The sequence below is a fragment of the Notolepis coatsorum genome (genome assembly GCF_963971535.1).
Source record: "Notolepis coatsorum genome assembly, chromosome: 17".
In the NCBI taxonomy this organism is placed as follows: Eukaryota; Metazoa; Chordata; class Actinopteri; order Aulopiformes; family Paralepididae; genus Notolepis; species Notolepis coatsorum.
The window spans coordinates 108,192,605-108,264,693 of NC_140181.1; the positions used below are offsets into that span (position 1 = coordinate 108,192,605).

The 72,089-nt window shown below is 44.1% G+C and overlaps 2 protein-coding genes across 2 annotated transcripts; both read left to right on the plus strand.

The window, feature by feature from the left end:
* Positions 1-2,180: 2,180 nt before the first annotated feature.
* On the plus strand, positions 2,181-8,569 carry lsm14b (LSM family member 14B; the record flags this gene model as incomplete). The annotated part of the gene is made up of 9 exons (XM_084333625.1): positions 2,181-2,301; positions 3,458-3,621; positions 5,505-5,634; positions 6,090-6,278; positions 6,610-6,711; positions 6,798-6,953; positions 7,250-7,403; positions 7,727-7,891; positions 8,541-8,569. The coding sequence occupies 8 exons, from the start codon at positions 2,181-2,183 to the stop codon at positions 7,887-7,889; spliced, it is 1,179 nt and encodes a 392-aa protein (XP_084189751.1). The 3' UTR covers positions 7,890-7,891; positions 8,541-8,569.
* A 1,545-nt stretch (positions 8,570-10,114) lies between these two features.
* On the plus strand, positions 10,115-58,014 carry LOC311244220 (calcium-responsive transactivator-like; the record flags this gene model as incomplete). Its single annotated transcript, XM_084333626.1, has 10 exons — positions 10,115-10,183; positions 16,398-16,474; positions 16,586-16,670; positions 17,191-17,326; positions 22,267-22,452; positions 33,632-33,724; positions 42,371-42,463; positions 48,819-48,947; positions 53,334-53,461; positions 57,988-58,014. The coding sequence occupies 10 exons, from the start codon at positions 10,115-10,117 to the stop codon at positions 58,012-58,014; spliced, it is 1,023 nt and encodes a 340-aa protein (XP_084189752.1).
* Positions 58,015-72,089: the final 14,075 nt, after the last annotated feature.

Consider the following 72,089-nt stretch of genomic DNA (forward strand, 5'->3'; position numbering starts at 1 on the left):
TTCAAATATTAAAGCAGACTATCCAGAATAAGAGGGCACACAATACGAACTGTAATACCTTGATACATGAATCTTTGTGTTTAACATATTAATCCTACCTGTTTACATTGCCTGGTACTGACACAGGTAACGCACTTGTTATTGTTTACAAAGAAACTCTTACAGAGTATTGCACAACCATTCCTAATTTCAATTTTGTTCATAGCTTATTAAGCTTTCTCTAAAAGAAGGAGGATGTAATATTCATGCTTTGAATATATCTTTACTATATTATTCATGCTGTGAATATATCATTTACGACAGGCGCGCCAGGCGCACCTTGCTTATGTATACCTGACCAGGGGTCCTCACAGGCAGTTGGCTGCCAGCCGTGAATGGAGTTACACTCATGCTGAACGATGCTTACCTTTGAATAAACATTTAAACGTTATCTCCTCGTCCTGAAGATTATTCTATTTAATCGAATACGACATATACATGCGGTGGGGAGGAGACTGTATTAGGAGGGGGTGGGGGGTTTGGACATTTACGGTGGCCAGTTTCGAATTGCAGCCTCCCGTAGGTGCTCAGCGGTTTTGAATGTGTGTAGGGATTCACATTCCTTTACAGCTTTGGGTAGGGAGTTCCACATTGATGTGGCATAATTGAGAAACGTGTTTAGTCCCTTGTATTCCTGTGGTATTCACTGACCTTTGGGAAGTATTTTGACATGTACATGGGTACCTTAGTCGTATAGTGTATCTTGTAGACCAGGCCCATTGCAAGTTGCTGTACTCTGTCGTCTACTCTAAGCCATCCTAGGTTGTCAAAGTGGGCAGGGGTGAGGTGGGTTCTAGGGGTAAGGTCAAGTATAGTCTGACTAGTTTGTTTTGTGATGTTTGTTATTATTTCTATGTCCCATACTCCCATCATAATGTTCATGATGGGATCACACATCATTCGGTTGTGAGGCAGGGAAAGGGTTAACCGGCTGTTGTGTGGTAGTGAAAGGGTTACCTTCTATAGTGTGGCAGTGAAAGGGTTAACCTTCTGTAGTGTGGTAGTGAAAGGGTTGACATTATGTAGTGTGGCAGTGAAAGGGTTGACCTTCTGTAATGTGGCAGTGAAAGGGTTAACCTTCTGGAGTGTGGCAGTGAAAGGGTTAACCTTCTGTAGTGTGGCAGTGAAAGGGTTGACCTTCTGTAGTGTGGCAGTGAAAGGGTTAACCTTCTGTAGTGTGGCAGTGAAATGGTTGACCTTCTGTAGTGTGGCAGTGAAAGGGTTAACCTTCTGTAGTGTGGCAGTGAAAGGGTTAACCGTTTTGGTAGTGGGGCAGTGAAAGTGTAAATGTCTTCTTCAGGATTGTGATTTCCTAAAGGGAAAATCCACAATAAAACACAATGTACGATGAGTACTGAATGCTATTCCAATGAGTTCACTTCAGACTGTTATAGGGAAATATAATAAGAACTTTATTGTCTATACAAGGTGGAAAATTGGACAGTGCAAAATACAGTGGGCAAATTTTAAATAGCAATTAAAAGTTAACTGTCTTAAGACATTATACATATACATACCAATGATTTCCCTGTTCTATTATTTATCATTCCGTCTATCATCCATAGCAAAGCTATCGCCGACACTCATGAATGAATGAATGAAAACGTTTTCAATTCATGGGGGACCCCCTCTGAACTGCCCATCTGTTTATCTCCCTTTTCCCCCCTTATTGCTATAGGTTACATGGAGTTGTTCCTTATCTTCATTGGGGAAAATCTGGGGATGTTGTAAAATTGTGGATTTGATGGTGTTTTTATTTTTTTTTATTGTGGATCTATTGTGATGTTGTTACTTGAAGCCTGTCGTCGTATTGTTGTGATTTGGGGCTATACCAAATACATTTGACTTGACTTGACATGAAGCCTACATCAAGTTTGTGAACTGATGAGGCTATACTTATTATTATTATTATTATTAGGCGTCCTCTCGCTCACGCGGCACGCCAGATCTTATTGGCATATAATCACATTTATGATGATCAGCTGCGTCAGACTAAATGGACAGGGCCGTTCACCTGCGGTATTCTATAAATGCCTCCCGGTTTCTGCAGGCGTGCTGCTTGCTGACCGACACCTGAGAGTTTCCTGAACCTTCTTTACACAACAATCTAGATATCGATCACCGCTCCGTCATCACCAGCCATGAGCGGAAGCACGCCTTACATCGGCAGCAAAATAGGCTTAATTTCAAAAGCTCAGAACCGCTATGAGGGAATCTTATACACCATCGACACGGCGAACTCTACGGTGGTGTTGGCGAAGGGTGAGTGGGAGCTGCACGCTGCAGGCCCGGGGGCGCGTCTCGGCCAGCGGAGCCAGTGTGGTGACTGTGCTGCACCGAGTGAATCCACGGTCACCTGCTCCTCAATACGAAACCAACCTATTTACCCTGAAGGACTGGTTCTGGCCGAACCGTTCGTTATACAAGTATCACAGACATTTCAAAGGTACTCACGGTTGCACGAGGTCTTCGGACAGAGATACGGGATGGGTTGAAAGCTCGGCGTTGCTAATCATTTTAAATAATCTTTATAAACTGCTCAAAACGGCATTATTTCCGGCGTTGGCTGCCTGGTTGTGATCACAGCGCATGCGCATCATGCACCCACGCCGGAAATAATGCAGTGTTGACCAGTTTATAAACTTATTTAAAATGTTTATTAGCAACGCCGAGCTTTCAAACCATCCCGTATCTGTCCGAAACCATCGTGCAACTGTGAGTACCTTTGAAATGTCTGTGATATTTGTATAACGAACGGTTCGGCCAGAACCAGTCCTTCAGGGTAAATCTAGGTTGGTTTCGTATTGAGGAGCAAGTGACAGTGGATTCACGCGGTGCATCAGTCACGGAAGGGGCCAGGCCAGAGCCATATAATATAAATCTTTTAGAAGGCGCTGGTCTCCGCTAAGGACCGCTACATATCTAGTCATGTTTAAAGGCTAAGACCTACAGTCCCAATGGCCTACACATTGTAAAAACTGAGCGTCATCTGGTCACTTACTTACTATCAGTTTTAATACACTAAAACGGTGTAAATGCAATTAAATAAATGGTTCAAATTCATTGAATTTAGCTCTATTCGATTTCAAACGTATTTTTTATTTATAGGTTACTAATAAATATTAATTAACCTCAATCCCAGTTTACAGTGTATAGCTGAAATCACTAGTTTCAAGTTGTTTTATTTGTCACATAAGGTGCATGTACATTACAGTGAAATGCTTGGTTCGGCATGAGCCCCCAGTCCTGAGATTGTGCTTCATATAGTAAAAGGAATAAAGACCAAACACTATACAAAATATACAAATGAGTACAAAAGTACAAATGAAGTACAGTATAGTGTGTAGGTACTATAGGTAGCATGTATTCTGGGATATCTATGCCCTGGCTTTTGGTAAGATGTGCTTTTCCTCGACAGTGAAGTGTTTTGGAACGGAAGGGCGACCCACGGATCGGCCGACGCCACCCAAAGATGATGTCTACGAGTACATCATCTTCAGGGGAAGTGACATCAAAGACATCACATTGTGCGAGCCTCCAAAACCTCACCATGGCCTCCCCCAGGATCCAGCCATTGTGCAGGTGCAGTATAATCACTCACCCCACCCTGCGATAGACATTCCATCACATGCAGGTCATAGGTTTAATGTGACCAGTCTGCTGCATCACTGGAACACATTACAAAACACCCTTAAACTGATTGCCCTCTCTGACAAGAACAAGTTACAGGTTGAGAAAACCCTCAGCTCAGAACTAGGCAAAATCTGCATATGGCTCGCTGATGACAAACTATCATTACAAAACAGAGTCCATTCTCTTCGGTTCAAATAACAAACTCAGCAAGACCGACGGCTTCTCAGTTACAGTGGGTGACAATATTGTCACAAGGAAAGAAGATATTACCTACCTGGGTTCCATCCTAGAGGCAAATCTTTCCTGTGACAAAATGGCATCCAATGTAATAAAAAAAGTCAACCAACGAACACGATTCTTGTACCGGATCTCCTCACTGGTAAACAAGAATACCCTGAAGACTCTGGCAGGAGCACTCATTCAAGGGTACTACGACTATGCTTGCACCTCATGGTACCAAAGCACCTCAAAGGCGCTAAAAACAAAATTACAAACATCTCAAAACAAACTGGTCAGACTACTGCTTGACCTGACTCCTAGAACCCACCTCACCCCTGCCCACTTTGACAACCTAGGATGGCTTAGAGTAGACGACAGAGTACAGCAACTTGCAATGGGCCTGGTCTACAAGATACACTACACGACTAAGGTACCCATGTACATGTCAAAATACTTCCCAAAGTTCAGTGAATACCACGATCACAACACCAGAGGGAGCTCCACAAATCATGTTAAACCCAGATTCGGCTCAAACAAGGGACTAAACACGTTTCGCTATTATGCCACATCAATGTGGAACACCCTACCCAAAGCTGTAAAGGAATGTGAATCACTACCCACCTTCAAAAACACTCAAAGAACACCTACGGGAGACTGCAATTTGAAACTGGCCCCTGTAAATGTCCCAACACCCCCCCCCCCCCCCCCCCCCCCCAAATGTACAGTAAATGACCAAGTATGGTCTTGTCAATATTCCAATATACAGTTTTGCTTGTTCAGTTGTACAGTGTCTCCCACCCACCCCTCCTACCCAACCTCCCCCCACCCACCCACCCAACTACCTCTAATGTACAGCCCCCCCCCCCCCCCCCCACCTACCCAACCTCCAATGTACAGCTTCTATGTCAAATGTATATACTCGCTTTTCTGGACTCTTTTCGTATCACAAACAGTACTGTATAGATGTAGCAGTACTGTCTATCTGTATGTCATGTCATGTCATATATGTTATGATGAATTGAAAATGGGGGACCCTGATGTAAACAAGACGAAAGTCTTTCTCTGGTCTGCATCCCCTTAACAATTGTATGTATTGAGCTGTACTGTACTGTACCCATTCTGCAATCTGTTAATAAAGTTTTCAATCAATCAAACATCGCTCACTGCTTTTAAACAAAATCTGAAACAGATTTGAACAGACTGTTGCACCTGCTGACTGCCTCCCAATCGCACGCATAGCCCTCAGACTCTTCTCTCCTCCCCCTGAGCCCCCTCACCTACCGCCCTCCCTCCCCCCTTCTCTTTCTCACTCTCCCTCCCTCTCTCTCCCTCTGGTTCTCACTCTTCCTTTCTCTTTTTCCCTCTCTCCCTTTCCTTCTCTCTCCCTTATTTATTGTTCTCCTTGTATACTATTGCTACTGTCATATTGTATTTTATTTATTTGTATGCATGTACATAACCTTGTTTTTGTTACAGCCCCCCCCCCCCCTTCCCTCAAAAGGCCTTTGCTTTTTGGACAGGCTGCTTTTGTATATAAGAATTTGTTCTTAATTGCTTGCATGGATAAATTAAAGGTTACATTAAAAAAAAATAACGTTTGCATTTTTGTCCAGTCTTCTTTTGGGAATTCATTAGGATTCTACTCTGCCCAAGGAGCCTACAGTCCCATGAGAATGCCCTCTTATAACCAGCTGGCTGCCAGCTCTCTCCTCAACCAGCAGTACGCTGCAGCTCTCGGTCTTGGTAAGTATAAGAAAAGCCCACTCTGCACAGATTTGTACTTTAATAATCGCGTGTACAAATCTGACCATATCCTAATAATGGAACCATTGCACTGGAGAACCACGTAAAGAGGTAAAGTCAGTCCATCTCTTGAAGTGTGAATGTGATGCATCACAAGAAAGTACTCGACCTCTACTGTCTAAAACTATGAATGAACACGACTCTTAATTAGCCGTCTTTTGATAATAGGACGTTTGTAAATATGGTTCCTTAAGCAAAGTTCCATGGTTCTTCATCGGAGGTACTCGATTTATTAGATTCAAATGTATTGTCATTATACAGCACAAGTACAGTACAACAAAAAAAAGAGGTTTGGCATCCAACCAGAGTGCAAATGTAGCAGTAAAGTGCTTTAATTGATGTATTACTTTAAAACATACCAATGACGATACTAACTTTAAGTTTGGTCTCTGCAGGGCCTGGACCTCACGGGCCCCCTGTTCGAAGGGGCCCCATGGTGGAGCAGGCTGTACAGACTGTACCTACGGAGAAGTATGGGCAGAAGAAGGGTCTGAGCGCTCCCCAGGACCAGCAGTGGGAGAACAGGAGGCCTCCGAGGGCCCGGCGAGGGAGCTCGCAGACCAAGAGGGCCCCTGGCCCCCCCAGTAAGCATGAATGAATATCGGATGAATTGATGAATAAAAAATGGGGGACCCTGATGTAAACGAGACTAAAGTCTTTCTCTGGTCTGCATCCCCGGCCTTAACAATTGTGTGTGTGGCATGCAGGGTGGCAAAGGGAGAGGGCCCCTGGGCCGGGGTAGTCAGCATGCAGGGTGGCAAAGGGATTGGGGGCAAAATGGAAATGTATGCACACATTTGTTGCATTTTCCTATTTGCTCTGAGGTAAATTGTATTGCTTGCGCAAAAGATGTTTTTGAAATGTGTCCCTATTTTGTACGATTTTGTTAATTTGAATGCATTTTTTACCTACAAGAAACGAAGTTGACCCCAAGTGGGTCCAATGCACTGCAGCAGCCGAGGACCCAGAGCGACATAAACGACGAGAACAAGCCGCCGCCCCCACGCAGACGACAAGGTAACCGCTTGTAGATGTATCTTACTCCCGACTGTGGAACTTCAGGTTACACTGAGATAACCAGGCAGATCTGCTCCCCTCCTCAGGGGCCCGGAGGCCTAGGAACCGCAGCAGGGGCCGGCTCATGGTGGAAAACTCCAAACCCAGCACCCTAAAGTTTGAGACCGACTTTGACTTTGATTCTGCAAACGCCCAGTTCATCAAGGAAGAGCTGGAGAGGGAGATGCAGGACAAGCTGAAAGGTGTGTTTTTGCAAGAGCCGCAATATCGACACACACTGGTAATTTAAGCACTCTCACAACATGGTTATTAGAGAACCAGGCACGTGAGCATAACCATTAGCCCTGCCACTTCCAGCCTCTATGTGCCCGTTATTATTCTATTACAATCATCCATGTTTACCAACCAAAATGTCTGCAATTGAATACTATGAATAGCTTTCAGTTGGATTAGCGTTTTGTGCTGCTACACTCCCACCATTTCATGATTAAACAATTATTGGGGGTTGTGGGGGCGTGTATCCTTTTTCCATTTCTAGAGGGAAAGGAGGAAGAGGAGGCAGAAAATGGAGAACAAGGAGGAGATTCACCAACCCCTGAGAAGAATGCAGAGGATGATGTATTTGGGCCAAAGTGCTACTATGACAAAGCAAAGTCCTTCTTTGATAACATCTCCTCGGATAATATATCCAGGTAAACGTCCGCCAGTAGCCCCGTGTTCAAACACTTGTGCTTTTTGTTATCTCCTCTTTAATTATCCTCAATGTAATGTATTATGATGAACCCTTTCACTGCCACACTACAGAAGGTTAACCCTTTACTATCACACTACTGATGGTTAACAGTCGGTAGTGTGATGGTAAAGGGTTAGCCTTCTGTAGTGTGGCAGTGAAATGGTTAACCTTCTGTGTATTGTCGCAGTGAAAGGGTTAAACGTTTTGATAGTGCGGTGGTTAAAGGGTTAATATGTAACACAATGTGCTTAGTTGTTCCGTTTATATTTCCAACTCTCTTAGACGAACCACCTGGGCACAGGAGCGGAAGCTGAACGTGGAGACCTTCGGCGTTCCGGGTCGGTTCCTGAGGGGCCGCGGGTTCCGCGGAGGGTACCGTGGACGGCGAGGGCACCCGGTCGCACAGCGCGTACCCCCCCAGAGAGCCGGGAGCGGGCGGCTGTGAAGGTCTGTATATACGAGATGGTCCATAGCTCCTGAAAGCTGCTGCACTATACGAGTACTTTGTTACAATACTTAAGCACTGTTTTTGGGGGATTTGTACTTTACTCGAGTATTATTAGGTTAGTATACTTGTACTTTTACTCAATTACATTTCAGAGGAAAAAAACATACTTTTTACTCATTTAAAATGCAGACCTACAAAGTACAAATATTGCAGGTCCAAAATGTTTAATTATAGTATATTTGTTTCTCTGGCCGAACTAACGTTAACGTTATTAATCCTGCGGCCGCAATTTATTTAAAAACAGCCAATCAAATCCCCATCAATGGAAAATGAACCCGCCCACACCCATGCTGATTGGTCCTTGTGCCAGACTAGAAAGCGGGGACCTGCTATCAGAAGAATAGACAGTCAGAGTGAACACCAGCTGATTTCACTAATTGGCTCGCCTCTTCAACTAACTCACTTGGTGCAATGTGCAGTTAAAATGTGTTGAAATTGTGATGTTCTGCAGACTTGGGTCTTTAGTATAGTTGGCATGTATAGTAGATCCCAGTGTACATTCTTATTGGAGTTGGTGGTTGTGGCTACACTGTAGGATATCAGGCAGGGCCTCTACATATAACGCTGGTGTTTCTGTTTGGTCTCCAGGTCTTCAGGATGGAGTGTGCGCTCTACAAGAGGGTCCTGTGTATACTTTGATCAGAATAGTTTATGCTTTTTTTTCTTTTTTTCAAGCCATCAAAATTTGGCATGTAATAAGAATAATTTATCTTGACTTTTGAAGCAAATTGGATAAATAAGTTGCTTTTATTTCTTTTGTTTTCAGGATAATTGACCTGACAAAGCTTTTACATTTGATTTTTTCAACAGGGTTAGATTTAGGTTGCATACGAATTGGTGTCTTTGCTGCTATACATTTGGATTATTCAAGATTCAGTTAAAGAAAACATTTGTTTGTGAATTGTAAATATTAATATTTAAAATGAACTTAATGGAAGACTGAATTCCCCATGTATTTTGTTTTCTGTCATTTGAAAGAAATACAGTGAAAATACTGTTAACATAAATAAACATGGGGGTGTTGATAATGTAATTGTGTCGTTTTATTTATTCCAAATTGATGAAACTATTGGAACGTGATGACTTGTAAGGGTAACCTATACTGTGCCATACAGGTGATGAGCTACTTGTTTCAGCTACCTGCTTAACGACTATTTGCGGGACATTAGGACTCGGGAGACGCACATCACCAATAACTGATCATTTCGGGTCAACTTGCATCAGTAGTTCAGATTCCTTTATTGTCACAGCTTTTAAAATGTACATACATTCCGAAAACATGAGATTCTTGTTTTCCTTGGCTCCTCAACCGTAGTAGTGTGCAATACAACAAATGGACTTTAAATAATCCTATACAATATAACCTTACTATGGTACCCTATGCTATCTATACTCCTATAATCTACACTGTAAGAAAAAAAGCTGCAAGAAAACTAAATGTCTGGCATCAATGGTTTCCAAATACTTACTGTCAAATTACAGTCAAATCAAATACATTTACAGATTACAAAATGGTTAATATTTTTATTAAATGTAATTTACTGTATTTTTATGGTATTTACAATTAAAGTAGAAAAACAAAGGTAATCTGTAAAATAATACAGTGAATTTCCTGTTTTTTTTTTTTTTTTTTTTTACAGTGTATGCTATACAATCCTATGCTAAACTATATTACTATACAAGGTAACAATGAAGTTAAACAGTGTAGTCTCGTATGAATGAGTCATTTGACTTTGATAAATCTACTTTTGTTACAACTAGATCCATCATTGGCCCGCGCATGCGCTGTGTGTAGACCTATTTGCTCTCGTGAACCAAATGACACCCCTCCAAAGTGAGACGAGTGGTCGGCTACTCACTGGTCGGGCGATACCAAAAAATTAGGTGGAGGGGTGTTTTCCTTTCTTATCTAGCGAGAACTAATTTAAAATATTATGGAAATATTTCCAAGCGGAAACTAACTAAAAGGTTGCATCAAAGTTATAACATCGACCGCATTAAGATGAGAATCTCATGCCTTCCAGGTTGTTGTCTTGTATCGACACACGTTCTCACCACCCCTACTTCACAATAATGGTGAAACGATGTAGCCTAATAAGAGGGTTGTGCACGAGATAATATTAGAATAAAAATAACCGTTTTTTTATTTCCCACATGACAACATGTCGGTGGCGTGTTCCTCGGCGCGCCCCAGGAGTAAAGGGGAGGCGACGCAGCAGACCATTCAAAAGGTAAATCATCTGTCGGGTGGTTATTATTATGATGATGAATAGATGTTTTATTATTCCTGCCGTGGTGCACATCAGAATGAATGGCAACTGGTCTTGTAAAAGCGATGGTGATTCATCGGATCATCCCTAATAAAAACTAACTGGCCGGTCATTCCTTATAGGGCTTTGTAGCTGTTATTCCTTATTAATAATGACGGATGCTTTTGTCGGTTGAATGAATGAATGAAAACTTTATTTAACAGATTGCAGAATGGGTACAATACAGTACGGCTCAATACACACAATTGTTAAGGGGATGCAGACCAGAGAAAGACGTTTGTCTAATACATCAGGATCCCAGATGTCATAAATGTATAGATGTAGCAGTACTGTATCTGTAATGTATGTCATGTTATGATGAATAGAAAATGGGGGACCCTGATGTAAACAAGACAAGTCTTTCTCTGGTCTGCATCCCCTTAACAATTGTATTGAGCTGTGCTGTATTGGAACCAAATAAAGTTTTCAATCAATCCCCACATTTTCAATTCATAGTGACATGACGTACACAACATACATCGTTATATTTTAAAAGAATGGCATTTTAATTAACTTATTAATGGGACATTTGAATGCGATTGATTATATTTGTAACGTGTCCCTGTCACGTGGATACAAGCGATGTCCCTTTTTTTATCTTTTAAATATTGATAAACTCGCATTGTGACAAATAGCCCAGAAGCGTCCAATGAACATTCAGACAGACGGGGGTCGTGCACCATGATGGTTGGAGAGCAACTCGGGACAATCCTGATCCACATATACTGCCAAACACCGTATTTTTACATCCTTGACAGTCAGAGCCACGTGGCTTCAAAGGGATCTCTCCGCGGTAAGTGTCCATGTCTAGTGATTTTCCCAAACCAGTATGTGTTTTTAAAGTTCAGTAACCGGCCGCCTACTCAAAGAAAAACAAACATCTGACCCAGATATTATACACGGAGTAGAGGCAGAGAGGGTGGGGGTGTAATGTTATTATGTCTAGTAACATCAGGGACTAGATGACGCTGTGCAGTATATACCTGTGTAATGTTATTATGTCTAGTAACATCAGGGACTAGATGACGCTGTGCAGTATATACCTGTGTAATGTTATTATGTCTAGTAACATCAGGGACTAGATGACGCTGTGCAGTATATACCCGTGTAATGTTATTATGTCTAGTAACATCAGGGACTAGATGACGCTGTGCAGTATATACCTGTGTAATGTTATTATGTCTAGTAACATCAGGGACTAGATGACGCTGTGCAGTATATACCTGTGTAATACGAGTCACCCTACAAGGGGACGGAGCATGCGCAGGGGCATTGATTGATTGAAAACTTTATTTAACAGATTGCAGAATGGGTACGTACAGTACAGTACAGCTCAATACATACAATTGTTAAGGGGATGCAGACCAGAGAAAGACTTTCGTCTTGTTTACATCAGGGTCCCCCATTTTCAATTCATCATAACATAACATGACATACATGACATACAGATAGACAGTACTGCTACATCTATACATTTATGACATACCAGATTTGCAAATACAGTACTGTTTGTGATACAAGAAGAGTCCAGAAAAGAGAGTATATACATTTGACGTAGAAACTGTACATTGGAGGAGGTTGGGTAGGTGGGGGGGGACTGTACATTGGAGGTGGTTGGGTGGGTGGGCATCCCGAGAGTAGCCGGCCAAGCATGCAGTCGTGTTCCAAGTCAACCCTAGCCCCTTTCGTGACTGCGATGCAAGCCAGGGTCTTGAATATGGCTCCCACGTTACTAGCCATGTTAATGTGCACATCAAGCACTGCTTAAAAGCGAGCGGTGGGTCCAAAATATATCACATAGACATTTCAAAGGTACCCAGCGTTCCATTAGGGTTTCACACACACGCGGCGGGGTTTGAAAGCTCGGCGTTGCTAATAAACATTTTAAATAATTTTTATAAACTGGTCAACACTGCTCAAAACGGCTGTATTTCCGTATTTGGCTGCCTGGTGTGCCATCACAGCGCATGCGCATCATGCACCCAACACCGGAAATAATTAATGCAGTGTTGACCAGTTTATAAAATATATTTAAAATGTTTATTAGCAACGCCGAGCTTTCAAACCCCGCCGCGTGTGTGTGAAACCCTAATGGAACGCTGGGTACCTTTGAAATGTCTATGTGATATATTTTGGACCCACCGCTCGCTTTTAAGCAGTGCTTGAGGTGCACATTAACATGGCTAGTAACGTGGGAGCCATATTCAAGCCCCTGGCTTGCATCGCAGTCACGAAAGGGGCTAAAGTCAACCCATACCTGATGTTGAATAAAGAGTGTTTACTAAACCAACCGAGTGATTATTCAACATTACATGGTGTCAGAAGTCAACCATGGCAAAGTTCCCACCACCGAGCAGCTTGGACTTCAGCCATCCGGAGCAGTGGCCTGAATGGAAACGCAGATTCCACAGGTACAGAATCGCGACAAAATTAGACAAGGAGGAAGAAGAAGTGCAAGTGTGCACTCTGCTGTACGCGCTCGGAAGTGAAGCCCAATCGATCGTTTATACAGCTGACGGAGATGAAAAAGTATATGCAATTGTGCTGGACAAACTGGACAAATATTTTGTGCCGAGAAGTTAACGTCATACACGAGCGAGCAAAGTTCCACCAGCGTGCACAGAAGCACGGAGAAAGCAGAGTGGAGTGTCGTAAGTGCGGTAAGAGAGGCCACTACTGTGTGTCGCACTCTACAAGTCAGTGATGTGTACATGCAGAAGAGCAAACCGAACCTGATGGTTATTTCTTGGGCTCTATCACTGTGCAGGACTCTAATAACAAGCCATGGCCAATAAAACTGCAACTCCGGGAAGGTGAGGTTGAGTTTAAGATAGACAGTGGAGCTGACACCAGTGTTATTTCTCAACACACCTATGACGCATTGGTGACAAGGCCGAAGCTGGTGTATACACATACTGTTTTGGATGGTCCAGGGGGCAGGCTAATTAACAAAGGCAAGTTCAAAACATTCACTTGTCACAAAGGGACAGAGTACTGCTTCGACATACATGTTGTGGTAGGTCCCACAGTCAACAACCTACTGAGCAGAGAAGTGTCAGTAGCCATGGGTCTCATACAGAGAATGGAAAATGTGACAAATGTCAGTGGTACCCAGCGAGTCAGTGGGACTTTTAAAAACAACTCCAGTGAAAATAAAACTGAGAGAAGGTGCAGTACCCTACTCTGTCCACACATCTCGCAGAGTCTCTGTACCCTTACTCCCTAAAGTGAAGGAGGAGCTTCAGCGGATGGTCAAATGTGGAGTTATTGAGGAAATAACAGAACCAACTGAATGGTGTGCCCCGATGGTGGTTGTGCCACGAAAGAATGGCAGAGTGAGAATATGTGTGGGACTGAATCGCCTCAACGAAGCCGTGCAGAGAGAGAAGTACATCTTACCGACTCTAGATGATATACTCCCCAAGCTGGCCGGTTCAAGCATGTTCTCACTGCTGGATGCTGCTACAGGATTTTGGCAAATTCCTCTAGAAAAAGACTGTGCCAAATTAACAACGTTCATCGCGCCATTCGGAAGATATTTCTTCCACCGCCTTCCGTTTGGTATATCCAGCGCTCCAGAAATCTTTCAGAGGGAGATGAATAATCTTCTCAAGGACCACGCAGGTGCAGCAGCCTTCATGGACGACATAGTAGTCTATGGAGAAACCACAGAGGAGCATGAGCAACGCCTGAAGACGGTACTGAAAACGCTAAGCGATGCTGGATTGAAGCTCAACAAAGAAAAATGCAAACTGAGACAGTCACAGGTCCAGTTTTTAGGCCACATCGTTGACAAGCGTGGTGTCAGGCCTGACAGGGGAAAAGTGGAGGGCCATAAGAAACTTCCAGCCGCCTGGAAACACCACAGAGCTGAAGCGGGTCATGGGCATGGTGCACTATCTTGGACGCTATCTGCCCAACCTAGCAGATGTCACACACCCACTCAATGACCTACTGAAAGCTGACACAGCATGGGTGTGGGGCCCGGCACAAGACGAGGCTTTCACTAAAGTCAAGCCGATGAACGACAGCAAGAGACGGTGACACCAATCCAGACACTAGCCACGGTCACCACGTTCAGAGGCAGAGTGGTTAAAAAGCCATCACATCTGAAAGACTTTTTCACCTGTGTTGTGAAGGGCCAGATTAAAAGCTGAGAATCTACATTTATTGTTTTATATACCTTGTATATTATTTATATATACACGTTATATCCCTTTAAGCCTGCGTTTGAATCCCAGTAATATTCACTTTCCTCATTGGATAACGTTATCGGCGCCAGACGGCGAGCCCCTAAAGTCAGGTTCAAAGGCGAGTCCAGGCATGTTGGAACATGCCTGGAGACGGCGCATTGATTCGAGACGAGAACTGAGGTTTGGCACTAGAAAGCCACTTAAGTATATATATCGCGGCAGGTGCGAACAGCAGCAGTTTCAGCAGTTTTATCGTGTGCGTTCGTTTGGTAAAACAGTGAAGTCAAGCAGTTCGTCTAAACAGAGCGTTGAGAACCACGTGCGAAGTGAATAGTAAAAGTGTCAGAGTTAATGCAGTAACGTCAAGTTCGACTTAGCTTAATGTGAAGTAAAGAGTCGTTATTTATTGTGTATCGTGCCAACAGCAGTTCGTTCGTGTGCAGCATTACCCAGCAGTTCGTTCGTTTAGCTAGTGGAACCTTAGCCAGTGTGCGTGGACTAAATACATTGGTGCCAGTACACAAGGAGGGCCTAGTCGGAGAACCTACTGGACATGTGCATATTGGAACCGACGGCGGCGATTGCAGAACCAGTATTTGGTTGGATTATAGTGATTGTGGAACGTACTACCTGGAGAAGAGCATCGTTAATACCCACTGTCGTTTGGATTTAACCACCTTGAGGATCTACTTCGGGCTGGCTTCGTGGACCGAAGCTAGCTGGCTATCGTCATTGCTATCGTGCAATTGGATTACAGTTATTGCTTTGTTGCTGAGCATTTGGATTACAAGGACTGGATTCTGTACGCGAACCCCCTTCTTCTTCAATTGAACAGACTGAGTATCCGAACATTCTTCTTCCCTCCAGAGCTTACATCTCTGGGAGGAAACCCCTTGTCTCCAGCGGTACCAGCGTTTCCCCATATATTGCTATCCTACGCCAGGCGGCGTTAGTCTAGTACCCCATCGTAGGAATTATTCTATTCCCACTGACGTTTGCTACTGACTGACTTATTCATATTCTTCGCCATACAAGCGCAACCTTAATTCTCATCTCTGTACAATTTGCTGCATAATAATAAATACCCTCAATGATATTTCTTTGTCACCGTGCCGTGTTATTCTGAGTGTCTGCCATAATTAGTTGTACTGTCTGGCAAGTAATACTAAGTACATAATTAGCAGTGGTTTAATCTATCACAATCTTTAATACAGTCAGGGTTTTGTAACCCCTCAGTTACAACCTGAAAGACTGTATCGTGAGTGCGTAGGTTGCCAATGAGGCAGAATAATCCTCGGCACCTATGTGGGCAACCGGTAGTCTGACCCGGGAGTCTAGTTCAGGTTCATGTGACAGGGTTTGAAAAGAAACTCTAAAAGCATTTACTAACGTTAATAATAAGAATAATGTGTTAATTAAAATAGCTTAGGTTAATATTGTAGTCATGTTCCATGGACTGCTAGATCATTTAATTGGTTTACTTCCCTCAGGTTAAGCTACTCAAAGGAGGGAAGATGTAATGTTACGTCTAGTAACATCAGGGACTAGATGACGCTGTGCAGTATATACCTGTGTAATGTTGTTATGTCTAGTAACATCAGGGACTAGATGACGCTGTGCAGTATACCTGTGGAATACGAGTCAGCCTACAACAGGACGGAGCATTGCGCAGGGGCATCCCGAGAGTAGCCGGCCAAGCATGCAGTCGCTTTCCAAGTCAACCCATACCTGATGTTGAATAAAGAGTGTTTACTAAACCAACCGAGTGATTATTCAACATTACGGGGGGTGTGTCGAGGGGAGTGATGTTCAAGTTCCGAGGATCCAGGAGGTCACGTTGGGTATATCTGCCACACTCCCAACTGATAAAAACGACCCATGCTAAGCTATAACCTATTCCACATTATGTGACCTGAGATGGCATCCTTTTTTGTCCCCCAAAGATGCTGGATGAAAACCACCATCTAATACAATGCATAATGGATTACCAAAGCAAAGGGAAGGCTGCAGAATGCACACAGTAAGTGTCACTCTCTCTGTAGGCTTGAATATGTCATAAATTAAATTAGTAGCGACTGCAAATCTGTTGAGTGGTGTGTGACGAGCTGCGCTGCTGTGTGTTGTTTTCCAGGTATCAGCAGATCCTGCACAGAAACCTCGTCTACTTGGCAACGATAGCAGATTCCAATCAGAACATGCAGTCGCTGCTGCCGGCAGTAAGTCAGCTCCTTATTATATCAATCAGAACATCTACTTCTGAACATCTACTTCTGAATCAAAACTCTACTTAGCCCACTGCACCTCACTGTATACCTGTGTATATAGCCATCATTTATGTAGACTTTATTTCAATGATTATTTTAATTATTATTTTGCATTCTCATCATTGCACATTGTGCCATTGCACCTTACTGTACAGTTTTATTTATATGTGTCTTATATTTGCAACTGACTGTTGATTGTCACATCCTGGTTAGACATACACAATTTTGTCGCACTGTCTTGCACTGTGTAATAATGACAATAAAGTGAATCTAATCTAATCTAACATGCAGTCGCTGCTGCCTGGCAGTAAGTCAGCTCCTTATTATATCACAACAGTGTCGGGGATATGATGGATTAGCAGGCTGCACTGCAGATCCTTCATGTAAAGAGTTAACTGAAACAGCTTTCATTCAAATTATATTTTCTAATTTGCGGTGCACATCATCTCTTCCTCCTGCCCCCCCCCCCCAGCCTCCCACTGCCAACATGTCTATGGGTCCCGGAGGAATGGGGCAGAGTGGGGGCCACCCCCCTCAAAGCAACCTCAACGACAGCATGGCTCAAGGCCTGCCCCCGACCTCCACGATGCAGGGTCAGATGAGCAATGGTGAGCGATCGCCATGAACAATGGACTGCACATATAATCATCTATCTATCTATCTATCTATCTATCTATCTATCTATCTATCTATCTATCTATCTATCTATCTATCTATCTATCTATCTATCTATCTATCTATCTATCTATCTATCTATCTATCTATCTATCTATCTATCTATCTATCTATCTATCTATCTATCTATCTATGACTTTTGAAGGGAACAGGGGGGACCACAGAGGGAAAAAAGTCACTTTTAGCGACGCCTGCCACGAGCCGCTCGGGACTTGCCACCCCGGGGAGCCCCGGAGGGACGGTAAAGGATAGGAGGCTGGTCACGACGATCCCTACCGTCACCTCCGAGCGTGGATGGGCCGGCTGCAGTGGCGGAGGCGCCCTCTTTCCTCCTGGCCTTCTTTGCCGAAGGTCCAGCAGTGGCGGTGGTAGCAGCGGCGGCTACGGCGGCGGAAACCCGACGACGAGCCTGCTGTCTGACTCCACCGGCGACATCGGGCGGGGGGAAATGAGGCTCTTCCTTTCCGGCACACGCGCCTGCTCCAGCCAAAGGTGGCGCTGGGCTAGAGTGGCCAGGGCACATACTTTCCCAGCGGCGATAGCCTGCAGCTGGATCAGATGCAGGATGGCTCCTGCCGACTGGGCGAGCTGATCATGTTGCAAATCGGTCAGCTCCGTACCGCCCGTCAGTATCCCGGACATGAATCTCGCCAGCTGCGCGATGTTAGAAGTGGCAGCCAGAGATTGAGTCGCAGAGATGAATGACTGGTCACTCCAGTAAGCCAACCGCCTCGCCGATTTCCCTTGGGGAACCGGCTTCCGTAACGGCTCCCACACCACCTCAGGACAAAGGAGAGCTGCCATCGGCCTATCAAGCCGAGGCACCCCCTCCTTCATACCGTCTACCAAACCCACCACCCTCGTGACTCGCACGTAGGCGGGGGTGAGGCCCATGATGTGGGAGACCACCTGTCCCTGACGGACGTAGGCCTCCATCGAGGGGAAAAATGGACAGACAACGCCCATCTCTCTCACAGGACGGCGTTGCCATAGATGACCTATGAGATCATCAGGAACAGGCAGTGGCTGCGGCAGCAGCACACCGTTTGCGACTGCCGCCGCCGTCATGAACTCAGGGAACAAAGCACGCAGTTCCCCCTGCACACTTTCCCCCACCGAGCTTGCGTCCCTCACATTCAGCAGACTACTGGTTACAGAGCCACATTCTGATGTGGCTGATAGCAGGGCATCCCGCCACCGAGTCGGAGGTTCTAACCCAACATCCGCGTATGAGGGACCCCAAGGTTACCTGGACGGGCGGTGGACATGTCTCCACCGGGGCGTCAAATAAGAACCCGTCTGCTTCTACCATGTAGTCCTCTGTTTCCATTGGCCATGGAGAATCAGACGCATCCTCATCCGGCTCCAGCAACTCACCAAAACCAGGCCGTTCGCGTCTACAAGCCACCATCTTACGACGGGAGCGAGCCGACGCAAAAAGTTTGCGTCTCAAATCCTCCGCCACCAGAGGAGCCGGCCGCCCAACAGCGGACGACTCTCCGGCGGCAAAGGAACCAGAGCAGGAACCAGGCCATCGCACAGGAGACGGCGCTGGTGCACCAGCTCCTTGGAGAGGCAAACTACCTATCGGACGCCTACCGGGCGCGGCTGCCGACCACGAAAGAGGCCTCAACCCCGCTCCAAGACGCACGACAGAGGAGGCAATGGAGAACCGCTGGTGAAGGGTAACGTTGCTAGCGCGACCCTCCGAGGTAAACATTATGACTTAGCTTTTTTATTTTAAAATTTATGAGAGAAAGAAAAAAGCAAGAAAAAATGTAAACACGTAACTCAACTTTCTTCAGCTTAAACAACCTCGTCAAGTGATGTATACAACAGGCACTTCCTTGTGGTGAAAGTGAAGAAGGAGGCGAGTATGTGACCACACACCTGCTTATGAAGGTAGCGGATAGGGGTGTGGCCAGACGAATGTTGGTATGTAAAGGTACATTGTGGATTTTTATTCTGTGCATATGCACGAAGGTTAGTGCAGATGACGCTGAGCGGCAGCCAGTATGATATAGAACCTTCTGTAGTGTGGCAGTGAAAGGGTTAACCTGCTGCCGTGTGGCAGCGAAAGGGTTAACCTTCTGTGCAGGCATGCGTTGGTGATTTCAACTCTGGTTGCACGCGTTTTATTGACGCATGCGCATAAATGTTCCCTTGCGTGCGCACAGAATGTAGCCTTCAATATATAAAGAAATTATATTGTCAACAGATATGGTGGAAAAACAAACAATGTTTTAAATGTAATTGTAGTTACATTGTTAATTTAGTTTGTATTTACTTTTCTAGTTTAAGGCCCCGTTTAGACGGAAACACTAGCAGGTGAATCCGTAAAAATATTTTTACGGATGTGCCTTTCGTTTATACGGAAACGGCGTTTTTACGGGGTGAAACCGCAAAAAAGTGAGACTACCTTCCAGGGTGGAATTCCTAGAAACGCAAAAGCTTTGCGCTTTCGTCTAAACTGTCAAACCGTATAAATCTGTTAAAACGATGACGAAAGGGTTGTCACGGCTCTGGTCGCGCGTACTGCTTACGTCACATGTAGCAGGTATGCGCCAGTAGCCGAGACGTAAACAAAGCAAGTATGTCTGACTATATCAACGGAGATCACCTGAAGGCTACATTGGCAGTACTTTTAACCCTTTCACTGCCACACGACAGAAGGTTAACCCTTTACTATCACACAACCGGTGTTCTGCAAAATCCTACTCCCTGCAGAATTCTACTGCCGAGCGCTCCTCCGGCTGTCGTGTGGCAGTGAAAGGGTTAAATACACAAGAATCTGTTCCGCGGCGTGAGTGGACCCACTGTCTGTGAGTGACTCTGCTTTGGTGCAATCACATTCCCCATCCACAGTCTGCGAATCAGAGGCAGAGTAGGGCGGGTCTTCACAGCACGTCATGTGACATATGCGCCAATCGTGTGACAGTGGGGCTCCGTCGTCTCGAGTCGTTACAGCGTCGTCTGCACGCAGAATTCCATCCCAATACGCTCGTCTAAACGTAAAATTAAAAGTGAAACCGCAAGATGACTTTTGCGGTTTCTGTTCACAAAACGCTCGTCTAAACGGGGCCTAAGTTAATTCAATTAAATAAATAGTTTTACACACAAACACAAAAGCAAACTTAAAATAATCAGACAACTTGTGTTTACTTGAAAATTATTGGTGATAATTTGATTCATGGCGCTGAATCCCCTTTCACATTATGCAGTGCTGCATGGAATGCCTTTTGTGCATAAGTATTTTACTGTAGTGTAGTGGTTGGATAGGATGGAATAGACACAGAGCTCCCTGCCCCCTCCCCCTCAGGTTTGGTGTGAAAGACTCAGGCAGAGCACCGTTCACACCAAACCTGGAAATGGGAATACCATGAAATGGGTTGCATTCCATGCGCTATTGTTATGCTTATGCGGGGTAGCCAGGTACATGCGACGAGTCGAGTGCAGCGCGTCCTTGAGCGCACACGCATGCGTGCGCACATCCGTGCATGTGCGTGCACGCGCTTCTGCTCACAAAAGCTTGGTTGCACGTCGTGCAACGCCGTCCCACGAGCAACGCACCTCTGCTTCTGTGTATTGTCGCAGTGAAAGGGTTAACCGTTTGGTAGTGCAGCAGTGAAAGGGTTAAGAGGAAAGAAAATACTGCAATTTGATCATTTTCACAAACTATAATCAAAGTTATAATATGCTGTATTTGCCCCTTTGATAGGATGATATGATATGACCCTTACTAGATGCAAGAGGATGGGAGTGATGGTAACAGTAAGGCTCTTCATGCATTGGTATAGGAGACATTTTCACCTGACTTTTGATCCAGACAGGAAGCAGATGGATGACAAAGTGGTCCAAAATATAGTAACATTAAAAGTGCTCAACAGCCCCCCCCCCTCCCCCCCTCACACGCCTCTTATTAGTATGACCGGCGACACATTGAAACAAACACATTCAGTTCATCAAAGATGTGTCCTGTCTCCTCCCTCCTAACCTCTCCTGACCTCTGAACCTTGACCCCTGAGATGCAGCCTCTTCCCTGGTTGTGTATGCACTCAACTGGCTTTTAAAAAAAATATATATTATTTTTTTTATTTTGCATTTATACTCCAGAGCATCTTGAAATATATATTTTTAAGAGACCCTCAGCTTCTTCCACTCTTGTACTTTGAACTGTCATGGCCGCCCCCCTTTTCGCATCTGTTTCTTTTCCCCCCACTTCAATTCTGCCTCCTTCTCTGCCTGCCCGTCTCAGTTCTGAGGAATGTGGCGTGTGCTGTCGAATGCTTGCGTGTAGCTGATGTTGGGCGACATGGCTGGTTGTGTGTTTAACGTGTGAGATTCTCTCCCAGCTTCTATCCCCAGGCCATCAGGATGCTCAATGACAATAACACTATATAACAAACCATCAACTACACTCACAGCACACACATCCACACAAGTACACATTCACTTTAAATAAACACTCACTGTAGCACCCACTTTACCCACTTTAGACACTTTAACACACTTTATATTTATTGGTAAAGAGATTTGAACTACAACATACCTCATTGCACCTTACCCTAAGTTGTACCTCATCCCATTTCTACATTGTACTGTATATTGTATTGTAACTCAGTTACACATTTTCCCCCCTACTCTGTATTGTATATTGTATATATGTATATTGAACACTTTTGTTTACACTTGTTTACGTACTTTTGACTTCTATTTTATACTTTATCTATTTTTTTTATCTAGCACACTCACTCAGGAGTAAAACAGAAAAAAGCATTTCATATAAAAGTATTCTGTATTATTGTATGACAACTAATAAAGAAACTTGAACTTGAAACTTCTCCCCTTGCGGTCCCTCATCCCGGCCATCCAGTCTCCATGATGCAGCAGCAACAGTCCTCCGCGCCGCACTACTCCTCCTCCTCGGCCCAGGCGGGGGGACAGGGACACTATCAGGGGCAGCAGCAGGCTGGCGTGACGGGTCCAGGGAGCCAAGGGAACAACAGCATGATGGTCCCCCAGAGGCCTGCAGGGAACTACCGCTCCGCACAACAACAAGGTAGGTGGTGAAGACTCACACTCACCTCACGCTGCGTTGGTCTGGCAATATGGACCCTTGAAGCATGTTTACTTAGTAAGACTGCTCTCTCTCTCTGTCTCTCTCTCTCTCTGTCTCTCTCTCCGTGTCTGTCTCTCTCTCTCTCTGTCTCTCTCTCTCTCTCTCTCTCTCTCTCTCTCTCTCTCTCTGTCTCTCTCCGTCTCTCTCCTTCCCTCTCTATATCTCTCTTGCTCCTTCCCTCTCTCTCCCTCTCCCTCTCGCTCTCTCTCTCTCTCTCTCTCTCTCTCTCTCTCTCTCTCTCTCTCTCTCTCTCTCTCTCTCTCTCTCTCTCTCTCTCTCTCTCTCTCTCTCTCTGTGTGTGTAAAAGATGGTTGAGTGACTAAGCTAGGATATGGAATACTGGATGGTTGAACTGCTCAGCTGGACCTTTTCATTGGCTTGACAAGGTGTCAAAAGAGTAATGGTAAATAATGATAATTTGTTGTGCCAAATGGGAGTGGTCATTAAACACCATTTCTACTTGGATGGAAATGCACTGGTTAAACTTGAAAGCTACAATGAAAGTTTACAATGTGTTTCCATGGTATTAAATGTGCTGTTGTGGGGGACAATAATGGACAATAGAATTCACATTCACATTCTGTCACATCCATGTTCAATGTTATGCACAGGGTGTGGTTAGAGGGCATTGGCGTTATGTAGTCACACGCAGGCCCGGACTGGTTATCGGGAGCACCAGGAGTTTTCCCGGTGGCCTGGCCTGCACAGATTAAAAAAGAAAAAATTATTAAAAAAATAAAATAAAAATAAAATTATTATTATTTTTTTATTTATTTTTTGTCAGGCCATTGTTTCTAGTTGTGGCGGCGGCGCGGCGCGATAGTTAGATAACCTAGATGGGTGGGGAACAACCAGGATTTCACTGTCTGCGACAGAGTTTCACTATCTGACTCTCTCTCTCACACACACAATGGAGCCGTGCTGCCACTTGTGATTGGTGGAGGCGGGACCAGGCGATACAACTGATTGACAGCGGAGGCGGCGAATGGAATGACAGATGGCACTCAGATGCAGAATAACAGCCAGGCAATGAGCCAGGTAGTGAGGGACTCGGGAGAGATACAGTAGAGCGAAAGTCAATTAACGTTGATGTGAAGATGGACAGTGGAAGAAAAGGCATGACTTCGAGTCATGCCTTTTCACATTAACACGTGAAAAAATACACAGACTGAATGAAAAAGAGAGGGGCAAAGCCCTTGCCATGTGCTATGTACCTTGCTTGCAAGCTAACATAAATAGCAATGTCAATTGCGAATTCAGAGTCTACGCCTGTTTTAAAAAGCGTGTTCTCAATGAATCCCAAACTTTCTCACACACGAGAACGCCACCCGTCAATTTGAGCTGTTATCAACAGAAAAAATGATGGGCCCTCATTACTCATTTCATACGAGAGCTACCTCAAAATACACAGTGAATAAACACACACAAGTTAAAAACGTGTCACTCCAGGGCGGCTACGTGGTGCAGTGGGCAAGGCGCTCACCACGAATACTGGAGACGCTGGGTTCGCCTGTTAGAGCCCAGCGCTCCACATTGCTTTCAGTTTAGCTGGTCGTCCGTACTAATACACATTGGCAGTATTAGGGGGTGGGAAACTGATGGGTGGGGATTGGGCGTTGTGGACAGCGACTCCTACAGGTCGGTTGGTGCGCCTGCGCAGTAGAATCAGGAAGCGATGGGGGCGGCGCCCCTCCAAAGCGCAGACCCCTGACGCTGAAAGATCGCGCCGCGCAGGTGAAAAGATTCGACTGCTGTTACCTCGGGTATCGGAGGGGACTCATGCTATGTATGACTTAGTCCACATTGCAGCCGGCTTGTGGGAGGCAAGAAACAGCGTTCGAGACAGGGGAGGGTTGAATTGGATGATACGAAATTGGGATGGGAGAAAAATTTGAAAATGGGAGAAAAAGTGGATAAAAATTTTAAACGTGTCACTCCTTTAGAGCAGTGGGTCGCGGGCCGCCATGGGGGGGTAGCCAGATGATTTCCAAAAAAATATATCAAAGAAAAGATTTCCAAAAAAAAAATCTTTATTTATTATTATAATTTTTTTAATGCAGTCAGGCCACTGAACTTAGAAGCAGGCCAGGCCAGTGTTTCTAGTTCCAGCGGCGCAATAGTTAGATAACCTAAAAAAATAAACTGAAAATCCATCAAAATCAGTGTTGTGGCTAATCATACATTATGCTAGCCTGTTTTTTTACAATAATTTGTGATGCCATCACAAACACTGGCATTTAAAGGGTACAAATGCAGGAAATGAAGTCTTTGTAACAATACACTATACGTTTGCATGTTTCAACCATACATAATTTTTTATATATATATATATCGGATATCTTTTTTGCATTTTTTTTTAACCTCCTATAATAGTGGGGGTCGCGGCTCTCTGACACCGTTGTTTCGGGGGTTGCGGCCTGAAAACGTTGGGAACCCCTGCTTTAGAGGGACCTTTCTCATCTTTCTACAAGATGCCGTCGCCGCCGCCGGCCCTACCTGAGCACGGCTCAGTTCGACTACGGAGTGCCGTGACGTTTCACCGGTCTACCGTCACGAACTCTGAAGAAAAGTCCAGCAGCGTCTCTCCCCATGATTACACCCGCGTCCACTTCATGCAACATCTGTGATGTGCTGGTAAGAGATGCAGGGCCTCTGCATTTTCCGCAGAGACCCGGGGACCTGATTAACGCCGTGGCCCGCACGTACTCTTCCTCCTACTACCGAAACACCTCACTAGTCGGGGGTCCGTTTGATGTTGACGCCGGAGCCGACAGCTTCTGAGCAGTACCACACTCTGCGGTGTTCGCCATAGCGAGGCTGGGAGAAGGAAGTGCTGGTGAAAAACCACCCGACCACCAGTCACAGCTGCTCACCGAATGACGGGAGCAAGCAGCGACGGGGGGCTTGCGCCGTAAGTCAACCCCGGAGGGGACACCGGAGTCGGAGGGCCTCTCACTGAAGAGGGGCGCTCAACGGCCTCTGGCGCGCACCCAGCTCTGAGCGCCGCCGAAGCTCACCCTCTCACCACGAAAGTGGAGTCAGGGAACCCCCACAGAGGAGGTCGGTGGTGATGTTGTCTTAACTTTTTCTTTAAAGGCAAAAAGAAAAAGACAGCAACATAAATGACTAATCCAACTAACTAACTAACTTTCCACGCTGTGAAGTGTGCATGTAGCCACGGACTTCCGTGAAGTGAGAGAAGGGAAAAGAGCTGGAGTGTGGCCATGCCCCTCGCTTATATCCACGGGCGTATGTGGGCGTGGGCGTGGGTGCATGGTTGCTGAAAGTTTTCAAAATCATATATTATGATGGGAATATTTCCAATAGAGCAGAGCGTAAAGCCATACGAAATATAACTATTTCTCACTTGAGGTGTAGTTTGACCAACTGTCAACTTCTCACAGAATGTTTAGAATCTTTCTTCCGTCAAGGCAGCAGGTAATCATGGTAACCACTCCCCAACATTATATGCAAGGCAAAGATACACAGCACACTCTACCTCCAACAAATTAACCAGATCTGCTTTTATTTTTCAAAGGTAATAAATCTGTAGGTCTCATACACATCAAATGCCAAAACAAACACGTAAATTTGACTCAGTATTGTCTGTTTTATTGGAATCTGTACAGCAGTAGTTTGTTTATATATTATACGATTATACGATATTTAGACTAGCTCCCCAAAACGAATGGAAGTGAATGAGGAGCCTGACACCTGGGAGGAATGGTGGTGTTGACAGCGGATGACAGGGACAGTAGCGGTCGCTAGCTTACTAATGACCTTAGATAGAGATAAGATTGCTGAAGAACTTGACAAGTTCTTACTAAAGTGAAATATCCCTTTAAGAGGCTAATCACTTTACCCATGCTGTGTCAGCATGTGCCTAATAATAGTCTCACAGCCACGTCTTGGGAAGTAGACTAGGCACACGTGCCTCGCAGATCGAACAGGATGGGAGACTGGTTCCAGGGTAACAGAGGTCCTCATTCACCCTGGTGTACTATTATTCTGTCTAGACTAGGTAGAGTCTTACTGGAGAGAGGGCTGTGTTGTGGCTATTATTGTGGTCCAAGTTTAGCAGAGTGACTTGCTCACAAGCCATGCTCTGATTGGTTGCAAGGCTGTTGCTAAGGCTCTTCTGTTATCAGTGGGCGCTTGCTGAAATGGGTCTTTGATCAGATACGTCTCCGAGAGCTCATGTTGTAGCTGTAGCATGGAAGGCTGTTTTCTATGGTGCAGCTCAGACAGGGGCTGTGGTTTCTGTCCATATTGAAGAGATTATTAGTCTTGTGTAGATCTCTTGTGTAGATCTTTTGTGTAGATCTTTTGTATGCCTCTTGCAGACGGTTTATGTGTTGCATGTATTTTCTGAGTTTGTCTGATAAGCTGCGTAGGAGTGGAATCTGGAGTTTCTGCATCACCACTACCACCACCACCACGAGCAGAGATCAGATCCTCCCCTATGATTGGCTCTCGTTAATATAACATAACATTGTGACGTAACTCAAAACAATGGGTCTCATTCCCCAATATTTTCCAAAGAGTTCTATTGGAAGACTTATCTTGGAACCGACTGAGACAGAATCAATGACAAGTTCACTCTGAGTCCTCAACACGCTGGTAATATGTCTTAAGTGGCTCAAACTTTCGCACCTGTGATATGATCTGATATCTGCGTTGGGGAATGGCATATGTCTCAAACGCGAAAGCACATCCCCGTTCAGGTCATTTCCATACAAAACAACGCCTCCAGAGCTCCTTATAAGGCAACTAATGACGCAGCCACGTGAAAATGGAATGGCGGAAGCGCTTTGCGAGTCTTGCGACCCATCAAAATTAGATTCGATTAATGTATTGGCATCATATATAGTACAGCTCGTGGTACACCTGCCGCAGCGCGCGCACACACACACACACGCGTGCGCGCGCGCACAGTACTGTATATGAATGAATGAATGAAAACTTTATTTAACAGATTGCAGAATGGGTACAATACAGTATGGCTCAATACACACAATTGTTAAGGGGATGCAGACCAGAGAAAGACGTTTGTCTTGTTTACACATATATATATATATATATATATATATATATATATATATATATATATATATATATATATATATATATATATTAGAGCTGGGCCGTTAACGGCGTTAACGTGCTGCGTTAACGTGCTGCGTTAACGCTATACTAGTATCGCGCGATAATATAATTAACGCATTAATCTAAAAAAATATATATATATATATATTTTTTACATTTCTTTTTTTTACATTTTTTTTTTTTTACCTTTATTTACCCAGGGTAGGTTCGCTGAGCACAGATTCTCTTTTTCAGGAATGCCCTGCTTCGCATTCACACAGTTCCATTCACACCTGGGAGCTGCCCAGTACAACCACAGTTGACACCATTGGCCACTGAGCAACTCCACTGGAGCAGTTGATTCAAGCCATGTCACATAGTTCAAGTTTGAAATGATTCTTTCTGTTTTGCTCCTGAGAGTGCTAGATACTGTACTGTACTGGTAATATTATTTATTTGTGTTAACTTCTGAATAAAACAACTTATTAAACACAAGTACATCTTATTGAACATTATTTTGATATTTCATTACCAATTATCTTAGCAAAACAGCTTTTTCAAACAGTCTGTAATGCATTTTGGAAACGGGAGATGGGCTCATGGTGTAATGGGCCACCTGGCCTGAGAAACATAAGGAGGAAAGAAAAAGTAAGGACTTACTTCTGGTCATTATTTGGGTAGAACACACATATTTTGAATGCCTTCGGCAGTTTTTTCTTTTTTTTTAGCCATTTTAATCTAGATTAATCTAGATTAAATCCAGGATTGCAGATAGATTAATCTAGATTAAAAACATTAATCTATGCCCACCTAATATATATATATATATTAGGGCTAGTGATGCACCGATGTGAAAATTGTGGCCGATACCGATAACCGATATTAATATTGCTGTTCTGGCCGATACCGATATTTACCGATGTCGATATCTCTGTATAGAAAACACTTTTTTATGATAATCAAATAAAGAGCTATTTTCCAAATATAAATATAATATAATTTCTTTATTTAATTTTTTTTCTTATGTTGTGGGACTTGTACAGCACTTTGGTAAACTTTGTTGTTTTTAAATGTGCTCTATAAATAAAGTGGATTGGATTAATGAATTAAGTAGCCCCTTTCGTGACTGTGATGCAGCCAACAAGGTTTCACTCGGCTGTGTGATTTAATTCAAGGTGGATCGCTGTTGTCATTTGAACAACTTCAGATTTCATGGGAACTACCAATCCCCCAAATCAAGAATGTTTAAGATGAATGAAGTAAGATTTTGATTATTTGAAATATGGCCTGTGTAGACTAAACTATGCACAGAATTATGTCAGTCTACAAGGTCCGGATTCTACATGGTCCGGCAATGTAGACCTTGTAGACTCCACTACAGACCAATTATCAGTGAATGTTCATGCATTTTTAAGAAGGGCTACTTCCACAAAAAAACAAAGAACTCACCAAAACATCTCAGTAGCACCTTATCTAAATGTTCTATTTCATATATGGAGATTCATATTTATTTATGTATTGCATGCATTTCTACATTTTATTTCCTATTTTGTTTATTCATCCCTGTATCTTTCTTTCTTATGTGTGGAATTCTACAAGGCATGTAGGTGTATATGTGTTTGAGGATGATATCCTTCAAACAGGCAATAGTGATGATATAATTTTGGCAGTGCTGAGCTGGGTTACTTTCCTCCAGTGTATTTATCCCCCGGCCCCACCCAATGGCCCCATGCACACACACACACACACACACACACACACACACACACACACAAAAAATCGAAGTAAAAAAGAATTTTCTTTTACTTCGATTTTTTTTAATGTTCGAAGCTTGTGCCATCGAACGAAGCTTCGAAGGATTTAAGACAGCCCTAATATATATATATATATAGCCAACGGCGTAATGAATGAACGCAGTATAGGCTTATTATTCCATTAATGACTTGTTTCATTAGGATTTAGTAGATACTATATAATATGCTCTGCCCTATGTACAGTATAGGTACAGTCTGTATACATACAGACTGTACTTATACTGTACGTAGGGCAGAGCATATATATAGTATCTACTAAATCCTAATGAAACAAGTAACTAGAATATATTAAGCGTATACTGTTCATTCATTAGACACGTAGGCCATACTGGCGCACACAAGACTTGTTATGGAATATTAATGCAGTCTATTTCCACCAATTAGCTTTAGTTCTTATTTATTTATTTATCCACTGTCATTTCAGTGTTGGTGTATAGGCTATATAGTGTATTTCAATATAGGTTTAATTGATTAATGATATATTCGAAGGAATGCAGGTTTATAGCTATATCAAACAAAGGTCTGTCCCATTGTATATACCATTAAAACAGATATGTAACAAATAAATACAAATTCCACAGAAGGCATTAAATAATTATTATTTTCAATCATTTCACAATAATTGCATAATTGTGTTTGAATTAGAGCTGTCAGTTTATCGCGTTAATTAGATTAATTAATTACACAGCAAATTATCGCGTTATGAAGATTAACTCAAAATTAATAAAAAAAAAAAAATGTTTTATCTCATTCATTCCATATGAATGTAGAATACACATTACAGACTTTTTTTTTTTTAATATGGTCCATTTGCATGTTCTTGGTATCTGATTCTAGGGACATCTATGAATCTCAGGGAATGTATTCCCAGTGTCAGAAATACTGTGGGCTAGATCCACAAAGAATGGATTACACAGTGCAAGTTGCACCCTTAGTTACAATTCATTATGAATTGAAAATGGGGGACCCATGCATCCCCTTAACAATTGTGTGTATTGAGCTGTACTGTATTGTACCCATTCTGCAATCTGTTGATAACACTTTCATTCAATCAATCAATCTGCGCGGTGATTGATTGAATGAAAATTTTATTTTGAGTCAATTGTAATGAACCAAATGAGAATATCAATAAATTTTTTTGTATCTTTGACTGTGAATAACACCATGCTCAAATTGACCAGACCTGAAAAATCTAAGCAAATTAATAGATGGAAGATGATTAAACAGAAGGTTTTGTAGATACAGTACTGAATTCTGCCATCCGGACACATGCAATTTGAAATATGATTATAGAATATAGAATATCAGGCATAAAATGGTTATGCGATTAAAATGCGATTAATTAGATTAATTGATTACAAATCCTGTAATTAATTAGATTAATTTTTTTAATCGCCTGACAGCACTAAAATATCTGAGTACCGGTAATTAAAGTAATTATACATTAGTCCAAAATAGCTGGTTCAGATATGGTTAATCCAGCTGCCCTGTGATCAGATGAATCTATATTATTTATTTTTCCGACATCAAATGCGTAATTTCTTTTTGTATTATCGTATTGCCATATTTATTTTAATTATGATTAAGTAATTAATTCCAAGGAGGCATGTAGCATTGACATTAAGGAATCACTATGAGAACACAGTCTGTCAAGTTAATAACATTTTCAATTAGTCAATCAATCATAAGTGTGCTCCTCAGCACTCTTAAATCTGCTCTCAGCCACGCTCAAATCTGGTCTCAGGAAAATTTGGGGAATCGCGCTGCCAGCCCTAATATGTCTTAAATGGGCAGAAATCTGCCTAAGAGGACATTTCTTGTCGTAAATCCGTTCGGGAATGAGACCCAATTATATTCCATTATATTATCCCCATTGGTGTGTTCATTCTCACTGTTATGAGTTCGACATCGATTAACAATCCAAAGTTGGGCTCGGTCAGAAATTACAGAAATGGATTCTGCAATACATTTCTATTGTCTTTAACTCATTCAGCGCCAGGGATTAAACTTATCCCGTTCTAGCTAGGCCACGCTTTAAAGATAGGGGTGCGTCACCTTATTTGTAGAGCTATATCTATATTCTATATTATAGCTATGGAGACAATACTATGGTCATTTGACAGTGACTTTCTTCCGTCGAACATGCAAAAAAGAGATAATTTTTTCATGTATAATACATTTGCGCGTTATCCTGTGGTGAATATTGTATAGTTTAGGAGTGATTCGGGATAATTCCTGAAAAGCTGGGTTATAGGGCGCTACGTGAATTCTACTATAAGCGTTGGCTTTTCTTGCCTGGACACGCTATTTCCAAATCAAATGTATAAAATAGGTATAATGTTTCATCATGAATGCATGAAAGGGGGGGGGGGGGGGGGGGTCGTTTTTTAATGCTTTGATGGCCAGTAACGGTATTAGTCTTGAACACCACACACGCTGATCAGCTGGATCGATATGAAAACATTGTACGATCAAGCTGGAATTGACGTCAGATAGTCCTTACCTTTGATCGGGGTTATTCCAAAAAGAATATTCCAATTGTTTGATCGCGATTTCCAGTATTGGTGTCCATCTGGTCCACGACATAATCCGGCACAACACATGCATCGAGTGTCCTGGACACGTTTCAATGTGATCGAACCTCTAGGCTTCCCTGGAATAAAAATCTCCACCCGGTGGGGTTTAAATGTAACACATGGTCTGGAACAGGGTTTACTGCACTCTTGATACTGCCACCTGGCAGGATCTGGCCGGTACTGCACCCTCAGGGTCCCAGTATGCATTTTAACTCATTGGTTGCCAACAACGAGATTTCTCGTTATTGCCCGCCATGCGTTGGTTGCCAATAACGAGATTTCCCGTTATTTAATCGTTATTTCTTTTATTAGCGATATCCATTACGTTTTCATCCGTCCAGCCTGACGTTATCATTGGGAATGGCTCTGAGCTCGAAAAGGGCAAATACCGCCCCTATCCTCTCCCGGATCATAATGCACATCATTGGATTGGATTGAGTGAAAAAGTGCATCAGAGAAAAACCCCGGTCCAGGAGCAGGCTCGGAGCAGCTTTCGATTATGCGTTTCGGACTATAACGTTGGATCAATAAACGCGATCAATATTTGGAATGGCGATCAGGAATTGGATTCATCTTTTTGCAGAACATCTGATCTGAGGTAAGGAATCTATGTTACCAGTTTTGGGTTAATCAGAGTTGTTTTTCACAGCGTTTACAACGTGTGTGTGTGTGTGTGTGTGTGTGTGTGTGTGTGGCGTTAGACGCTGAGCGAGGCACGAATAAATGATTTTTCAGCCCGCTTTTGTATCGTGTGTAAGAACACAAATACTCTCGATAATCTAGCGTTTATTTGAAAACGATTAATAAATCAGCCGGAAAATGACAACGTGTTTTGTGTATTCCAGTAAATGGCTATTTTCGCGGAATTTCTCTGAAATTACTAGAACTCTCCGAAACTATACTCGTATTCAAAACGGTATAAAACGGAAATGTACTGATGAAAAAACAATCTGTTTCATACATGTTGACTGCAAGCAAGTCATTGATAAGCGACGGGTGTATTAGACACATAGCCATAATTTAAGATATAGTTTAATCGCTCGCAAATGTGCTCATCCTCCCATTGATTAACGTGCTGGCATCCAAGCGATAAAAATCGTCATATCCGGCTGGCAACCAATGTGTTAACGGCAACATACAGGTCCATGACATTGAATAGAATATTAAAATTGAAAAAAAGCTAAAACGATCCAAAAACGTATATAACGGTTGGCCAGCAAACACGTATATATAAGTGTTAAGGAGCATCTTTTCCATGACAAACATAATTGGTCAATGAGTAGAATCAGTCGAAGATAAGCTCTTGGTTACAGGTTCGACATCAATGGTGGTGACGGTACAAGTGATACAACTCTCGCAAACCGTCATTGGTACAATTTCCAGTTCCACTTTTTTTAATGGATCATAAGATGGTGCCATCACAGTCCATCAGAATTAACCTTTTACTGACCACACACACGTGCACACACACACACACACACACACTCACACACATACACACACACACACTCTCTAAACACACATTGAACTACACTTCATAACTGTTATGAACTAGCCGAGCGCCCTGGCCCTCTAGTCACCGACACAGCGGCCGATTGGTCCGACTAGCTGATTATTAACCGACCGTGGTGTCCTGTCTTTCAGGATCCACACAGCAGCACACGGGACAGGATGAGTTCTGCGGGGGACACAGTCAGAGCTCCGGCGAGCCCATAAGGCAGCAGTATTACCCTGATGGTAACCAGCCTCCAACCTCACACACCCAGAAACACAGACAGAAACACACCCAGAAACACAGCCAGAAACACAGCCAGAAACACAGCCAGAAACACAGCAGAAACACAGCCAGAAACACACCAGAAACACAGACAGAAACACAGACACAGCCAGAAACACAGACAGAAACACAGCCAGAAACACAGCCAGAAACACAGCCAGAAATACACCCAGAAACACAGCCAGAAACACAGCCAGAAACACAGACAGAAACACAGCCAGAAACACAGCCAGAAACACAGACAGAAACACAGACAGAAACACAGCCAGAAACACAGACAGAAACACAGCCAGAAACACAGCCAGAAACACAGACAGAAACACAGCCAGAAACACACCCAGAAATACAGCCAGAAACACAGACAGAAACACAGACAGAAACACAGCCAGAAACACAGCCAGAAACACAGACAGAAACACAGCCAGAAACACACCCAGAAACATAGCCAGAAACACAGACAGAAACACAGCCAGAAACACACCCAGAAACATAGCCAGAAACACAGCCAGAAACACACCCAGAAACACAGACAGAAACACAGCCAGAAACACAGCCAGAAACACAGCCAGAAACACACCCAGAAACACAGCCAGAGACACACCCAGAAACACAGCCAGAAACACACCAGAAACACAGACACAGCCAGAAACACAGACAGAAACACAGACAGAAACACAGCGAGAAACACAGCCAGAAATACACCCAGAAACACAGCCAGAAACACAGCCAGAAACACAGACAGAAACACAGCCAGAAACACAGCCAGAAACACAGACAGAAACACAGACAGAAACACAGACAGAAACACAGACACAGCCAGAAACACAGACAGAAACACAGACAGAAACACAGCCAGAAACACAGACAGAAACACAGCCAGAAACACAGCCAGAAATACACCCAGAAACACAGCCAGAAACACAGCCAGAAACACAGACAGAAACACAGCCAGAAACACAGACAGAAACACAGACAGAAACACAGCCAGAAACACACCAGAAACACAGCCAGAAACACAGCCAGAAACACAGCCAGAAACACAGACAGAAACACAGACAGAAACACAGCCAGAAACACACCCAGAAATACAGCCAGAAACACAGACAGAAACACAGACAGAAACACAGCCAGAAACACAGCCAGAAACACAGACAGAAACATAGCCAGAAACACAGACAGAAACACAGCCAGAAACACACCCAGAAACATAGCCAGAAACACAGCCAGAAACACACCCAGAAACACAGACAGAAACACAGCCAGAAACACAGCCAGAAACACAGCCAGAAACACACCCAGAAACACAGCCAGAGACACACCCAGAAACACAGCCAGAAACACACCAGAAACACAGACACAGCCAGAAACACAGACAGAAACACAGACAGAAACACAGCGAGAAACACAGCCAGAAATACACCCAGAAACACAGCCAGAAACACAGACAGAAACACAGCCAGAAACACAGCCAGAAACACAGACAGAAACACAGACAGAAACACAGACAGAAACACAGACAGAAACACAGCCAGAAACACAGCCAGAAACACAGACAGAAACACAGCCAGAAACACAGACAGAAACACAGCCAGAAACACAGCCAGAAATACACCCAGAAACACAGCCAGAAACACAGCCAGAAACACAGACAGAAACACAGACAGAAACACAGACAGAAACACAGCCAGAAACACACCAGAAACACAGCCAGAAACACAGCCAGAAACACAGCCAGAAACACAGACAGAAACACAGACAGAAACACAGCCAGAAACACACCCAGAAATACAGCCAGAAACACAGACAGAAACACAGACAGAAACACAGCCAGAAACACAGCCAGAAACACAGACAGAAACACAGCCAGAAACACACCCAGAAACACAGACAGAAACACAGCCAGAAACACAGCCAGAAATACACCCAGAAACACAGCCAGAAACACAGACAGAAACACAGACAGAAACACAGCCAGAAACACACCCAGAAACATAGCCAGAAACACAGCCAGAAACACACCCAGAAACACAGACAGAAACACAGCCAGAAACACAGCCAGAAACACAGCCAGAGACACAGGCAGAAACACCCAGAAACACAGACAGAAACACAGACAGAAACACAGCCAGAAACACAGACAGAAACACAGACAGAAACACACCCAGACACACAGCCAGAAACACAGCCAGAGACACAGGCAGAAACACCCAGAAACACAGACAGAAACACAGCCAGAAACACAGCCAGAGACACAGGCAGAAACACCCAGAAACACAGACAGAAACACAGACAGAAACACAGCCAGAAACACAGACAGAAACACAGACAGAAACACAGACAGAAACACACCCAGACACACAGCCAGAAACACCCAGAAACACAGACAGAAACACAGACAGAAACACAGACAGAAACACAAACAGAAACGCAGCCCATAAAGCAGCAGTATTACCCTGATGGTAATCAGACACACTCATAAGGCAGCAGTAATACCCTGTAGAGCTGTTTCCCCGAAGCCTGTTTTTGGGATTCGAACTTCGTCAGGGTTTTTCGAACGGACATTCGAACCATAGTTTTTAATAAAAAAAATCTCAAACTAAATTCTCAATTTAGTATTTTTTTTATTAAATCAACTTTCTTTAATGAATATAACTCGTCAGTTTCATCAACATAAATAATCGAATAAGGGCATGGTTGGTATGGAAGTGATGGTGACGCCTTGAAGGAGCTGCGAGCGCCAAGCGGATGCAGATAGGCTACATCATTTACGATAAATGTTTTATAAAAGAAAATTATGACGAGTCATATACTATAATAGTTTAATACTATAATATTAGTGTAGCCTAATCTTTATCTGCAAATGTGAAGAAAACCCCCATTGGTTTAAACAGAATGAATAGACACAGAAAAAATTAAAATTAAATAAATAATAAAAAAAAATGCGAATGTTGATTTAGAATTCGAATGCCAACGTAATGAACGAAGGTCCGAACATTGGAACGTTTGGGCTCAGCCCTATAAGGCAGCAGTAATACCCTGATGGTAACCAGACACAACCTCGCACACGCAGATGTCAGACAAAAACATATGCAACGCCACACATTCACACGCATCTCATCTCCCCTCAGCATTACACTAGAGCAGGGCTATTCAACTGGCGGCCCGCAGGCCAGATCCGGCCCGCGGGATGATTCTGACCGGCCCGCCAAAGATTACATGATAAAAAAAAAAAAAAAAAAAAAAAAATTCAGGTCAACGTTCACACGCACAATTGACCCAAAAGTCACTCAATTAATGACAGATTTCATTGATAAATTGAGGGAAAACTTTGCATGTCGATTTGATGAATTTGACATGTCCAGAGAATTGATGCATTTTGTGAGCAACCCATTTGCCAATGTAGCTGCTATTTCCACAAAAGGACAAGAGTTCCTTGCATCACTTCACATTGATGAAGGTCTCCTGCAACTTGAAATAATTGACATGCAAGCATCATCTGCTCTGAAGCAGGCACTTGAGAATGAATCCACCACAACATTTTGGATAAAGTGTATTCATGTCAACACATTCCCCAAAATAAAAATGCTGGCAATATCTGTGCTAACAATGTTTGGCTCAACATACACCTGTGAATCCAGTTTCTCTCACATGAATGCCATTAAAACAAGCAACCGTGCCTCCTTGACAAATGAGCATTTGCATCACTGTTTGCGGGTAGCCCTCACTTCCTATGAACCCTTTTTCTCTGCCATTGCCCAGTCAAAGAAGTGCAATCTCTCTCATTAGATGTGTGTATGTAGGCTAGGCCTGTCTGCCCCCCACCCCCCCCTGATGTTTGAGAGTTAAGAGGGGACAATAAGTGCTAATAAGATGCTGTGATTTGCTGTTGTTGCACAGACATGAAGCACTTTTTCATAGGCTCAGCTGCACTATAAATGTGTTTTTTTGTTCAAGTGTTGATGTTAGAATGTTCAGATGCACATCATGCACTTGTTTGTTTTTTATTTTATTTATATATTGAAATGTTGAAGAGGAGATGTTGCAGTTGTTGCACAGTCATAAATGAAGCACTTTTTGCAGGAGATGTTGCAGATGTGGCACATAAATGAAGCACTTTTTTTGAAAAGTATACTACTTTTGTAGTTATGTAGTTAAATAAAAGTTGTGAAAATGTGGTTGCGTGTTGTGTCAAGTGTACATATATTCATAGCACGGGGAGGCGCCGTGGCAGTCCGGCCCCTGGCCCCTTGGGTTTCTGACAATGTGGCCCCCTGAACAATTTAGTTGAATAGCCCTGCACTAGAGGTTCCAGTAGTGGGCAGCTTGAATTGCCAGGTCCTAAAACCAACGCTTTAAGGAGATATTTTATTTTTAGAGCATTAACTCTTTGGAATAACCTGCCTCAAAACCTCTGCTACATTTACAGTAGATTCACTTTAAAAAATAATCTTAAATTGTTTTTAAATGGTTTTTAACACTGTAAAGTAATTTTTTGTTTTTGTTTTACACTGTAATGTAATTTTAGCTATCTTAATTGTTACAGTAGTTTCATTATGCATTGTGTGTACTGACTTTTAATAATTTTGTTTTTGCAATAATAATTGTTTTTGTATGTTTTTTTGTGTGTGGACCCCAGGAAGACTAGCTGGTTGCTATGGCACCAGCTAATGGAGATCCCTAATAAAATTAAATAAAATAAAATCATCAGTCCTGGTCCAGAGGGTTAAGAAGAACATCTACTTTTCTCCTCAGTCAGGGTCTTTCGCGGGAGTTGAACATATAGTGGAGCTGAAGTTACTGTCAGTGCTGTCTCCCCTCAGTGTCCCTGTTACTGTGCATGACAGTAAGGTTAGTTAGGGTTAGGTTAGATTTATTATAATTTTTTATTTTTTATTGGCTACCAAATTAAGAGAAAGGGGGATAAAATCATATATAAATGTATGTAAAAAGGAAATGTGGGAACATAGGGCTGTGGGACCATAGGGCTGTAGGAACATAGGGCTGTGGGAACATAGGGCTGTGGGAACATAGGGCTGTAGGAACATAGGGCTGTGGGAACATAGGGCTGTGGGACCATAGAGCTGTAGGAACATAGGGCTGTGGGACCATAGGGCTGTGGGAACATAGGGCTGTGGGAACATAGGGCTGTGGGAACATAGGGCTGTGGGAACATAGGGCTGTGGGAACATAGGGCTGTGGGACCATAGGGCTGTAGGAACATAGGGCTGTAGGACCATAGGGCTGTAGGAACATAGGGCTGTGGGAACATAGGGCTGTGGGAACATAGGGCTGTAGGAACATAGGGCTGTAGGAACATAGGGCTGTGGGAGAACATAGGGCTGTGGGAACATAGGGCTGTGGGAACATAGGGCTGTGGGAACATAGGGCGGTGGGAACATAGGGCTGTGGGAACATAGGGCTGTGGGAACATAGGGCTGAGGGAACATAGGGCGGTGGGAACATAGGGCTGTGGGAACATAGGGCGGTGGGAACATAGGGCTGTGGGAACATTGGGCTGTAGGAACATAGGGCTGTGGGAACATAGGGCTGTAGGAACATAGGGCTGTGGGAACATAGGGCTGTGGGAACATTGGGCTGTGGGAACATTTATCAATGTTGCGTACGCACAGATATGTGCGTAACCCGTGCGTACGATCATTTCTTTTTTTCTTTTTTTTTTGGTCTTTTTCCCCCTCCATTTTCCTCCGATTTTCTCCCATCCCAATGTTAGTCGTATGCCAATTCCCAGTCCCTTCCTGGTCGCTGCGCTTTACCCCCCACAGTCAGATCATTTGGGAGAGTGGAGGCTACCACGTGCTTCCTCCGACACACGTCCAGCCAATCACCGCTTCTTTTCACCTGGCAGCGCGGATTCTCATTGAGAGGGCGTAGCGTGTGGGAGGACCACACTATCCCCCTCACGTCCAATCCGCGCTTAGCAGGCGCCCCGACCGAACTGTAGGAGTCGCTGTTTACAACGACCCGGACCCACCCCGCCAGCTTCTCCCACCCTCTGATACAGCCAATTGTATCAGTGCAGACGGCCAGCCAAGCTGGTGACAACCCCGGAGCTGTGAGCTGGATTCGAACAGGCGAACCAAGCTCACAGCTCCGGGGCTGGTGACGAACGCAATCTCCGCTCGACCACCTAACCGCCTCGCGTACGATCATTTCTAAGCAAAGTGTGGGACTTATCAATTTGAACGTGTGCTTGACTTAAGCTCCGACCGTGCGTACCTGGCGCCCAGCGGTAGAATATGGAGACTGCAGACGCGGAAATAAGCTTTCGTGCATTAGTTCCAACACTGGCGCGTGTTCTGTATGAACCGTAATTCATTATAGTTAATTGTAAAATAGCGACAGTAGTGTAATTATAACGGGCTCACGCTCGATAGCGACAGTACAAGAGGTTGGCCTGTTTGTTTGGCACGGGGGGGCAGAGACGCAAAACACCCACCTCCAAATGCGATTAAATATTGTTTAAAATAAAAAGCAAAATACTATTATTTTGTGTCATGTTTCCAAATAAGATTGGTCACAACAAAATGCTTTCTACTTCAATTTGTTGGTTAGAATAGATGACCTCCGTTGAAACTTCACTGAGACTAAAAGACAGTCTATTTGTGAGCTCCCGCACAGACGTGATAATAATAATAATAGCTTCATTTTATATAGCGCCTTTCAAGAGGTAACGACTAGGTGGTTGGTTCTCTGGTGTGTTGGAGCAGTGTCAACTCCCGGGTTAACCGGTTGAGGGTGCCCCTGCACGTGCATGACGTCTGCCAATCGTGTCAGCCTTCTCTGCTTCAACCCCTCTGGGTGGGGGTTTTTAAATGGAGGCTTGGTCATGCAACAACGCCAGCATGCGCCCCTTCCGCCGGGGCGGCTGTGTTCAGCTGTCCCCTCTGGCGCCTGTCTTGTCCGCAGTCTCCAGGCTCGGGTTAACAGCCTGTTGCCTGGTTTTTCCCCGGTGTGCTGCCTGCTTCCGTTGGTTAACCTTTTCGTGTGCTTACGGCCATGCTGACTGCCTGTTCTGCAGGGTCAGTGTGCCAGGTGGTGTACTATTGGGGGGACAGGGCCCGCTCGGCTGAGGGGCCTTTGTTCGAATACGCTGGCGATGTGGGGGGCGGGGTCACTAAGTGCCCACCTGGTGGGGTCTTGATGCTGGCATCATGGACTTCTCTGGGCCCCCGTTCCAGGGGGTCCAGTCCCTTTGGTAGGTCTGGGCCTTCCTTCGCGCTCCGCTGCTACGGCCTTGCCACGGGGTTGGGTTTGCCCTTGACCCCGTGTTTCTGGGGGCAGTAACGAGGTTGTTCCCTCCGTTCGTTCCCGGGTGGCATGCGGGTTGTGCGTGTGTGTAGTCGTGGGGTCAGGCCACGGCTGCTCACCCTGTGTGTTGAGTTGCTTGAGTGCCTCTTCGCACGGTCGGGTCCGTCGCCCTCCCGGGAAACCTCTAATAGGGGGGGTGCCCTCCATTAGGGGGGGTCGGGGGGGCTCGGCCCTCCCTGTTCTGATGGTTGTGGGGGGCCTTCAGCGGGGTGTATTTGTCGGCCGGTGGCTCCGCTCGGCCTCCCTATGTGCATGAGTGATGCCGAGCGGATCCCCTAATGATACAGAACGTTAGGTTATGACTATAACCAAGTTCTGTTAATTAGGGGTGACGCTCGGCATCCGACGCCGCTGCAGCCCTTGACCTCACCTTGTGGTGAAAGCTTGGGAAGGAGGAGAGCAGGTGACCACACACCTGCTTATGAAGGTAAGCTAACGAGGGGTGTGGTCAGACGAATACTGGTATTAAAGGTACATTTGTGGAATTTATTCAGTGCGCGTGCACGTACGCGAGGGAGTGCATGAGTGATGCCGAGCGTCACCCCTAATTAACAAAACTTGGTTATAGTCATAACCTAACGTTATGTGAATAGAAAGGTTCTTGTATATGCTCTCGTATTATTGTTTATATAGGCAATACCGACATCAAAATTGATTGTATGCCTCTACAAATCATATGCAGGTAGAAAATTGACGGAAAATCCTTCGAGGTTTGGAATGAAATTGACAGAGAACTTTAATCCCTGGGTATTAATCGAACGAAACAAAGAAAAAGCAGTCATATTCCAGCATGGTTATTAATGACACCAATGGCAAACAGTGGTTAACGGTCTTTATTAGTGTTTGCGCTGCCCTGAGGCAGCAATGGTCTTTAGGAAGTTAACTGTCAGCCTGTCGCGTATTTCTCCCAGGCATTCGGTCGGCTTAGTCCACTTTTCCACATTTCATGGGGGTGTTCATTACCATATATGGTTAATTACGGGCGGTGCTATATGCAAATACATAAAACTGTGCACGATAGCGGAGCGTAGAACAAGTGGCATTTATCAACACGGAGTGTGCGTAGAACCTGTGTACGCACGTGTGATAAATCCCGATTTTTCTGTACGTACACATTCTAAATTCTGTGCTTAAGAACGAAAATAGAACACTTTCTAAGAATTGTTGATAAATGAGGGCCATGAGGAATAAGCTATGCACTGTATGAGAGTGGCTTTTTTTTTTTTTTTTTTTTTTGAGATAGTTTGAATTTTTGGGTTGTTTCTCATTCCCTACAGGTCATGGGGAGTATTCATATCAACAGTCTTCCTATGGTGAACAAGGCTATGAGAGGTCCTTCGATGAGTCTTCACAGCACTACTATGAAGGAGGTACTTCAGGCCTTTAAATCAACTCACTGGTTTGTTTTGAAATCATAAAAAAGGTAATAATAGGATATTATACCTAAAGATTATGATTATTCTGGGCATAGCAGCACACTAGACGACTGTGATTGGTTTGAGAAATACAACAACAACTAGTGCCCAGTGATAGTGGATTCTGCCCGATGTCTCACCTGTGCAACATAGTGTGGATAGAGGTCTGGCTATGCGAGACTATAATGATGATAATGATAACAACAACAAACTGAACAGGTCAAAACACGCAGAGGCACTCTACAAGAAGGGCTAGAGCCAACTCTACTTCCTCAGAAGGCTGAGATCCTTCAATGTCTGTACAAGGATGTTCTATGAGTCGGTGGTGGCGGGGGCCTTCTTGTACGCTGTGACCTGCTGGGGCAGCGGACTGAGAGCAGGGGACGCAAACAGGCTTGATAAGCTGGTCAAGAAGGCCAGTAACGTGGTTGGGGTGGAGCTGGACTCCCTAGCGATGGTGGCGGAGAGGAGCCTTGCTAAGCTCCATGCCATCAGGGAAAACCCCTCCCACCCACTATACACAGACTTGGCTGACAGGAGGAGCATGTTCAGTGCTAGGCTAACACTCCCTAAATGCAGCACTGAATGGCACAGGAAGTCCTTCATTCCGACATCAGACTTTACAATGCATCACTGTGCCTCACTGCATCACTGAGCACAGAGTGACAGTTACCATCTTCCTGGACTTTTACTTTTAAAACAACACTGTTGCTAGACTATGCCTCCCACAGGTCGGTTGTAGTGAGGACAGAAGCCTTGCATCACGTGTCCCCTCCGGTACACGAGGAGGCAGCCTGTCGCATCTTTTCGCCGCAGCAGCTCGAACTCTCAGTGGCGAGGAGTAACGCGTGGGAGGCTCACGCTGCCCCCGTCACTTCCTGCTTCCGTCGCACCGGCGTCACCAAACCGACCTGTAGGAGTCGCTGTCCACAACGTCAAATCCCCACCCACCGGCTTTCCCACCCTCTAACACTTGCCAATTGTGTTAGTATGAACGACCGGCCAGCCGGTAGCGACGCAGAGAGCTGGGCTCGAACCCAGCGTCTCCTGCGTTAGAGGCGAGCGCCTTGCCCACTGCGCCAATCAGCCGCCCACTTACTGTAGACTTCTGTATATTTTTACTGTATCTTTTTTACTGTATATTTTATTCTATTCTTATTCTTAGGCAATTTGTTTTGTTATTCTTATTGGTGACTTTGTTCTGTCTAAATGTTTAATGTGAGCGATTTGTAGTGTCAAATGTCCCTTGGGATGATTAAAGTATTTCTATTAGGGGTGTAACGGTACGTGTATTCGTCCCGCGAATTTACGGTACGGCCGTCACGGTGCGGTACGTGCACCCATGCGACGAATACGCCCCACAGCGCAAACACACCCACATGCAGGCACTCGCGAGGTCCGTGCGAGAACAGCGCGCGTGGCCGGGCACACAGAGTCGCATGTAGTCTTTTACCAACAAACTTGCAGTTCCGCGTTCGGGTTCTGCGATCTGATTGGCCACTGACGTACACTCTCTCTACGCCCAAACAGCGCGTTACGCTAGTTCTGCCTCTAACCTCTAACAGCCTGCAGCCTATCTGCTAGCATTATCCAATTCATATCAATCGAAATAACGTATTGTTTTCATCTCTCTATATTAACGTGATTCCATCAACACAACATAAATGTTCAAAACACGACAAGACAGTTTGCATCACTTCCCACGGTTCTCTGCACTTATTCTACCGGTAGTGCGGTAGTTGTTGCCACAGTATTGGGTCTTTGGGTGAATACTTCATTGGCGGGGAAGAAGAACACTGATAGCGGTGTGTGGACCGTCCTGCAAGCCCCAGACCACCAGTCTCGTCCTGTGTGGCTCGCGGGACGGTGGCCTGGGGCTCGCGGGGCGGTGGTCTGGGGCTCGCGGGATGGTGGCCTGGAAAGAAACACACACGTGCGCGCGCCAACAAACAGATCAACATTCTCCCCTGCCGGACTCACAGGCACAATCTAATAAAAAGACGAAACATACTTTTCCGGACAGATCATCTGAGCTCCACTGTGTTTAAATCCAAATAATCCTTTGCCATTGTTGTAATATGTCATCTGTTCTCTAGTATTCAGTCTGGTCGTGAAGTAAAATTCTCTCTGGAAGTGAAACTGAAACTTAGCAAGGATAAGTTTAAAGGGGCAGTAGGCAAGTGGATGCCTGAACACAGAATGGCACCAGTATCACTGACTACCACGGCAAGCCTATAGAAAGTTATTCTATTTAATAATAATAATTATAATAATTATCATAAATATAATATATATATATAAAAAAAAAAAAATTATATTAACACATCCACCGCCGTCCACGCTCTACAGCGTTATTGCCCGCCATGCGTTGTCTGCCAAACCACGCTGTACAGCGATATTGAGATCATATTTAATTTTTTCGCCATGGCATTCATAATTCAGCCACCCAGCCTCTGGTGATACAGTGGGACCCTGCACAATAGTGCAACGCCTCAATACCGCCGCCTGGTGGATGATCGGGCGAGTTACAATCGGAAGTGGCAATCGGTGCATCTGGGAAATCTGTCCGGCAGTCACATATCATTGCGGGACTCCAGACATACACTGGCGTGCATATGGATCGCTGCCATAACTCAATAATCGATATGATTTGGGCATTTATTGCGCCATACAAACCGGAAATGGATCTAGGAGATCAACGTCAAATAAGTGGGATCTTTTTCCTCCAGTCTCGTCGGCGAACGGTAAGAGGCAACTAACGTTATTTTCAAGCCGATTGTACATTTCTTTATTTACAAACCATCTGATCAATAAATCAACCAATACTACATAAAGCAGTTAGTGACCAGTTAGTGATCAAGGAATTATAAACGACCCCCCCCCCCTTTCCTTCGCGCATGATGAAGCATAACTAGACCGATCATATACATCTATATATGCGTTTAGGCCTATAACTCATAGGAATTACTGCAGAAAACGATAAAAACATACTTATATTCTAGACGGTATTTTTGTATGAATATATGAATGAAAAAGTAAAACGTTCCTACATTCTGAACGATAGATAATCAATGTTGAATGGGCCATAGTAATGTCAATTTAGCAATACAATTTAAAAAGTTATAGCCCTGCAAAGAAGGTGAACATCTCCATAGGCTTACAGTGGTGGCAGACTGGCTATATTGATGGATATAACCAATGGCAGGGAATGTGTTAATAATAATTATTATAAATATTTTTTTTCTGTTGTACCGAACGTGTACCGAACCGTGACCCCAATACCGAGGTACGTACCGAACCTTCTGTGTACCGTTACACCAGGCACGTGCACACGACTTTAGAGGGGCAGGTGCTCAAAGGCTGAAAAGGGCACTATACCTGTGTGTCTTTTAACCGAGCGCGCACAGCGCGCAAACCAGATTTTTAGGGGCCCTTTTTGGGCGGGGGGCCCCCTTTTTATGCTTTTTGGGGGGTTTTGGTGATCAAATATTGAATATTGAACTATAATAATCAGTGCAGGAGCTCACTTATCCTTGAAAGACACTTTTATCACTGACTTAAAAGGCCCATACATCTCCATAAATGTTCAGGGGGGAGGGAATAAGTGCTTACCCTACAGACCCCAAGAAGTGCTGTATATTCTGTATTGTTTAATATAAATGCCTTTTTTATTCCAATCCCGATTTGTATTTGAGATTCCCAAATCCCATCGGACTTGACTTCTTCGTGTCCCTCAATGAGTGTAATACCAGCATTCAACAGCGGTTTCTATCATCATCATCATCACCACCCACGCTATGCATAAAATATAATATATCGCTGCTGTCGGGACAAAACCTCATAACTCCAAAAACCCAACTTTTCAGCAGATGAAAAAAACGAACACAGATTTGAGGGTGAATAGAGTTAGGAGGTTTAGACAGATGATCGGTTTAATGCTTTCCCATTGTTTAAACTTTGTAAAACCCACACACACATATCGAGGATGATCTACGGAGTTGATTTATATAAAAAAAAAATATTAAAAAAATGGAGTTATGAGGTTTTGTCCCGACAGCAGCGATATTATATATATATTAGGGCTGTCAGTTTATCGCGTTAATTAGATTAATTAATTACACAGCAAATTATCGCGTTATGAAAATTAACTCAAAATTAATAACATTTTTTTTTTTTTTTTTTTTAATAATATTTTTTTTGTATCTCATTCATTCCATAAGAATGTAGAATACACATTTACAGACTTTTTTATTTTTTAATATGGTCCATTTGCATGTTCTTGGTATCTGATTCTAGGGACATCTATGAATCTCAGGGAATGTATTCCCAGTGTCAGAAATACTGTGGGCTAGATCCACAAAGAATGGATTGCACGGTGCAAGTTGCACCCTGGTCTGCATCCCCTTAACAATTGTGTGCCGTACTGTATTGTACCCATTCTGCAATCTGTTAATAACATTTTCATTCAATCAATCAATCTGCGCGGTGATTGATTGAATGAAAATTTTATTTTGAGTAAATTGTAATGAACCAAATGAGAATATCAATACATTTTTTTGTATCTTTGACTGTGAATAACACCATGCTCAAATTGACCAGACCTGAAAAATCTAAGCAAATTAATAAATGGAAGATGATTAAACAGAAGGTTTTGTAGATACAGTACTGAATTCTGCCATCCGGACACATGCAATTTGAAATATGATTATATAATATAGAATATCAGGCATAAAATGGTTATGCGATTAAAATGCGATTAATTAGATTAATTAATTACAAATCCTGTAATTAATTAGATAAATTTTTTTAATCGCCTGACAGCACTAATATATATATATTATATATAATATAATATGCTATATTATCCGCGGAGAGGCACGTTGAGGAGGCCGTGCAAACTGCAATGAAATATGGGGCATCTCTCTCTCTATTTACCTAATATTTTGATTCTATCCTGACATTTTTCAGTTCGAAGGGCAGTCTATATGCGTAACGGTAAAAAAAAATTAAAAAGAGCACTTTTTTTATGAGGCTCAAAAAGGCAGGTGCTCAAGCACCCCTTGGGCTCTATGTGTGCACGTGCCTCCGTTACACCCCTACTTTCTATTCTATTCTATAATAATAATAATAACTATAATATTACTGTAACAGTCCTAAAATGTTATCTAAATATCTAAGATACTGTTTATTGTTTATTAAAAGTATCCCCATTAGCTGATGTTAATGGCACCAGCTAGATTTGACCTCATACTGTGTATCACATGAATGTTGATGGCTGGTTGTGTTCCTGTGTGTGTGTGCGTGTTCCTGTGTGTGTGTGTGTGCGTGTTCCTGTGTGTGTGCGTGTTCCTGTGTGTGTGTGTGTGTGCGTGTTCCTGTGTGCGTGTTCCTGTGTGTGTACGTGTTCCTGTGTGTGTGTTCCTGTGTGTGTGTGTGCGTGTTCCTGTGTGTGTGTGTGTTCCTGTGTGTGTGTGTGTGTGTGCGTGTTCGTGTGTGTGTGTGTCCCTGTGTGTGTGTGTGTGTGTCCCTGTGTGTGTGTGTGTGTTCCTGTGTGTGTGTGTGTGCGTGTTCCTGTGTGTGTGTGTGTGTGTGTGCGTGTTCCTGTGTGTGTGCGTGTTCCTGTGTGTGTGTGTGTGCGTGTTCCTGTGTGCGTGTTCCTGTGTGTGTGTACGTGTTCCTGTGTGTGTGTGTTCCTGTGTGTGTGTGTGCGTGTTCCTGTGTGTGTGTGTGTGTTCCTGTGTGTGTGTGTGTGTGCGTGTTCCTGTGTGTGTGTGTGTCCCTGTGTGTGTGTGTGTGTGTGTGTGTCCCTGTGTGTGCGCGTGTCCCTGTGTGTGTGTGTGTTCCTGTGTGTGTGCGCGTGTCCCTGTGTGTGTGTGTGTTCCTGTGTGTGTGCGCGTGTCCCTGTGTGTGTGTGTGTTCCTGTGTGTGTGCGCGTGTCCCTGTGTGTGTGTTCCTGTGTGTGTGTGTGTCCCTGTGTGTGTGTGTGTGTTCCTGTGTGTGTGTGCGTGTCCCTGTGTGTGTGTGTTCCTGTGTGTGTGTCCCTGTGTGTGTGTGCGTGTCCCTGTGTATGTGCGCGTGTCCCTGTGTATGTGCGCGTGTCCCTGTGTGTGTGCGTGTCCCTGTGTGTGTGTGTGTGTTCCTGTGTGTGTGTGCGTGTCCCTGTGTGTGTGTGTGTTCCTGTGTGTGTGTGCGTGTCCCTGTGTGTGTGTGCGTGTCCCTGTGTGTGCGTGCGTGTCCCTGTGTGTGTGTGCGTGTCCCTGTGTGTGTGTGTGTGTTCCTGTGTGTGTCCCTGTGTGTGTGTGTGCCCCAGGTAACTCCCAGTACAGTCAGCAGCAGCAGGCCCAGTACCAGCAGAGCTCCGCACAACAACAATCATTCACCCAGCAGCAGTACTCCTCCTCTCAGCAGGGCTACAGTGGAGGAGGGCCACAGGGCTACGGTGAGGTCCACACACACACACACACACACACACACACACACACACACACACACACACACACACACACACACACACACACACACACACACACTGGCGTAGCGGAGGCCCCCGGAGCTTAGGGGGCCCCGCCCCCACTGTAGGCTATCCTCTTAGATTTTGTAACGCGCGGGAACAGGGGGCGCAGTGTGGCAGTGGGAGGAGCCCAGTATGGTTCTGCAGGGCTGCAGCTGGATGCATCTCGTGCAGAGGGCGGGGCCCCCCCCTCCCTGCTATGTTGTGTCACTGACTCCGGAAAGCAGAGTTGCGAGAGGCCAGTGTTAGTGTAGTTATTCTGGTTAGGACCTCGGTCCAAAACCCCAACTCTCTCGTAAAACTATCAGATGCTATTTGTGCGTCAATGGTCAGATTATGTTTCCTCGTATCATAAACGACACATGCTGCCAAATGAGATGTTTACATCACAGGGTCCCCCATTTCTCCCCCATGCTCCTATTGTCCTAAATGTTACAGGACAGTTTTTAAATGCTATTGTTTTACTGTATTTGCCCTATACACAATACATAATTTCAACTATAATACATAATTTGAACTATAGACAATACATAATTTGAACTATACAATAATACTGAATTTGAACTATACACAATACATAATTTAAACTATACATAATTTGAACTATACACAATACATAATTTGAACTATATACAATACTGAACAACATAAAGAAAACAAGAGAGATCATAGTGGATTTTAGAAGATCAAGGCCTGACCACTCCCCTCTGCTCATCAACAACGAGGTAGTGGAGAGGGTCACTGAGTTCAAGTTCCTGGGTTTCAGTGTGAGTGAGACCCTGTCCTGGAGCACCAACACCGCCTCAGTGATCGGAAAAGCTCAGCAACGCCTATACTATCTAAGGAAGCTGAAGCAGACTGACCTGCCACGAAATCTCCTTGTCAACTTTTATCATTGTGCGGTTGAGAGTGTGCTGACCTACGGTGTGTCTGTGTGGTTCTCCAGCTGCACAAAGGCAGAGCAGGAGGCTCTACAGAGGGTGGTGAAGGCGGCAGGCAGGATCGTCGGGACTCCTCTACCAAACATCACCTCCGTCTTCACCTCCCGCTGCCTCCACCGCTCCAAATGTATCATCAAGGACCAGTCTCACCCAGCACATCACCTCTTTCAGCTCCTTCCCTCAGGGAGGAGATACCGGTCCATACATGCCAAGAGTTCAAGATTTAAGAACAGCTTTTTCCCCCAAGCAGTCAGACTGTTAAACGCTCATTGACTGTCCCCGCACGTGCACCATGCACTTACCTGGACTTGATAATCACTGATTACCACCCATCATGCACTTTATTATTTAAAATATTCTGTTATTTACAGTGTTATATGTGTTATGTGTTTATGTATGTATATATTGTATACGGTCTGTGGGAGCTCCCCTGAAATTTCGTTCGTATACTGTGCAATGACAATTAAAAGTCTATTCTATTCTACTGAATTTGAACTATACTGAAAACGCATGTCAGAAAACACATATACTGCATTATGCCTCCTCCACTCCTGGAGTCAGAGCCACTACACCTGCTACAGCCTCAACATCCTCCTGGAGTCAGAGCCACTACACCTGCTACAGCCTCCTCCTCCTCCACTCCTGGAGTCAGAGCCACTGCACCTGCTACAGCCTCAACATCCTCCTGGAGTCAGAGCCACTACACCTGCTACAGCCTCAACATCCTCCACTCCTGGAGTCAGAGCCACTACACCTGCTACAGCCTCCTCCTCCTCCACTCCTGGAGTCAGAGCCACTACACCTGCTACAGCCTCAACATCCTCCTGGAGTCAGAGCCACTACACCTGCTACAGCCTCCTCCTCCTCCACTCCTGGAGTCAGAGCCACTACACCTGCTACAGCCTCCTCCTCCTCCACTCCTGGAGTCAGAGCCACTACACCTGCTACAGCCTCAACATCCTCCACTCCTGGAGTCAGAGCCACTACACCTGCTACAGCCTCAACATCCTCCACTCCTGGAGTCAGAGCCACTACACCTGCTACAGCCTCAACATCCTCCACTCCTGGAGTCAGAGCCACTACACCTGCTACAGCCTCAACATCCTCCACTCCTGGAGTCAGAGCCACTACACCTGCTACAGCCTCAACATCCTCCACTCTGGAGTCAGAGCCACTGCACCTGCTACAGCCTCAACATCCTCCTGGAGTCAGAGCCACTACACCTGCTACAGCCTCAACATCCTTCACTCTGGAGTCAGAGCCACTACACCTGCTACAGCCTCCTCCTCCTCCACTCCTGGAGTCAGAGCCACTGCACCTGCTACAGCCTCAACATCCTCCACTCCTGGAGTCAGAGCCACTGCACCTGCTACATTTGAACTATACACAATACATAATTTGCATTCAACACCTTAGCCAAGTCCTTGCCAAATGCAGTGAAATCTGAGGAGCTTGGTCAACTGAATGAAGAGGTGCGAGCCTACCAGATTTAGGAGCACAGGCCAAACACTTTGAGGAGAATACTGAACGGATCGATGTTGACTGGTGGAGTAAGATCTTGGCCATGAAGACGCCAGAAGGAGGGATGATATTCCCCATCTTGGGGAAGTGGGTAAAGGCCCTTCTGTCATTGTTCACTGGCCCTCTTGTCGAAGGATCATTTAACATCATGGATGACATCATTGAAAAAGACAGGGCCAGGCTGAACATTGAGACATAATTATGAAGGCTTAGCCATTATCAAGTCCCACATGAAGGCAACAGAGAAAAACGCCTCCAAAATGGAAATCAGCCCTGCACTGAGGAGCATGAGCATGTGCCTGTCTTCTTATGAGAGATACCAAAGTCATCTGAAGAAGGGAATCGACTTTACCATAAATCATAGGCTGATATACGCTAAATTCTCTTTAAACATATAAAATGTTACAGGACAGAGTTTTAAAATGCTATCATTTTACTGTATTTGCCCTATACACAATACATAATTTGAACTATAGACAATACATAATTTGAACTATACACAATACTGAATTTGAACTATACACAATACATAATTTGAACTATACACAATACTGAATTTGAGCTATAGACAATACATAATTTGAACTATACACTATACTTAAAAGTTACAGTATGTAGATTTGTTTATTTGTATGACAAAGTCAGTCAACCCTTGCAATCAGTTTCATTTAAAGGGGAACTATCTTATAAATGGCCTTTTTCAGTGTTTAGCATTGTTTCCTGGCTATGTGGACTAATAGGATCTATGTCTCTAATTCTCATATTGGCGCATTCTTCCAATTCTCCTCTCACAATATTCACCCTCACTGAACTGAGTCATCTGAAAATGTGCATATCTGTGATGTCAGAGATTTCTCAGCTGCATAATAATGTGGCCACCAGTTGCCACCAGGCCACACAGTGGTTAGAGCCCAGCCTCAAAACGGCTTAAGATCTTGAGGTAGAAAAATGCTGTTTTTGAGTACTTGATTAGAAATACAAAACAATTAATTTTTTTTGAAAAAAAACCTTACAGAGGTGTTCCATAGACTCACAGGAATTGTGTAAAAGTGCCCAAATAGTGAAAGAAATAGTAAAATAGTTCCCCTTTAATGAATTGAAAACAGCATTGATATTACGTAAAAGCAAACTGGCAATAGAAAAGATGTTCAAAATAATCGAGTTCCCTTAAAACGCTAACGCTATTAAATAAAAATATATAGTGGAGGTTAAAATAAGAATATGACTTGGCCTGAAAAAAAGTTCAGTCAGGAGATTTGTTTTTGCTTTAATCCCTGCACACAGACACACACACACACACACACACACACACACACATGGATGATGAACCTGACAATCAACACACAGCTCATGGATACAGATAGCAGCGTCTTCTCCAAAGTGCCCGGCTGCCAATAATTGCCGACACTAAGCAATATCTTGCTAATGGTTTGGCTCTTCTCTTCGGAAGACCAGCCATCTGAAGGCCTCTAACACCCAATTGATGGACATGACCCAGGCTTCCAAATATGAAGGCTAAAAGTTTACAGTTGTGGCCGAGTTGTGATATGGTATGGTCTTACAGTTGATATTTTAACATTTTGGTGGTAAAGGCTTCCTCTAGAGTCTAGACTCAAATGTGCAACCAACTTCTAGGATGAGAACCTCTCTGTTATTCCCATTAACAACAACAACATCAATATGACAGATTGAGCATATATGGCTTCACACTGGTGTGCTTATACAGCTTATATGTTGCACACACACACACACACACATACACACACACACACACACACACACACACACATGCACACAAAAAACACATGAACTGATCATTTGGTTTGCTGTAAGTGTACCATTAACCCCCCAGGTCCCGGGCAGGGTGTGCCCTCCCAGTACACTCAGTATCAACAGGCTCAGGGCCAACAGTACGGCTCCTACCGCTCCTCCCAACCGGGCCCTGGAGCACAGACACAGAGACCCTACGCCTATGAACAGGTACACACACACACACACACACACACACACACACACACACACACACACACACACACACACACACACACACACACACACACACACACACACACACACACACACACACACACACACACACACACACACACACACACACACACACACACACACACACACACACACACACACACACACAGAGAGAGAGAGAGAGCCGGGAAAGAGGTTACTCTGACAGTCAAACCAATTGAAGTTGCCCTGTCAATATGTAACAAAGATACTTTACTGGTACTTTGCTGTATGTTATCCTAATGAAATAACGAGATGGTTAAAGCAACAATGCGTAATATTTCTTATTAATTAGTTAATTCAGTTATGGAGCATGTACATAACAAAGTATGGCCTCCAGTGCTTCAACACACCACTCACTGTCTCCGCTACGGCCTCAGATGTTCTGGTGCGACTAACCGGGCCAGCCTTCTCACAGTGTCGGATGTATGCCTAGAATAGCAGTAATAATAATAACAATAACTTTATTATTTATACAGCACCTTTCATACATGGATTGCAGCTCAAAGTGCTTCACAGCAAATATCATAAAATGAACATAGGCGTACAATTAGCATACAGTTGACAGAATAAAAGCATAAAGTGCAGACATAAGAATAGGTATAAAATAAGTACAATAAGTACAGTGTTGCTCGAAAGCATGTGAGCAACACTGTACTTGTAAAATAAGTAGTAGTAGTAGTCATTTATTTTATTCAGTCATCACACACAATACAATATCCACAATCATTTCAGACTGTCAACAGTCTTTTGATTTACTGGAAAGGTACAGGCTGAAGCATAATGCTTATATATGCCTGTCCTATATTCCTATAGCCTCCAAATATAAATCTATAAAAATGATTCACATTTTTTTTTTTTTATACTTTATTGTGTCAAAGAAAATCATTTTACATTTAGGTATAGTATGTGTACCCACATACACATACATAACTGCACCTATCCATACTTACATACGTACATACACACACAAATGTACATACGCATATTCCAAATATTGACACTCTTTTATTTAAAAACACAAACAAAGGGGTGAGCACCAGTATAGATCCCGGACCGGTACACATCCAACATCCATCCCTACTCGTCCCCACATACACACACAAGAAAAACAACAACAACAATAATAATAGCAAACAAATAAAAAATTCATAGAAAAAAGAAACTAAGCAAAAAACAGAAAATTAATAATAATAATAATAATAATAATAATAATAATAATAATAATAATAATAATAATAATAATAATAATAATAATAATAATAATAATAATAATAATAATAATAATAATAATAATAATAATAATAATAATACAAGTAAAAAGGCTTGAATTTTCATTGTAGGTGTAGCTGTAGGCCTAAGGGGTGTTCCCCAACAATTGAGCAGTAGATCATCACTGTTTCATGTTACTTCAAATCTTCCTCAAAGACTGATCTGTCTGTCATCTAGTACCCCTCCATAGTTTAAAGAGACCCCATCTTTTTCCCAGCATATTTTCATTCTTATTGATTTTGTAGGTTACCTTTTCCATACTATATATGTCCTCTACAGTTTCTAACCATTTGTTTACTTTCGGGGGTTCAAGTTTTTTCCAAGCTCTTGTAATTTGTTTACGTGCTGCAGCTCTCAAAATAAAAAAAAAGGTATAGTTCTTCTTTTTGTACGTTTTTGGGGCGTGTTCCTAAGAGTATATCATGTTTTTCTATACCCACTTCCTCAAACATCTGTTCTATTATGTCTAAAATATCTGACCAGTAGATTTTAATTTTTTTTTACATGTAAAGAAAATATGTGTATGGTCAGCATTCTTCTCCCCACACTCCCTCCAGCAGCCGCGATCATTTTGTGCGTATTTGGACATACTCGATGGTGTTAAAGTACCTCATATTTATTTTCCAATCATATTCCTGCCAAAAGGGTGATTTTATGTAATGGAAGATATCTTTAAAGCTTTGATTCCACTCCTTATCTGGTATGTTTGTTTTCAGTTCCTTCTCCCATTTATTTTTAATATAGCTTAAATCTTCAATTTTGTTTTCTTGAAGCATTTTGTAGATTTGTCCAGTTGTGTTTTTGAGGTTATGGCTTTGTTGAGTCTTTATCATGTATTTCAGTAGGGGGTGGAGATCTTCAAGAGTTTTAATTTGGACTTTTTCTCTTAAGTAGCTTCTTACTTGCAGGTATCGGTGAAAGTGATTACTAGGACAGGCATATTTATTAGCTACATTTTCAAAAGAATCCACTCCTTCATTGTACATTTGATAGAAACGTATGAGGCCCTTAGCTTCCCATGTCTTAAAAAAACCATCAATACTGTTTGGAGAAAAATCTGGGTCCCATGCTATTTGTCTTAAGCAAATCATTTCTTGTTCCTTAATTTTATTTATTTTACATATTTCCCTCCAGATTTTAAATGTGTTACATATAGAGTAATTGTGTATTTTGATCTGTGCTTTTTTATATCTGGAGAAGATCAATGTGCTGAGTGATTCCACTAGATTGAACTCAATTGACTTTCATTTGGGTCTCATCTCGTTTTTCATCCATATTAGAATCGGTTTTACCTGTGCTGCGTAATAATAATTAATAAAATTTGGTAATGCTAGTCCCCCTCCTTTTTTTTTCCAGGATTTTGAGTTTGACTCTAGGTTTATTTTCATCCCATATACATTTTCTCGGCAGCCCCTCCCAAACATTGAAACATTTAGGTGTTATGTATAATGGCATGTTTTGGAATAAAAATAGAAAACGTGGCAAGATGTTCATTTTAATAATATAATTTTTTTCAAATAAAGTGAGAGGTACAATTTTCCACCTATTCAGACCTTCCATAATTACACTGATGTAGATGGTCTAGGTTATTAGGTATAGTTATTCCCAGATATCTCACTTTGTTCCGGTCCCATTTAAAGTTAAACTGTTTTTTGAAGTCTTTCTCCAAGTGGTCAACTACTTCCATAGCTTCAGTTTTATTTAAATTAAGCTTATATCCAGACAGAACTCCATAGTTTGTAATTTCATTGAGTAACTCCGGTAGTGAAATATATATATCTGTAAGATACACTATGATGTCGTCCGCGTACAGTGCTAGTTTATGTTCATCTTCCTTTATTGTGAGACCTTTTATCCTCATATTTTTCCTTATGCTTTCGGCTAAGGGTTCTATGCATAAAGCAAATATTTGGGGCGATAATGGGTCCCCTTGTCTTGTCCCCCTTTTTAAAATAAAGTTCGTAGAGAGTGTCCCATTCACTCTTACTCTTGCGTTAGGTTCTTTATATATTCCCTTAATCAATTTAATAAAAGTTTGGTGGAATCCAAAATTCTCACAAAAATTATTCACATTTGTAATGCTCCAAAATAAATACAAACCTTTTTTTTGGAAAACCAAAAGTGAATTACTTTTGCATCTCCTTTTAATCCCTTTCTTAGCTTTTTGAACAGTAAACTTACTGGAAAAACGTATTGGAAAAAAAATACTTTGCACACCGTCCGTGAGTAACTTTGCTTTAGCTCTGTACATTATTTGCATTATTTTATAATAAACCAAATCATTACATTTCATAACTTTATAAACCGTGGGTTTGTGTGTTCATAGTAACCAGCCTTATAAATGCTCCAAATGGCCCGCTTTTGCAGTAAGACTATTGGATTTACAGTATTTTAAAATGTCGACCCCCATACTTCCACACAGTATGATATGTAAGGAAGTATAAGAGAGCAGTGAATGATATACAAGGCCGTATAGTGAGACCTGATGGTTTCCTCGCCCACAGAAAGCGGGGTATTTTCTGCAACAATGGAAAACAAATACACAGCCACCCTGACCACCATGGAACCCTTCCCTCTGTGGAAAGCCTGCATGCAAAGAAAAAGAAAGCACACGGAACGCAACAGATTAAATGAGCTCATGGGACATTTATTGAAAACACAGAGACGGTACCGCTCGCAGCCAGCAGGTGTAAACAATTACACATTATCGCAATAGGGAGGTGTAGTGGTGACGTCATTGTTGTTTCCGGCCGGTCCACCTCACTTGAAATTGCAATGTATTTCCAATGGACACATTTCTAAATCGTCTCGTTTAAAACAAATAAAGCATGAACATTGGCACGGTGTACCTTTCTGTGTGTATTCATCCACAATCTATAGCTCAACATGAAACAATTCGCAATTAATCGTACAATAATTACGTATGATTTTATTTCAACCAAAAATGCTTAAACAATAATGTTGCATGGTGATAGAAGGGAACTCATCTTGTGCAAAAATGGAAAGCTTGCCAATGTTCACGAGGCAGAATTGTTACAATAGCCGATAATAAATGTTCCCAATGATAAATCCCTATACGGGTGGACCGTGCGGGAAACTAAAGTGACGTCAGACTACACCTCCCTATGTTGTAAATGCAACTCAGTGCTAATCCTTAATTAATCCTTAATGCGACCTTAATTGTCTGTGATCTGTTTTGAACTTCGTAGGGTCAGTATGGAGACTATCAGCAGTAAAGTATCGCTTCCTCTTCCTGCCGGTTGAAGAAGAGGAGGAGGAGGGAGCGGTTCTTCCTGCCGGTTGAAGAAGAAGAGGAGGAGGAGGGAGCGGTTCCTTGGTGCCGTGCTGTCGTCTATCAGAAGGACTGGGCTTTACGTCAGATTCATAATCCCCTTGTCTTGCTCTTTCTAGCTGGGAGAAAATAATCAGGTCCAAAGTGACCCTTTTCCTCATCTGCTTTGCTCACTAAACTGTTGTAACTGTGTGGGGGGGGGGCCTCCACTGAGGAAGGGGCGGTTCTGGAGAGACGATGGCGAATGTGGAGCTTCCACACAAGCGTTCAAAAGGGCGCTTAGCTGAGGGAACCGCACAGTCGAGCTACTGGTAACGCCTGCTTCCCTGTTTCTGTATACCTCCTTTTTATTATCTTCCTTTTGTATTCTCTCTGTGCCTCACTCATATTCATCGTCTATTTTATCGTTCATGTTCTTTTATATGCCTTTCTTTTTTTTCTTTTTTTTGCTGAGTGTCTTTTTGAGATCGTAGCTATAAAAGAGAACGCTTCAAATAAAGGGAGACGTCCCTTGATATGTATCCCATCTAACCCTAACCCATATAGACTAGGTGCTAAAAGTGATTCCTAGTAGAGGCACAATGTTTATCTTATCGTGATAAAGGAAATTAACTTTTACAAAAGGTGAAAACGTCGGTCGTTATGCCTGACCTGTTCAGGAGAGTCTGTCCGTGTTCGTCAAACTGATGTGGTGTGTGGTCTGACATTCTGTGTTCTCATGCTGTCTTTAGTGTATACGTCTTACTCCAGTCATAGGCACAGTAGATAACCGACCAATTCAGACTTAGGAGTGTGTGCATCACTGACCATCTTCACGACACTGAACCATTTATTTTCCTCTGCACACGCTGATATTTCTATGGTGTACTGTAGAAAGGTGTCATATTGTATTGGTGCCAATAAGTTCACTTTTCTTTTCTTTTTTTTACGATTCTAATTTGCCACTTTGTTTGCACTTTCCACCCCCCCCCCCCCCCCCCTTGTGATAGTGTTATTTTAATACGTTGTGTGATTCAAGCTGTTTATTTTCTTTGAATTGATCCTTTTGATCCTCAAATAGCCAAAGCAACACAGGGACAGAATGGTAGAATGTCCTACACCTCTCTACTTACAATAAGTGCAATACACTCAGTCATGTTGGGGTTAGTTCTCATTATATACTTGTACAGCTTTCTTTTGTACCAGTGACTGCTGCAGGTATAAAAATGGAAAAATCTTGTTTAGTGCATTATCATTTTTTATTACATTTCTTATTGTTTGGTTATACTGTAGCTAACAAGTTATGTTATTTTTTATGTTTTTGAAAGACCTATTTATTTTTCTGTATTTTCTACATGATCTATTTACAGATTGCCTAGGGTTGTTTGCAAACATAATAGCAATGTGCTGTTGTATTTCCTTCATTCAAAACCTCTTCTGCTGTGTCATATAAAGAGGCGGGAACGGGAGCGTAGACGGGACAAGTGTAAATCCATATGCCCTAACAAAGCACACTTGCCTTATTATATTTTTATTTATTTATTTTGATAAAGTACAACATGGACAGATTACAGTCTTTAATGTTTTCGATTTTTTTAGAGAACACCTCTGGTCATAATGCCAATCACAGTTTATTACACAGGGAAGTGAATCGTAATAAAGATCCTACCGTAGTGGGGTGTGCCGCAGTGATTCAGCTTACATCAGAGGGAAGAGCACACTGGTTGCAGTCTTTTTGCAGGATGTTAATCTAGATGGGGAGATACCTGGCTGTCAAACAGCTGACTATAATGCCACTCAACAGTGACAATCATAGGCCTCTACACTCCAATCTATATGTATCTACAGTATATACTGTATATCAATGTTTAATTTTCCTGTGAGTTGAATATGTTTTCCCAGTTATTTAGTGTTTTGTCATTGATCTGTGTGTTTATCACTGTGTTCGTGTGTGAATCTGTGTGAGAGAGAGAGAGATGGAGTTCCAGGGTTTATGTATTTTGAATATGAATGGTATTCACTGTAAGACTAAATTGCCTGTTCTTTTGTTACTGTTAATATATCAAATAAATTGACCTTCACCTTTCATAAGTCCGCTTGTGAATTATATAATGAATGAGTGAAAATCACGTGCCATGATTAGAGTCATTTAAAACTGTTCCAGCAACTGAGTAGTCAGAACCCTGTAGGTTAAGTGAATATTATAACAGGTCTCCCAAGTTATTCAGTATTGTTATTAACTTTACTCTGCTGCCATAGCCTTTCTCAGCTATGTGAGATGACAACACAACACGACACAAACAGACTTTCTCAGTAATGTGAGATGACAACACTACACAAACAGACTTTCAGCAATGTGAGATGACAACACGACACAAACAGACTTTCTCAGCAATGTGAGATGACAACACTACACAAACACACTTTGTAGGTTAAGGCCTAAAAAGGGTATATTTAGGTTAGTCTTCAAAAAATTTAATCAATTTTGAAATCTCCAGAGGAGAAGTTTCAAAACTAGGCTACTGATCTAGAAATATATATTATTATAAAATATGCAAAGCCTTGACCATAATGGCCAATTAGGCCTAACCAATATAGGCCTGTTGATTTATTTTATTAAATCTATGTAGGGGGCTTTTGCAGTATACCTAATGATGAAGATGTATAAACCTTTGACTTTATAAGATCATAAAATATTTGTGTGAGCTCTTATACTCAAATTAGTTAGTTAATTAGTTTATATTCTAGAAGATCTCGACTAGAATTAAAAACTAATTTGGGTGTAAGAGCTCACACAAACATATGGTCTCATAAGGTCAGAGCCACATCCATTGTCTGTGGAGCAGCCCCAGATCTTGCATTACCAGTTGGAAGGTACTCTCTGATTTCTAGCTTTAGGAGTATTCAGAAAATATCATAGCACTGAAACTGCCCTCCCCAAAATAATCAGTGACATCAGACTAAACTCTGACGAGAATAAGGTCTCCATCCTTATCCTGCTAGATCTCAGTGCAGCATTCGATACAATCGATCACGATATTCTAATCAATTGTCTTGAAAACCTTGTCGGTTTCTCAGACTATGTGCTAAGCTGGTTTAAAACATATCAGAGGGAGGAAATTCTATGTTAAACTAGGAGGCCACATGTCTGAGATATATGACAACAACTATGGAGTTGCACAAGGGAGTTGCTTAGGTCCTTTACTCTTCTCCCTTTACATGTTACCACTGGGTGATATCATCCGAGAACATAATGTAGGTTTCCACAGCTATGCAGATACACAACTGTACATATCTGCTGAACCAAATGATACAGCTATTAACTCCATCACAGACTGCTTATTGGCAATAAATAAATGGATGAGTAAGAACTTCCTGAAACTGAAGGAGAACAAAACTGAAATTCTAATTATCTGCCCCAAAACAAAAAAAGAAACGTTAATAAAGAACGTGGGAGGACTAACCCCTTGGATCAAATCTGAGGTCACTAGTCTCTGGGTTATCATAGATTCAGAACTGAACTTCAATTCTCATATTAAAGCCAGAGTATTGTCACTTTTAATCGTATTCACTTAGAACACCCTTGGCCAAATCAAATAATTTAAACACCTCACTCCTAATCTGCGGATTTCTAATTCCTCCGTGGCGCGTCGTTTTCAATCATTGACGAACCGTAAATATTAGATCCCATTATTAAGCCTAAACGCAGGATATTGTCAGGATGGAGGTAGGTGAGTTCCAATTGTGGTATGCAATCACAGAGACGGAGAGGGTGTACTCTTAATCAGGTTCGTTTTAATAGTAAAGAACACAAAGAGTAATACTAGGATACAATGCCGAGTGGCAGGAAGAAGAAGGGAAAAGATAATGGAGCTTAGTGGTGGTCCAGAACCGGAACCGCCCGCGTTATCTCCGAACGCTATAATGAAGACCTGACGGATATCAAGCAGAAGATAGGAAGGTTAAATAGACACCACATTCTAACATTCCACACACACCCCTGTGACAGCCAATCAGGAACCATACCCTAAGTGACAGCCCTAAGTGACAGGGGAGACAGGTGACAGTAGCCAAGTGACAGATGACAGAATGGTGGGTGGTTCCAGACAGCAGTCAGCAACCAGAACGTAACAGTACCCTCCCCCGACGAACGGCACCAGACGTTCACCTGGGGGCCTCGGGATTCAGCCGCCGGAAATCAACGATCAGGCTGGGATCTAAAATGTCCCTTTGAGGCACCCAAGAACGCTCTTCTATCCCGTACCCCTCCCAATCCACCAAGAACTGAAACCCCTTACCCCTCCGCCTACAACCCAGTATCCTCTGCACCGTGTAAATGGGCTGACCACCAATAAACCGAGGCGGAGGAATCGTAGGCAGTGGTGGGGCCAAGGGCGATGAGAGGAATGGCTTCAACAGGGACACATGAAACGTCGGATAAACCCTCATCAAGCTCGGAAGCCATAGCCTGTAAGCCACAGGATTCACCCGACGCACCACTTTAAAGGGGCCTATAAAGCGAGGAGCCAGCTTCCTGGATTCCACCCGGAGAGAGGGAGATCCCGGGTGGAAAGCCAAACCCGCTGCCCAGGACGGTAAACCGGAGCCGGACGACGCTTGCGGTTAGCCTGCCGCTGAGTTCTACCCGAAACCTTCTGCAGCGCCGTCCGGACCCGCTTCCACATCCTGCGGCAGCGTGCCTGGGCCGAGGGCACCTCCGCCTCCTGCTCCTGCTCGGGAAACAGAGGAGGTTTAAAAACCATATTGACACTGAAAGGGAGACATACCAGTAGAGGAGGAGAGGAGGATATTATGCGCGTACTCAATAAAGTGAGCCGTCTTAGAGAACCGGTCCACCACCACCAAAATGGCGGTGAACCCGTCCGAAAGGGGGAGGCCAGAAATAAAGTCCAGGGATATGTGCGACCAGGGCTGTTTAGGAATAGGAAGCGGCCGGAGGAGACCTGCCGGTGTACGGCGAGAGGTCTTACTGCGCGCGCACACCGGACAGGCCGCCACAAAGGAACGCGTATCCCCCTCCACTGTCGACCACCAGAACCTCCTACGGATAAATTCCAGGGTCCTGGTGGCCCCAGGGTGGCTGGTGAGGGATGAGGCATGTGCCCACTGCAGCAAGCGTGAGCGTGCCGCCTTGGGCACATACGACCGCCCCGGAGGGCCCCCACCAGGATCGGGCTCCCGTGTCAGCGCCGACCTTACCACCTTATCTATGCCCCAAGACACGGGTGCCAAAATCAAGGCTGGTGGAATAATGGGATGGGGCTGCTCCTCCCGACCAGGAAGATCAAACTGGCGAGATAACGCGTCAGGTTTGATGTTCTTGGAACCGGGCCTATAGGAGATGGTAAATCGAAATTGTGTGAAGAATAACGCCCACCTGGCCTGGCGAGCGTTAAGGCGTTTAGCCCCTTGGATGTAAGCCAAGTTCTTATGATCGGTCCAAACAATGAAAGGATGTGCCGCACCCTCTAACCAATGTCTCCATTCCTCCACTGCCAACTTGATAGCCAACAACTCCAGATTACCCATGTCGTAGTTACGCTCGGCTGGCGACAGACGGTGAGAAAAAAAAGCACACGGGTGCACTTTCCCATCCTTTAAGCATCTCTGAGAGAGCACCCCCCCACCGCGATGTCAGAAGCATCCACCTCCACAATGAACGGTAGCCTCTGCATCGTGGCGGATCAATACAGGAGCGGAAGTAAACCGACGTTTGAGATCGCAGAAGGCCGACTCCGCCCTAGGCGACCATTCAAAGCCAGGGAGAGAGGCCTTAGTGAGAGCTGTTAACGGATTGGCTAAGGCGCTAAAGTTGCGAATAAAGCGCCTGTAAAAATGTGCAAAGCCCAAAAAACGTTGTAACCCCTTGAGCGACGAAGGCCGTGGCCAGTCCAAGACTGCACTCACCTTGGCTGGATCCATGCGAAGATCACCCTTCGTCAACACAAAGCCCAGGAAGGAAACGGTATCAGTGTGAAACACACACTTCTCAGCCTTAACGAATAGTTGATGCTTGAGGAGACGGTCTAGCACCTCTCGAACGTGCAGTTGGTGTTGCACCATATCGCGAGAAAAAATTAGGATATCATCTAGGTAAACAAACACCGACACCCCAATCAAATCTCGCAGCACGTCGTTAACCAGGGCTTGGAAGACTGCCGGAGCATTAGCCAAACCAAAGGGCATGACCAAATACTCATAATGACCATTAGGCGTATTAAATCCAGTCTTCCACTCGTCTCCTTCTCTAATCCTGACCAGATTGTATGCATTACGTAAGTCAAGTTTAGAAAAGACCTGCGCCCCCTGTAAGCACTCAAAGGCAGTGTCCATGAGAGGTAAAGGATATCGGTTCTTGATAGAAACGTCATTCAATCCCCTATAATCAATGCACGGACGCTGACCCCCATCCTTTTTACCAACATAAAATAAGCCAGCGCCGGCAGGGGATGTGGAAGGACGTATGTGCCCCGCAAGCAATGCCTCCTCAATGTAGGTGTTCACGGCCAAGGTCTCGGGGCGTGAGAGAGAGAACATACGCCCGCGGGGCGGGGAGGTACCGGGTAGGAGATTAATGGGACAGTCGTATGATCTATGAGGCGGTAGTGCTTTAGCACACGTTTTGCTAAAAACGTCTGCAAGGTCACTATAGATCTCAGGAACCGCTATCAAATCGGGATTAGAGGGTAGAACAGAATCTGCGATGCTCCCCACCATCCTGGAGAGAGAAGAAGGAGACAAAAGAGAAGAGGGGGGGGGAAGGGAATGGACAAACTCTCGCCGAAGACCGACTTCACGTCGACCTCCGTTGAAAGTTCGCCCATGCCCCAATTAATATGACGTCTGCAAGAAGACAACCAGGGATGACCCAACACCACAACAGAATAGGGGGAGACAATAACAAATCATTTAACCCACTCCCACCCGCCACCCGGATGTGTACAGGAACAGTGCGTTGAGTGACGCTCCCACTGCCCAGGGGCTGACCGTCCAGGGCGTAGATGGGGATAGGAACCCCCAACTCCTCGACCGGGATTCCCCATTCCCTCACCAACCCCAAGTGTATAAAATTGCCCGCCGCCCCTGAGTCAATGAGAGCCTTAGTTCCCCTAACGTCACCCCCACAGTTAACCGCCACCTCCAAAAATGTACGTGTGTCCGTGGGTAGTGCTGAGGTGAGCCCACCTGCTGGCGCTTTCTCGGGACCCGGCGGAGCACCTCCCCTTCCCGACTGGCGCCGAGTCGAGCCGGCCTGGTCCCGACAGCTGCCGAATCGATGACCGGTGCGGCCGCACCGGAAACAGCGTCGCTCCTCAATGAAGCGCAGCCGCTGGTCGTCCGAGAGCGACAGCGCCCCAAGCTGCATGGATTCATCACCCAGTGGACCACTCGTGTAATGCAGGAAGTTATCAACACCGGGAGGAGAAGGGACATGTACCTGGGTAGTAGCTTCATGCTCCCTCTCTCTCTCTCATCCGAATGGCCGTGTTGATGAGCACTTCTAGCTGCTCTGGGATCTCACGCACGGCGAGCTCGTCCCTCATCCGTGCGGAGAGCCCCTGGACAAACAAAACAACACAGGGAATTTCCGGCCAAGCTGCCTCCCGAGCCACGATCCGGAAATCAATGGCATAATCTGAGACAGTGCGGAGGCCCTGCCGGCAGGCGAGAAGCCGCCCACCGGCCTCGAAGATCGAGAGTACTCGGGAAGTATCGAAGACTCTTCTCAACTCCCCGGTAAAGGCGTCCACACTGTTGCAGATTGACGCCCCGCTCTCCCATTCGGCCGTAGCCCAGGAGAGTGCTCGACCGGTGAGGAGGGTGATGATGTATGCGACCTGGGATCTGGAAGAGGGGAATGAACGTGGCTGCAGCTGGAACACGAGTGAACACTGGGTGATGAACTCCCTGCATCCCTCCAGTGATCCCGCGTAGCGGCCCGGTGGGGATAGCCGTGGCTCCTGGGTCCGCTCCTGGTGCCCAATAGCTCCCCGACTCTCCTTGACGTTGAACGCCGCTTCTCCCGACGCCGTCTCTCCCACCGACGTTCTTACCCCGGCCACCTCGACTTGCGCTTGCTGGGCCGTGAGCAGCGCAGAATGCGCCGTCTCCTGCGACGAGCTGACGAGCCCGCCCAGCCGAACCAACTCGGCGCTGACAAGCTGCTGGTGTCCTTCCATTCGCTCCTGCGCACTCCTCTGTGCCTGGAGCATCTCCATGATTGCATCCATGGAACTCTGATGGTCAGGTCTTCTGTCAGGATGGAGAGGAGAGTTCCAATTGTGGTATGCAATCACAGAGACGGAGAGGGTGTACTCTTAATCAGGTTCGTTTTAATAGTAAAGAACACAAAGAGTAATACTAGGATACAATGCCGAGTGGCAGGAAGAAGAGGGGAACATATAATGGAGCTTAGTGGTGGTCCAGAACCGGAACCGCCCGCGTTATCTCCGAACGCTATAATGAAGACCTGACGGATATCAAGCAGAAGATAGGAAGGTTAAATAGACACCACATTCTAACATTCCACACACACCCCCGTGACAGCCAATCAGGAACCATACCCTAAGTGACAGCCCTAAGTGACAGCCCTAAGTGACAGGGGAGACAGGTGACAGTAGCCAAGTGACAGATGACAGAATGGTGGGTGGTTCCAGACAGCAGTCAGCAACCAGAACGTAACAGGATATAGCCCCTTGATACCACAATCAAACCTACCGACTGTGCAATCCACGCCGTCTCCCATCGCCGTTCGCTAATTTTACAAAATAAAAAATACACTCATACCGAATTCGCTCATCTAACTCTGATTTATCACATCTTTCTTTCTCTCTTAACACCAAGTACTCTATGCTTTCCCTAACAAATGATTGAATTGCAATTCGCAAACGACGCACTGTACACACACTCCTGAACCACGCCCCACCATGACCTGGCAGGGACCGCACCGAGCCCATCCCCTGACAGTGTCGATGCCGTCTCTGCCCCGCCCTGGCCGGGCGGCCGGCACCACTTCCATTGCTTACTGCATTACGTCGCCCGCTTCCCCGGCCCTTGACATCCGCGCGACAGTGCCCGTTGCGGCTGGCACCCACCCCCACGCATCACTCTGTCTACTCACCTGAGTTGTCGAACTTCTGGTCAGCTCACGCAAGGGTCTCGTCGCGGTCAAGAAGTATCCGGGTCACGGCACCAAAACTGTCGTATATTTGGCTAGTACTCTCTCTGTCTACGTGTGGACGACCACCGGTCAGTTGCAAATGTAGAAGTGCAGATGAATCGAGTCCCACACAGGTGCAATTTGAGTGGTATTCAAGAATAGAGCTTTTATTGAAGGCGTCCTGGCAAAACGGTCGTCTCAAAGCATTCTCTATGGCAAATACACACTCGTTCTGGATTTCCCAGTATTCAAAAGTATTTAGTTACAAAGTTCTGGTCGTACAAAAGTTTCTTCTTCAGCAGTTTTCAGCAGCAGTTTTCAGCAGTAGTTTTCAGCAGTAGGAGCGGGCCTTGATCGTCGCCCAAGTTGGATGGTGTTGTTTTTCTCTTCTTCCCTTTTTTCTGGTTCGTCTCTCTCTTTTTCCTTCTTCTCGGGGAGCGTGCTTTTAAACATTCCAAGCACGCCCCTGCTGCTAGCGTCATCAGGATGACAGACACAAACATACAACCAATCAGAACCGCCTGGGGCCATCTTTAAAATATGAGACAGAGAGAATCCTCCCTCTTTCTCTAACGCTTCTGTTATAACACAATTCCTTGATTTGCTAAAAAAAAGACTTGTTGCATTATATCATGTCATTTTCTTATTAAATATTTGTCTCTGGTCTGGTCTGGTCCCAGACTAATACACATCTTCATGAAATACCTGAACAGATTTGATTATCAGATAAGCATTTTGGATAATTCCATTAATTTACAGAGGTTCCAATATTTCAATAATACTTAACTATCATAGGGTCATCCAACACTAAATGAATAATGCTTCAGACTTTATTGTTTATCTAACCATATGATACTAAATGATTTACTTGATCATTCCAGTTATCGGTATAGTAAGAACCAATCTTTTGATATCTATTTATTCAGAATAATAAGCAAAATGTCCTTATTATATTTCTAGGTTTGTTTAGAAGACAGCTGGTCTTCAGGTAGCGTCGTCGTACCTCAGTAGGCAGTTTAACACTGCGACGTTGGATGACGGGTTCTGCCAGTTGAAGTAGGGAACGCTTGATGAGGTGATCTCTTGCAGCCGCGCTGATTGCTCCTCATCTGGCAGACACGAGCTCTGATCGTGACAATATACCTGTATATCATGTATGTCCCTATGTCATAATGTCATGATGTCATGTATGTTGTGTATGTCATAAATGTCACTATGAATTGAAAATAGGGGACCCTGATGTAAACAAGACAAACGTCTTTCTCTGGTCTGCATCCCCTTAACAATTGTGTGTATTGAGCCATACTGTATTGTACCCATTCTGCAATCTGTTAATAAAGTTTTCATTAATTAATTAATTCATTAATTAATTAATTCATTCATTCATTCATTCAGTCCCACTTAGTTGGACCTGGAGTTTGCTGGCTTCCAGAAGCTGTTTGAATGGAGCTGATGGGTCACCTCACCCATAGATATCTATAGAACACTAGATAGCTTAAGGCGGAGTCACCAGCGTCACTGAACCGCCGCCATCTTGGGAGAGTCAGCCTTGAGTGAGAGTGAGTGAGCTGCAGGGGTGACAGGATGGTGAGCTAGGAGGGGGGATGGTTAGGTATTGGAGGTGAGAGACAAAAAGGTGGTGACTGATTGATCAGGGGCGACAAAGGGATTGACTGGAAGATGGGACATTTGGGTATTGGGGATTAATCAATGGACATTATTTGGGACTACAGTATGTTTTGGGGGGGAATGAATGAATGAATGAATGAAAACTTTATTAACAGATTGCAGAATGGGTACAGTGCAGTACAGCTCAATACATACAATTGTTAAGGGGATGCAGACCAGAGAAAGACTTTCGTCTTGTTTCCACCAGGGTCCCCCATTTCCAATTCATCGTAACATATATGACATACATGACATACAGATAGACAGTACTGCTACATCTATACATTTATGACATACCAGATTTGCAATTACAGTACTGTATTTGTGATACAAAAAGAGTCCAGAAAGAAAAGAGTATATACATTAGGCGTAGAAACTGTACATTGGATTGGGTAGGTGGGGGTGGGACTGTACATTGGAGGTGGTTGGGGGGGGGGGGGGGGGGGGGGGTAGGAGTGGGGGGGGGGGGGGTGTTGGCGGGGGTTGTGTTCGGACATTTACAGGGGCCAGTTTCGAGTTGCAGTCTCCCTTAGGTGTTTTTTGAGAGTGTTTTTGAAAGTGGGTAGTGATTCACATTCCTTTACAGCTTTGGGTAGGGCGTTCCACATTGATGTGGCATAATTGCGAAACGTGTTTAGTCCCTTGTTTGAGCCGAATCTGGGTTTAACATGATTTGTGGAGCTCCCTCTGGTGTTGTGATCGTGGTATTCACTGACCTTTGGGAAGTATTTAGTCATGTACATGGGTACCTTGGTCGTGTAGTGTATCTTGTAGACCAGGCCCATTGCAAGTTGCTGTACTCTGTCGTCTACTCTAAGCCATCCTAGGTTGTCAAAGTGGGCAGGGGTGAGGTGGGTTCTAGGAGTAAGGTCAAGCAGTAGTCTGACCAGTTTGTTTTGAGATGTTTGTAATTTTGTTTTTAGCGCCTTTGAGGTGCTTTGGTACCATGAGGTGCAAGCATAGTCGTAGTACCCTTGAATGAGTGCTCCTGCTAGAGTCTTCAGGGTATTCTTGTTTACCAGTGAGGAGATCCGGTACAAGAAACGAGTTCGTTGGTTGACTTTTTTTATTACATTGGATGCCATTTTGTCACAGGAAAGATTTGCCTCTAGGATGGAACCCAGGTAGGTAATATCTTCTTTCCTTGTGACAATATTGTCACCCACTGTAACTGAGAAGCCGTCGGTCTTGCTGAGTTTGTTATTTGAACCGAAGAGAATGGACTCTGTTTTGCCCATGTGTAATGATAGTTTGTTATCAGCGAGCCATATGCAGATTTTGCTTAGTTCTGAGCTGAGGGTTTTTTCAACCTGTAATTTGTTCTTGTCAGAGACCAGCAGGGCTGAGTCGTCCGCAAACAGGAACAAGTTGCAGTCACAAGCTGACGACATGTCATTTGCATAAATTAGGAACAGTAGCGGACCTAGTATGCTTCCTTGTGGAACACCACAGTTTACTGTGAGGGGGGGGGATAGGGTACCGTTTACCTCCACCATCTGCTCTCTCCCCTCCAGGTAGGATTGCATCCAGCTCACTGATAGACTATCAAAACCAATTGCTTTTAGCTTGTCAATCAGAATGGTGTGATTGACAGTGTCGAAGGCCTTTTGTAGGTCCAGCATGACCATGCCGCAGTATTTGCCCGCGTCCACCTCTTGTTTGATGTGGTCGTTTAAATAGAGAAGGCATGTGTCAGTGGAGTGGGATGTTCTGAAGCCAGATTGGAATTCGTAGATTAGATTTTTTTCCGCAAGGTATTTTTCGACCTGTTCGTATACAATTTTTTCCATGACTTTCGAGATGGAGGTAAGGATAGAAACAGGGCGGTAGTTGCCTGGGTCTAATTTACTGCCTTTTTTGTGCAGAGGGGTCACTCTCGCTATTTTGAAGTCCTTGGGGACGTGTCCCTGTTTTATAGTAAATTACTACCACAATGTCAAACATTCTCATACCCATGATCTTCACTGTTGACTCACGGCTATTTCTGTTCCATTGTTTGTCTGACGATTCAACTGTGGCTATTCTTGTCTCAGAATGACGGCAGTAAGCAGTGCAAGGCTGGCTAAGTGAACATAAGTAAGTATTGATGTGAGCTATCAAGCCTGTCATCATGCACTGTGGAGTCTACAGCGATTATAGACACGATAGCTTAAAGGAATAGATGTGATTGTTGGAACTGTGAGGGAAATGAACCCTGATCAATGATTCTATATATCATTCTATATATATATTCTATAGCACCTGAGGAAGCCGAAGCGAAACGCGTTGTGCAATAAAAAAGCTAAAACCAGTCCTGAGGAGTGTGCGGCCCCTTCTTTCTTTTGAAGGTATTCTTCTTTTAGTTTTACACATATATATATATAAAGTGTAAAGTGCAGAGTTCCAGTAAAGACCAGTGCAGTGCAGTGTCAATGTGCCAGTGTAACCCGATGTTTACCTTCTCACTTAAAAGAAAAAGAAAATGTTCCATTCCTCTCTTTCTGCTGTACAGTCCTTGTCCTGAGTGTACATATCTGTTCAATTGACTGTATGTCCAAAACAATATCTATATATTTATTTTGTGGTATACTCGCTGTAGTCTATATTCAACAGACCTATATTTTGTCTACTTATACGTAGCTTTGTGCAACATGTATATTGTTTACATTCAACAGACCTATATGTTGACTACTTATGTAGATATGTGCAATACGTCTGGCATATATGTGTACAGTTTGACCTTATGTTCATTTCATATTGCAATGAAAAACTCAAATAAATAAAGTTTTGAAAAAAAAAGGGTCTCCTACAGGCTGTGATGCAGGCAGAAAGGTCTCTGTACAGGCTGTGATGCAGGCAGAAAGGTCTCTGTACAGGCTGTGATGCAGGCAGAAAGGTCTCCGTACAGGCTGTGATGCAGGCAGAAAGGTCTCCGTACAGGCTGTGATGCAGGCAGAAAGGTCTCCGTACAGGCTGTGATGCAGGCAGAAAGGTCTCCGTACAGGCTGTGATGCAGGCAGAAAGGTCTCTGTACAGGCTGTGATGCAGGCAGAAAGGTCTCCGTACAGGCTGTGATGCAGGCAGAAATGTCTCTGTACAGGCTGTGATGCTGTATAAAAATTGTGGTTTTGTATAAACCTCCCATTTATGGTACCTCCCGCAATCACAATAACTGCGCTTCGAGCGCCCTCTACTGGCAGCATTAGAGAGTT